Source organism: Cibotium barometz, chromosome 39 (genome assembly GCF_041138505.1).
Source record: "Cibotium barometz isolate CiBa-2024 chromosome 39, ASM4113850v1, whole genome shotgun sequence".
Taxonomy (NCBI): domain Eukaryota; kingdom Viridiplantae; phylum Streptophyta; class Polypodiopsida; order Cyatheales; family Cibotiaceae; genus Cibotium; species Cibotium barometz.
This window is the reverse complement of record NC_141084.1, coordinates 7,505,153-7,568,174: the sequence shown is the minus strand read 5'-3', so window position 1 is coordinate 7,568,174 and position 63,022 is coordinate 7,505,153. Positions and strand designations below refer to the sequence as shown.

At 45.7% G+C, this 63,022-nt stretch overlaps 1 protein-coding gene across 2 annotated transcripts; it reads left to right on the top strand.

Annotated features, from left to right (window-relative positions):
* Positions 1-2,582: 2,582 nt before the first annotated feature.
* LOC147615673 (serine/threonine-protein kinase Nek5-like) lies at positions 2,583-57,459 on the top strand. Of its 2 annotated transcripts, XM_086778230.1 has the most exons (14): positions 2,583-3,482; positions 3,592-3,658; positions 3,773-3,838; positions 3,964-4,010; positions 4,102-4,147; positions 4,291-4,371; positions 4,467-4,509; positions 4,728-4,777; positions 26,734-26,815; positions 26,931-26,980; positions 29,218-29,291; positions 29,370-29,421; positions 29,516-30,181; positions 55,161-57,459. In XM_086778230.1, exons 1-14 carry the CDS (start codon positions 3,397-3,399, stop codon positions 56,418-56,420), a joined length of 2,670 nt encoding a protein of 889 aa, XP_086634356.1. In that variant the 5' UTR covers positions 2,583-3,396; the 3' UTR covers positions 56,421-57,459. The 2 variants fall into 2 exon arrangements, with proteins under 2 accessions (XP_086634356.1, XP_086634357.1); XM_086778231.1 differs by lacking the exons at positions 2,583-3,482; positions 3,592-3,658; positions 3,773-3,838; ... (3 more) ...; positions 4,467-4,509; positions 4,728-4,777 and adding an exon at positions 15,485-15,619.
* Positions 57,460-63,022: the final 5,563 nt, after the last annotated feature.

Genomic DNA, 63,022 nt, shown 5'->3' with positions numbered 1-63,022 from the left:
AAACATTCAAGTGATGGAGGAAGAATTCACGTGGTCTTCCATTGATTTTCACCATGTCTTATTTGATATTAAGAAGATTTGTTTGTTAGATTCTTTGTTGTACAGTAAATTTTCCTTAGGAGATGGGTAGGGAGTCTTAAAATTTTGTTGGGTTTTGTCTCCCAAAACCAATACAAAAAGGCACAACACTCTCTATCTTAAATGAGTAACAACACCCACACAACCTTCCATGTTTCATTTAAAAAGGCAATTTGTCAGCTACTATCATCCTTATTTTATGTGATTTGAAGTTTGTTTTTCATTTGACTTCTTCACCGTTCATCCCTTTGTGCATAGTATACATGCCCCCCTCATCATAGCACATGCTACAATTGTAATATTTTCTCAAAATGTTATTTTATCCACCCTGTTTTTTTTACTGAGTTGTCTTTCTTTTTCCGTGAGTAGCCAATGTGAGAGAATTACCCTCTAGCTTTGAATTGAATGTTCCTTTTGCTAGATTACTAATGAGTAATATAAATGTCTTGATGAGAAATGAACACGGACTTGAGAATGAATGTAATACGGCACAAAAAGATTGCACGAATCCAATTTTTGGATTGAATGTTCTTTTTCTAGATTACTAGTGCTATATTGATTTCTTGATAAGTAATGAACATAGACTTGAGAAATAAATGAAATGTGGCACAAAAAGGCCACATTGAATGAGGGCATGAAGTTGGGGATGGGGCTCTCTTTCAAAAGTGGTCAAAGATAGATTTTTTCTTTTGGGCGAGGAAACTATAATTCATTAGAGTTTATGTCACAAGAAGCGCAGAGGAAACTATACTTCGATAGGGCATAGAGGAAACTATACTTCAGTGGAGTTTATTTACATCACGTGAAGCAAGGAAACTATATGTCATTGGAGTTTATCTACATCACATGGAGCATAGAGCTTGTGCTAGGTGCATTCTTTCAAAAGTGATAGCTATTGGCTACCAGAACTGGTTCATGAGAAACCTTCATTGTCTTCAAAAGCCCTATGAAGAAATTCAAACTTCTTTGAGTATTCTTTGCTTGGATCATTTTCTCACATTGAACCAATGTTTTTTTTTTTGCAAACACCATACTGTGTGGGGAGTCCCAAATGATATTTTACAGGCTAGATGAAAAACATCCAAAATATGGGAAGTTTTTCGAGAAAAAAATCTTTTTTTTGGGAAGTAAGTATATATAGTATTAACAAAGAAAAACCTTTACAAAAAGTTCAGAGAGGCCCTTGGCCATATCCATACCAAGATCTTTCACTTTATAATTAAGAACCAATGATACACTTTTCGAGAAAAAAATTCTAAGTGCATTATTGGCAAATTAATAGCAAAAATAGAAGGGTCATCAAAACAACAACAAAGCGAAATTGAAAACGGGTCATTGAATTCTATGGAAAATTTAAAAATTGCGTCATTGAATTTTATGGGGGCAAAATGAAAATGGATCATCAAAGCTGGAAAAAAAAACGGGTCAAATATTCGGCAAGTCTAATTTTTTATCATCCCACACATTTAAATACATCCTAGAAATAAAAAAAGTTATTTTTTTGTTTTGTTATAAAGAACTACCTTAAAAGGTCAAAAACACATTTGACTGAATTCTAACAGTGTTTAAATGAAGTGTAGGTCTACATGTAAAAAATCAAACTGCGAGATGGCATATAACACACTACATTATATAATTTTAGTTATTTAATGGCAAAATTATTTAGTGCAAATGAGAACTTGAGTGATTGAAGCAAAATTTATGGGAAAGAGAAGATGAGTTTTGCACGACATGAAAATTTAATTGCATGTTCTATGGCAAAAGGGAAGGTGGCTTATTACAAGTTGAAGGTTATTGTTGCTGATTAGCCTAGAAGATGGATCATGGGCCATCAATCAAAAGCAAGCTTGGTGTATGTGGGTGGATGCAACAACTTGCAAGCTAAGCAATTTGTTGCAGCCATATATATGGGAAAGAAACAACAAACATACAACAAAGAGGAAGCTAAATGAAGCCCACATGCATGACACCTTTGTCTTCTCTCTCTCTCTCTCTCTCTCTCTCTCACACACACACACACACACACACACAACTTACATGCACAATGGACATATGTATGCCCATCTCACATGCACACTACATATTGGCATGCCTATCCATCAAGCTAAATGAAGCCAGCATGATGCATCTATGTATGCCCATCAAGCTCACATGCACAATGGACATATGTATGCCCATCAAGCTCACATGCACACTACATATTGGCATCAAGCTAAATGAAGCCCGCATGCATGATCCATCGCTCTCTCTCATGATGCATCTATATATGCCCATCAAGCTCACATGCACATTGCATATTGGCATCAAGCTAAATGAAGCACGCATGCATGATCCATCTCTCCCTCTCTCTCTCTCTCTCATGATGCATCTATGTATGCCCATCAAGCTCACATGCACATTGCATATTGGCATCAAGCTAAATGAAGCCCGCATGCATGATCCGTCTCTCTCTCTCTCTCTCTTTAAACTCACACGCATAATATGCCGATTTGAAGCTTCGCATAGTGAGAGAGCGCAGCTCTATAAAACTCCGCCATCTCCCCCTCTCTCTATTCTTCTTCTCTCCTCTCTCTCTAAGCCAACAAAGAAGATGTTGATAGATGCTCCCCCCTACAGCCTAGCTTCCTTCTTGTCCAAAGCTTTGCCTTATATGCTCTTCATCAGCAAAGCTTGCAGCCCAAATCTCTCTTCAACTCCCCACCTGCTGCAAGCTCGTAACTTTTTCCCCACTCAAATTTGATCACTACCACTACGGTTACAACACTTGGACAGCTCTTGCACCTCCTTTACACTTCCAGAGGCCACTCGCGACAAGCCCCTCTCTCTCTCTCTCTCTCTCTCTCTCTCACACACACACCCCCCCCCCCCCCCCCTACGCTTCAAACCTTTTCATCTTTCTCTGCGCGTGTTTCCTAGCTCACCTCAGCAGCGAGCACCATCATTCTTTCCTCCTCCTCCTCCTTTCTCTCTCTCCCCCGTACACGTCTAACACAGTCCATGCTTGTATTGTGGCTGTTTTGTAATCAGCGCCCACATCATTAGTCCTGCGCTCAGGCCCTTCTATCCGCACGATGGTAAATGCACCTCGGATTTGATTCTCTTCTCCAATCCAGTACGATCATCTTTCTCCTTATTTTTCCGCAGCTTCACATTTCTGTGGCTCTCACCGCCCGAGTCAACAGTGGTAACCCTGAAAGAACTCAAAACAGGCAAATAAGATGAAGCGATGGAGCTTGCCTTCACACTGTATGCGGCATTCAGAGTAGAGGTTTGAAACACTCTAGAATTAGGCTCAAGTGCTACTCTATCACAAGCACCATGGATCACTATGAGATTATGGGACAGGTGGGGAGGGGTGCATTTGGCTCTGCCATTCTTGTCCATCACAAGACAGAGAAGAAGAAGTAAGCTCCTTCATATTCATAAGCTTGGTTTGTGCAGCAAGCAGCTCTTTGATGCATGCTGCTTCTTGGCCTCTTTTTATGGGTTCTCAAATTCGTTGCTGCCTTCTAGATATGTTCTCAAGAAGATTCGGCTGGCACGCCAAACCGACAGATGCAGAAGATCTGCCCATCAGGAGGTATGCTTTACATTGCTCAGTACTAGTATTGTTTCATGTTTCCAACGTTTTCTGCACTGGGGCTTCCGTACATAGACCTCCAAAATGATTATATGACCTTGTCTCTTTATGTAGATGGATCTGGTGTCAAAAGTGCAACATCCTTTCATTTTGGAGTACAAAGAGTCCTGGATAGAGAAAGTAAGTTCATTAGGGTTGTGATTCCTGCCTTCTCCTATGTATTGATGGTAGCATGATGTGTGCACATTCTGTTCTCGTAAAGCTTGAAAGTTGGGCTCATTTGTGCCATCTTCTGTGTGTTGCAGGGCTGCTACATATGCATTGTCACAGGATACTGTGAAGGTGGTGACATGTAAGTGCACACATTTCATGTCAAGAAGTTAATGCAAGAATGTATGCCATTTTTGCAGGTTTCGGTCAACTTTTTCTTTGACTGTCAATAGGGCCGAAACAATCAGAAAGCAAAGTGGAGTTCTTTTCCCAGAGGAGGTTGGGCACATCATATCTCCATGTGTTTTTCTCTGCAGCCATGCTGTGGGATGATTTGCTTGCTAGGTTCTTGCAACAGCCACAATATAGCCCTGCATGGAGTACTAGTCCACCATAATCATTGTGGCCGGTTTATTTTGCAGAGATTATGCAAGTGGTTTGTGCAGCTTTTGATGGCAGTTGATTACCTGCATTCGAATCACATCTTGCATCGGGATCTGAAGGTAAGCTTGATAGGCTTTTACCAATGAGCAGCCTCCCCTTCGGTGATATAGAGGGCTTTTAATTTTGAGTCATCTTTGTCTTTGTAATCATGCAGTGCTCCAACATATTTCTAACCAAAGAGCAGGATATCCACTTGGGTAAGTGAAACTCGTTGGATTTCATTGTGTTAACATTTGTAGCTATACTTTTGAAAGCCTTGTAATGCATTTCATGGTGTTAACCTTTCTCGCTACACTTTTGGAACCCTTGTAATGCATTTCATGTGTGAATATTCAATTCTGTGGCTTGACTACGACTTGCATGAGTGTTCAATCTGCCATGGAGGTGGCCACTAATAGCTTTTTGAACTTTGTAGGTGATTTTGGGCTAGCGAAGATGCTGAATGAAGACGACTTGGCATCATCTGTAAGGGATTCTCTTGGATAGATTTGCATTGAGTGCATCTTGACCTTGACATGCCTTTTTTGTAGCATTTGTAGATAGGATGCTTTAAGCTAACACCCATACTCTCATACCTTAATGTTTTTCAAGAAAAGCATTGAGTCTGAGATTGACCTTATGTTGGTACAACTAAAGTAAAGGCTGAGGAGAGGCTCTCTCAGTGAGGGCTGTAAATTGTAGAGACTGCAGGCCTTAGGTAGCTTGCTTAGGAATTGAAACGGAAAAGGATAGAATATTTAAGGGTTTAATAATGCAGGTAGGAGTGATATATTGTGGCTTGATCCATCAGACTCCAGAGCCCTAGAGAGCAAAAACTTTTGATCTTGTCAATCCTCTTACTTAGTGACCTGGCAGTGGTCCAATGGTATGTGTGAATTTATCCTCAAATCTTGCAGTATGCTAGACAATGGTCCTTTTTTGACACCTCTGAATATCCCAGATTCTTAGTGTTCCCAAGTGCATGCGTGATCATGGCTGCATATGGAGTAGACAATGGTCCTTTTTTGACACCTTTCATGTATCAGAGACTCTGAATATCTCAGTTTCTTAGTGTTCCCAAGTCCATGCCTGATCTGGGCTCCACATGGAGTTCGTGATAAGCTGCTCCAAAAGACGTTTTCACTTTTTGGGCTCCGTAGCAATCTCAGCATCTAAAGCACTTCTCTGTGTTGGGGAGAGGAAGTGGTGCTATACATGGACGGTCCACGGTGACCCACCTGGATGCTCACGTGGATATAGAGCCACCAACGTCGAGGATCTAGCCTGTCTGGTGCCTTGGTTGTTTTCTGTATGCAATTGTTAATCAATCTCTCCATAGAGAGCATCCATTTTGTGGTCTATACAAAGAAGCATAAACTCTTCTCTTCTTGTGCAGCTAGCTGCATGGAAGAGGATAAGCCTATCCCAGAACATGCCCTCTGTTGTCTCTTGAGAGACATCATCTGCTTAACTTGACACTATTTATTTTCATAGGAGTGCTGTGAAATCAATGAAGATGATGTGCTGTGTGGGGCTCAGTAGGTGTGAACACCCCCTATGTGTGTGGATAGGATAAGTGTGTCATGTGTCATCGGTTCAGTGTGTGTGTAATTTCCAAGGTCAAAAGATAAGGCTTCAAACCTACAAAAGCATGTGCTTGGTGAAGGTTCAACATGTCAACTAAATCTTCATTGAGTCATGCAATCTAGCTCTCACTCTACAACTTTGTCATCTCTCTCTCTCTCTCTCTCTCTCTCTCTCTCTCTCTCGGCCACTCGCCCATCCAGCCACCACCTTGGTACCATGAAAACCAACATGGTATCAGAGCCGGGATAAGCATCTCCCTCTACATCCACCATCTTCACTGCTGTGCCACTTTACCCGCCGCCTTTGCTTGTCATGAGCTGATTGGCCCAGCTGGTCGTCGCCATAGCCTGTGCCTCCACGTGATGCAAGTGTTGCCCATTGTTGTTCGCTGCTGCCCGTTGTCGCCACCTGCTGCTTCTGCAGCCTCCGTGTCGCTGCCACCTACAGTACCTGCAATGCCATATCAGTGGCTGATTTGGGGATTTTAAAAATGTGAGCTATGGAGACCATCAGAAGCAACATTGCATTGGAGAATTCAATGGCTCCGACTTTCCTACCTGGCAGATGAAGATCAGGCTTTTCCTGATGAGGAATGGAGTGTGTGAAAACCTGCCCAAAATGGCATTTAACTAGCCCAAAAAGGTATTTTTTAGACATTTAATGTCTTGGACTGCTGGCCGTGTATCTGGGCCGACCAGCAGCTCCAACCCCATGTATAAAAGCGCTTCATAATTCAGCAATAAACACATCATATCATCAACGATCAACAACCAGTGCTCCACTCCCTGCACAACAGCAGCAGCCCGGATTGAACACGCAGATCTTCATCGATTCTAGCAGCCGGCTACACATTCATCATTGCATCCTGCAGCAGCAGCAGGCCGGCAACCTCCTGCAGTTCATTGTCTATCTGCAGCACTGTGTCTGCTGTAGCAACTCTGCGCAGTACTGCTTCATCATCTTCAGCAGCAGTCTCATCTTCAACTTCTGCTTTTTTGCTTCTGTGCAGTCCTCTGGCAGCTGCCCAGCTTTGCACCCCTCAGGTACAGCAGCACCCTCGTCACCAGAGTCTGCACCTCTCAGGTACAGCAGCACCCTTGTCACTAGAGCCTGCCCCACTGTGTTTCTGCTGCCCACTACAGACAGACATCTACTACCTCGGAGTGCCACCGCATCCACCAACGTGAGCCTTCAACACTGACCACCTCACGGAGTGCCACCGGTCCTCTACGTGAGTCTTTGTCACCGACCGAGCCCTTTGCTACGACATCGTGTTTGCTTCTTCGCCGGTCTACTACTCTGAGTCACCTCACATCAGAGGGCCTCTTGTACCGGATTTCATTCACCATTATACATACACTCATTCATCCATTTCATGCTGTGTTGATTTGCTGTGATCTCTTGCACATATGGTCCTTTCGTCCTTTTGCCCTCACATGGTATCAGAGCTATCGTGAGCAAAGGGATTGAAGACCTAGAGAGCACATAGCATGGATCGTCTACCATGATTCCGGACATAGTCACAGGGGATGGACCCTTGGAACGGGGGGGGCGCTGTCCCGGGGACACTTTGGGACGGGGACGGATGGACGTCCCCAGATGGGCGTCCCTCACAAGGGACGGCGTTCCGGGGACGGATCTTGGAGGGGATGGCTGTGAGGGACTGCTGCATGGGAACGCCCCAGGTTAATGATTGGGCAACGGTCACATTTTTTCTGGCCGTTTGGGGAGGGCTTTTCGTGGGCCTTTAGCCTTGGTCCATAGGCCTTGAGCCTTTGAGGCTTTGGGCCTCGGCCTCTCTCTTGCCTCCCTCCCTATAAGAGGACACACACACACACACACTCCCTCTCACACTTTAAGCTTCACACACACACACACACACTCTCTCTCTCTCTCCCTCAAGCGGCAAGCCTCAAGGGCCAAGGTCTCAAGTTTCAAGCTCTTGCACAACCAAGCTCTAGCCTCTCAAGACTCACACACTCTCTCCCTCACACACACTCTCTCAAGCTTCACACACACACAAACACACACACACACAGCTCCACCCACCCTCACACTCAAGTTCTCCCTCAACTTCATGGAGGTGGTGCACGGCCATGGGCATGCAAGCTTTGCCCGTGTGCCGCTGACAAAGTGATTCTTAAGTGCCGTTCCTACCCCCGTCCCCGTTCCCTACATACGGCCGTCCCCCGTCCCATTTCGGTCCCCGTCCCCCGCTACCGTCCCCGGTCCCTTGTGACTATGATTCTGTAGGACTAGCCCTTGTCACTTGAAGTTGATTCTCCTTACTCAGATCTGAACCACACGGAGGATGGGACTTCTTATTCATCGTTCGAGGTCTTACATTGGGAGACGACCAGCCCATCTACGCCTACTCACCCTCTACATCTTTGGCATCTCGACCTTCCTCTTCAAGCTTATTAGACTTCGCTTCCAGAGGGGGATAGCCAGTACTGGCTCCCAGTATGTAGCCTCATCTGGAGAGCTTTGCTACGCAGCCTAGCTGATAGCTTGGACTTCAGTTTGGGACATTCTCTTAGGGAGGACAGGTACCACCTTTGGTCGTCTGGAGATCATCGTCATCAACTCAGTCGGAGACCGTGTCAGGATCGTATGTACCTTTGAGTGCTTATGTGCCTAACACTACCTATGTGTCTTCTTCCGCAGCACAAGTTCAGCATATGGTACCAACAACTACCCTCGATCCGTGGAGTAATGTGAACCCAAATAGAGGAGGGTCTAGGGGCAGCATACGCTCCTAGACTACTGGTGTACAAGGAGGTAATACTATTTTCTCTTCTAGTTCACCTTCTATTCCTGCTTCTAATGTGTTTTGGAATACTGCACAACCACAAGCACAAAACCCTCCCACCCAACCCATGTTTTTTCTCGCTGGCATTGGCATGCAGCCATTACCACAAGGACCTGCATATGGGTTTTACCCAACATAGGGATCTCTCGGCACTTTGCCCACCGGCACTGTGTCGCCACCCAACGTTCCGGGGTATCAAGTAGTTTACCAACCCATCACTGGCACTACACCAGGACCAGCCTATGTGCCTACTCGAGGATTTGTGCCTTAGCCAGGCATTCCACCTGAGCCAAATGCACAGCCTTATATCCCATCTTATGGAGTACCCTCGCCAGGTCCTACACCTATGCCGGATATTAGTGGTTATTCTGGAGTTCCACCTAATCCTCTACACTCCGGATACGGGTACTAGCCATCCTGGACCCCACCACCTCCTTCCCTTCATGTTTCTATGTATAGAAATGCTTTCACTGAAAAGACTTGTTTGAATGGGTCTAATTACACCACTTGGGCTAACCTTATGGAACAGGTTTTCACTTCCCAAGGTTCTTGGAACCTGGTGAAGGGACTTGAACCGAAACCCCACCCCTCACTAGCACCTCTTGAAGTCATCCGCTATTGGGAAGCTAGGAACGCCACTGCCATAGTGGAGCTCATGCAAGGCCTTCTGCCGGAGTTTCATTCACAACTCCAACAGTTTCCCTGTGTCTCTGACAGATGGGCACACCTTGCAGAGAGATATGTAGCACGTGATCGCACGTGTCGCATTGATCTCGAGCATCAAATCCAAATATTCTCTATCAAAGAGGGGAATGATCTGAACGTCAAGGTTGTTGGGTACCGATGCCTTAATGCGGAGTATGCGACCCGCTCCGCCAAGTCTCTGGAAGACCAAGTCATCACATTACTGAACAAGTTGCCACCTAGTTTCTTTAGTTTTGTCACACAGACCATTAGTTTAGAACCTATGCCTAACCTATATGAGTGTGAGTACGAACTCTTGCGCTTCGCTCGGTTGCATGACTAGTTTCACCCCAAGAAGTCATCTTCTTCCTTCTCTACTCAAGAGGGGGTCCTTGTGTCTAATACCACCTCTCCTCAGAAAGGGCAGCAAGGGAAGGGGAATAGCAACCTAGGTAATCACCAAGGCAACAACATTGATCCCAAAAACCCTGCCTCGACACCCACTCCCTACTGACATAATATTCCCAAAAAGAATAGATATTGCACTCATTGCTAGATGTCTGGACATGTTGATGATGAGTGCAGCATCAAAGCCAGGGAAAACAGAGGTAACAACCCCAACACTCCTCAAATCGCCAAAACAAACAAGGGGGCAGCAATGCCCCAAACTGGCAGTCGAGAGGGAGTAGGGTCCCTCACGAGGGAACCGACAACAAGGCACTGATACAAATTGGCCTAGATCTTCTCAGCGGTGAACCATTGGTCAAGTTGCTCAAGGTCCTCCCCCCCCAGTCAATATCCTTTGTCACCCCGGAAGGGATGTTTGATTGGTCTTCTCTTACACCTCATTCTGATCCCTCGGCCAATGTCGCTCAAGCCACATCTGAGGTTGACTTTGGCCACTCTTCCGAAAGGAAGAAGAAACAACGGGCTAGACGAGGCAGTGAGCGTGTGGAAGCTTCTGCTCTCGTTTAGATCAGTTAGTTATCTGATGATCCACCTGAGCCCATCATCGAAGCTCACCCAACTCTTCCCTGTGGCCATCCGGTCACTTGGATGGTTGACAGTGGAGCTACACACCATATGGCATGCAATGCCAACATTTTCATCTCTCAGCGTCCTGCTAAGGGTGGAGTTCGATGTGGCAACAATACCGTGATGCCAATCAAATCTGTTGGCATTGTTTTATTTGACACCAACACAAGCCCCAACCAGGCAACCTTGGACAATATCTATCTTGTTTGTAACTTGGGCCTCAACTTACTTTGTGTATCCCAGTTGACCCAACTCGATCGTGGAGTTTACTTCAACAAGCGAGTTGTTGAGGTGATTGATGAGACTATTGGTCTCGTTGTTGCCCGAGGTCAAGCACAAAAGGATGGCTTATACCAGATGTATACTTTTCTATGTGAGCCATCTTTCGAGGGTTTTGAGTTACATTGGGTTCGTGCCCACTGCCTATGTGACTAGAGCTCCTTTCGACACTGAATGACTATGGCACTATTGCTATGGTCACCTGCCCTATGACACGCTCTATGAGTTGTCTAGGGATGAGTTGGTTGAAGGCATACCCCACCTCAAATTGACCAAGGATTTCAAATGGGTAAGCAGCATCGTACACCGTTCTCACATCATGCTACTCATCGTGCTCAGGGTATCCTCAAGTTGATTCACTTCGACTTGAGTGGGCAATGCCCAACCCCCTCCTTGAATGGGTCACGCTGATTGTTGATGACTATTCGAGGTACATGTGGGTGTATTTCCTGAAGCATAAATCAAATGCTTTCCAATACTTTACCACGTGGGTTCATTTAGTCACTAACCAAATGGGGCTTGGGCATCTCGATTGGGATTGCTCGCAGTAACAATGGTGGTGAGTTTATCTCCCATCAATTTATCGAGTTCTTGCAAGAGCAAGGCATTCAGCGCTAGCTCACCTCCACCAACTTTCCCTCACAAAATGGAGTAGTTGAGCGCAAGAACCTTACCGTTATGCATATGGCACACTCCATGCTCTTTGCAGTAGAGCTGCTAGAACACCTTTGGTCAAGACTCAGAATCGATCAACACTGCGGTGTACCTTCTGAACCACTGCCCTACGGTCGTTGTCCCTCACAGGACCCTCTGTGGAAATATGCCATGTTATCCAGCCCAAAAAGGGCACTTTTTGGATATTTTTGGTTTTTTCTTGTCTTGTGTTGCTGGCCGCCACTTCACCCTGACCGACCAGCAGCCCTTCACTCATATAAAAGGATTCCAACGTTTTCTTAAATGAATCATCTTGAGTTTTGCTGTTGCTGGTGCAGGCCGCCTACATCGGGTTCATCCTCAGCGTTTACTGCTGCTGGACTGGCTGCCTACATCAGGCTCACATCAGCGTTTACATCGCCTACATCAGGACTGACTTCATCGCCTACACCAGGGCTGACTTCATCGTTTACATCAGGCTGTCTTCAGCGTTTACCTCAGGCTGACATCAGCGTTTTTTCAGCAGCCTTACTTCAGGCCCACATCAGCCTTACATTAGGCTTATATCGACACCTTCATCAGGCTCACTTCAGCACTGTTATCTGCATTTTATGGGACAACAGCCCTCTATGCTCCTTTGATCTTGACATCGGGACGGCAGCCCTCTTTGCTCACTTCTTCAGGACGGCAGCCTACCATCTGCCTCGGATCGGGGCCTTCACCAGCCTTTGCATTATCACGGGACAGCAGCCCTCTCTGCTCCTTTAGAGTCTCACATAGAGCTCCTATACTGGATTTTATCATATATATATATATATATATATATATATATACACCCATTGCATGCTGTGTGATTTGCTCTGATCTCTCGTATATTCGGTCCTTTGGTCTTTTTGCCCTCACAGACCCCGTTCGAGGCATTTTATGGCGAGAAACCGATTGTTTCCCATCTTTGTGTCTTTGGGTTAGTGCTTACACACACACACTCCGAATGACACAAGGGGCAAGCTTGAGCCAAGGAGTGAGTTGCTCATTTTTGTGGGCTACTCTTCTGAAGCAAAGGCTTACAAAGTTTTTGATCCAAGATGGAACAAAGTCTTCGTTCGTCGAGATATTGTCTTTGATGAGCGGGACTTACTTCACCTTCCACTGCCTATACCATCCAATCAAGATTCTTTGACTGTGCCACATGAACCTAATCAGTTGACTATTACTCCGCCACTTGAGTAGCCTTCCTCCTCTTGACAGCCACCCAGGGACCTTTTACCCCGTTGGTATCAACAGACCATGCGGGATTTAGGCATGCTTCGAAGCAATACCCCCTTGGATGGTCTTCATCGGTCCAGTAGGCTTAATCTTCGTGCCTCATTTGCCTCTGTTTTTTCAGCAGACTAAGTGGCATATGATGAGCCGACATCGTGGAAAGAGGCAATCAAACGGCCAGCTAGGAAACAGGTTGTGGAACAAGGACTTGAAAGCATTGACCGTAATGGCATGTGGTCCGTTGTGGAGAAGGTCATTGAAACCAAATGGATTTTTTGCACCAAATTTGAAGCCGATGGTACCATGGACAAGTACAAAGCTTGGCTTGTGGTGCAAGGCTTTTGCCAGAAAGAAGGCATTGACTTCAACGAGACCTTCACACCTACAGACAATCCATATCTTATTCAATTTGGCCGCACACCACACATGGCCAGTCTACCAGATGGATGTCAAGAGAGCCTTCCTAAATGGCATTCTCGAGGAGGAAGTCTATGTTGACTAACCTCTGGGCTTCCCACTCCCCGGGTACGAGGACAAAGTCTTCCGCCTGCAGAAATCTCTTTATGGGCCTAAGCCAGCCCCCCGAGCGTGGTATCATCACATCGACAAATTTCTTCGTAGCCAAGGTTTTCACCCATCCCATTGCGATCCCAATCTATATCCACACAGATCAGGGGATGGTGTGCTATCTAGTGTTGTATGTCGATGATCTTATCATCTCTGGTTTAAATCAAGCCAAAGTGATTGATATCATGGCACAATTAAGACGTACGTTTGAGATGATTGATCTCGGTCTTCTCTCGTATTTCCTTGGCATGGAGGTGATCCAACATCTTGACGGTATCTTTGTCACAACAAAAGTACTGTCTTCAACTCCTTACTTCCTATTTTCCCGATGGTGCTATCCCTGTGGCCACCCCATTGGATCCAACCATCAAACTTACAAAGGAGGAGGATTCACCCCCACATGAAAAGCGAGCCTACTGACAAGTGGTTGGGAAACTTATATGGCTCACTAACTCACGACCTTACATTTCCTATTGCATCCATTTTAAGTCAGTATTTCAATGCTCCCAAGGACCCACATTGGAGTTCAACGATGAGGGTTGTTTGCTATCTAGTGGGTATCTATATGTTTGGACTTCACTACACTCGTGGAATCACCCTGCGTGGTTACACTGACTTCGACTGGGTTGGGTATCGATTCTCGGCGTTCTCATTGTACTCACTTGGATTTGGCCCTTTCTCTTGGTCTAGCAAGAAGCAGGATATTGTTGCAGGTTCTTTAGCTGAGGCTGAGTACCGGGTCCTTTATGACACCACCACTGAGGCTATGTATCTTTGTTAGCTTCTTGAGGAGATGCTTGTTCCCATTGACATCGCTACTACCATCTTCTTCGACAGTCAGAGTGCGATTGCCCTCATCGGCAATCTTATTTTTTCTAACCGTACCAAGCATGTTGGTGTCCATTTTCATTTTACCAAGGAACAAGTTGAGCTTGGTACCATCAGGCTCGAGTACATTCCTACGGCGGACAACCATGCTGATATTCTTACAAAGTCTGTCAACCGGCCAATCCTCCAGCGTCCTCGCGAGCGGATCGGCATCGGCCCTCCACCGTCACCCTCAACAGCGTGAGAGGGGGGCCATCCTCACCCTTTTTATCCATCAATGTTGTAAAGGGCGCATGAGTAACTGAAAACCCCATGAGGGCATTGCTCATGTGAAAACCCACTGCATTGCATTTACCATCTTGCATTCCCATTGCATTGCATTCTGTTTTTTATGTTTCGGGCGCATGTATGAATGAAAACCCAAATGGGCATTCATGCATGTGAAAACCCTTGCATTGTGGCATTGATCTAGTACAGCCCAAACTTAAAAGACTCTACAAAAGACGAAGAGTACATGATCTACACCCGCAACAACCAACCCTACCCAAAGCCAAATACTTCTTCATGATCCTCTTCACCCAATTACCATCTTCCTCATCTTCTTTCATGGTCCCTTTTTGGCTTGAGAGGTGGTGTGTGAAAACTTGCCCAAAACGGCATTTTCTAGACATTTAATGTCTTGGGCTGCTGGTCGACAGCCTGTATCTGGGTCGACCAGCAGCTCCAGCCCCATATTTAAAAGCGTTTCATAATTCAGCAATAAACACATCATATCATCAACGATCATCAACAACCAGTGCTCCACTCCCTGCACAACAGCAGCAGCCCGGATCGAACACACAGATCTTCATCGATTCTACTGCAGCAGCCAGCTACACATTCATCATCGCATCCTGCTGCAGCAGCAGCCTGGCAACCTCCTGCAGTTCATCGTCTATCTTCGGCACTATGTCTGCTGTACCTACTCTGCGCAGTACTGCTTCATCATCTTCAGCAGTCTAGTGTTGCTACAGTCTCATCTTCAACTTCTGTGTTTTTGCTCCCCTCTTGCAGCCACCCAGCCCTGCACCCCTCAGGTACAGCAGCTCCCTCGTCACTAGAGTCTGCACCCCTCAGGTACAGCAGCATCCTTGTCACCAGAGCCTGCACCACTGCATTTTTGCTGCCCACTACAGACATCTACTACCTTGGAGTGCCACCGCATCCACCGGCGCGAGCCTTCGCCACCGACCACCTCATGGAGTGACACCGCTGTCCTCAACGCGAGCCTTTGTCACCGACTGAGCCATTTGCTTTTTCATCGGTCAACTACTCAGAGTCACCTCACATCAGAGGGCCTCTTGTACTGGATTTCATTCACCATTATACATACACTCATTCATCCATTTCATGCTGTGTTGATTTGCTCTGATCTCTCACACATCTGGTCCTTTCGTCCTTTTGCCCTCGGATGAAGTGTGGAATGTCGTCAAGGGCATTGAAAAGGAACTTGCAGTAGATCTAGGTGCCGAGAAGATTTTTGTCTGGCAAGATAGGAAAGAAAAAGCCTTGCACTCATTGGACTCAGCCTCGCAGATAGCCTCATACATCATGTGGACTTCGACAAATTAGACAAGGAGGTATGGGACAAATTAGAGAATCTTTTATTTTGGCAACAAGATTAATAATTCAAAGGTATTTCTCAAGGAAAATTTCTTTAATATGAAAATGAATGAGTAATACCCTAGGAGAACATTTGAGCAACATAGGCTCAATTCTTTAGAATCTTGCTAGCCTAAAAGCAAATGTTGATGAAGATGAATGAAGGCAGTTCTTCAATCTAGTATAGAAGGGGTTTGAAAATTTTCGTAAACCCAAACTATACTAAGGGTGGCCTATTATGAGATGGTTGTAGTCCTCATAGATGAAGACCGCCACACCAAAGAGAAAGCTGAAGTTGCACTTTAATTAGACAAAAGCCATGCTTTCAAAGTTCAAAGGCAAGATGGAAGGCGGGACATTCAGGTGCAACTTTTGCAAGAAGCTTGGACACAGTGAAGACAAGTGCTTTAAAAGCGTACCAAAGAGCAAGAGGAGACACATGCCAACCCACTGACCCAGAAGAAGAAGAAGAAGAAGAAGAAGAAGAAGAAGAAGAAGCATCCACGGTAGCAAGACAAAGCATTCACAATAGAGAAAAATCTCTCTCGATGAGGAAGATTATGATCGGGTCTTAATCTATTTCCATGTGTTTGAGTCAAGGGTTATCTGCCCAAGAAGTCCCCCAAAAAAATTGAATTAAATAATTCTTGTGATTATTTCCACTTTTGTAATGCCTTATTGTTATAAAAGGCTCCATAATTCTCTTCATACCCTTGCTTAGAGCAAGAGGGGGGGGGGGATTTTTGGGTAAACTAATGTAGGTTGTCACAAGGTTGCATTTAAAACCCGTTTTTTATTTTTTAGGTCGTTTTGGACTTGCAAACGTTTCAAACCCGTTTTTTATTTTTATTTTTGGACTTGCACTTGTTTCTCTCTTTAGAAGTGGTTTTTTCCCTCGTGTCCTTTTTGGCTTTACCCATTGGGAGGTCAAGCGTTGGTTCTTCAAACTTAGCTTATTTTCATTTCATGTTATGGAACATGTCATGACAACACATGGATGACGTAACGTTTTTTACGTACTTTATCAGTCGAACTCGTATCGTTTCGTATGTTTGAAACTACCTTGGGTTGTCATGAGTGGTCAAGCTCTTATATCAAGCTTGCCATGAGAGTTCAGGTCTTTGTATCATTTTGAGCACATGATACAATCTAGAGTCCAAATCACCATGGCTATTGAAGGTTTCTCAAACAACACCTCCTTCACTCCGAGGGGGGGGGGTTTGTTGGGATTTGGGGCTATGTAGGTGTGAACACTCCCCCTATGTGTGGATAGGATAAGTGTGTCATGTGTCATCAGATCAATGTGCGTGTAATTTCTATGGGTCAAAAGATAAGGCTTCAAGCCTACAAAAGCATATACTTGGTGAAGGTTCGACACCTCAATCAAATCATCATTGAGTCGTGCAATCTAGCTCTTGCTCTATAGCTTTGTCATCTCTCTCTCTCTCTCTCTCTCTCTTTTTTTTCGTGAAATGGTGTTTTATATTATATGTAAAAATCTACATCAGCCACATGGCTCACACAGAACCTATGGCCCCAAAAAAACCCCCACAAAAGATCCTCTAAATGATCATGACCATGCAAACCTGTACACTAATAAGAAAGCCTCCTAGCCAAATAAGCATCCCAGATAAAAGCATCAAAGATGAGCCAGCCGAGCCGCCGTAGACCATAACGAAATAACATCTGCATCCAGTAGCTGAGCTGAGAGAAGAGAAGAAAATTGCCAAAGCAGCAAACCGCGGATACGTAGAATGTGCCCATGTATTCCAGACAAGGAATCAAAGATGAACCCATTCCGTGTAGTCCAAATATGCCAAAGTCCTGTCCATCTAAGGAAATGGAATATCACAAGGTGACTGTCCGAAGTAATGACTTGAGGACAAATCCCAAATATCCACTGATGAGCTGAAACAGTAGACCTCTCTACTGCCTCCCAAACGCGAGAGACAAAAGACCAAATTTGACGGGCCGCTGGACAACTGTTTCAGTGCATGTCGTGCAGAAGAAGCAAGAGGCCAATGTAATTTTATGACGGCTGAGTTGATCCCGTGTAGGTAACCCTCCCACCAACATCCTCCAAATGAAAACCTTACCTTGGTAAGGGAGTTTAGACTGCCAACCACGCATAAGAGTTTTCTGCCACCATGATTTAGACTTGTGCAATCCCCACACCTTATTGGCCTTGGCTGAAACCCAATCTTTCTCTGATACGAGCTTATGATAGACCTGGTTAGCTGAAAGTGATATCAAGTCACCAGATTTACATAGTGCCCAATCAAGCCAAGGCTGATCTGCAGATGGCCGAGGCAATGGAGTAAAAGGCTCAACTGCATGCATGATGTCAACCCATAGTGGCTGAAATGTTCGAGGAACTCTAAAGTGCTGCCGAATACGACAAAACGAATATGGCCTGTCACGACCAGGTATCAAAGCATCTCGGATTCTAACCAAGCCTAACCTGACCATGCGGTTGAGTCATATGCGTGAAGCATCTCTGTCTGGCCAAACAATGACACGCGACTCCACAAATGTTTCGAAATGCAAAGAGTTCAAAAGTAGTCTTTCATGACTAGGATCCCACCGAGCCAATAGTAGAACTTCATGCCAAGAAAGGAGAATATGCGATAAAATGTGAGATGAGCGAATACGGAGGACAGGATGAGCCGCATTCACAATGTCCCACCATGAAGCCTGCACACGTGTCCGTCCATGTGACAATCCCTTCAACTCAATCAAGTCACGAGCCATGAATACCCAAGGCTGCTCCTGCAAACACATATCCTGGAAAAGCGTCCACCTACGCGCCACCATATGCAAGCGGACATCTAGTAAAGCAGCCCCACCCATTCTTTTGGGCGTCGTAATGTGATTCCAAGCTATCCATGTTTGACCCATAATATTTCCTTGCCTCTTCCACAGCATAAACCGAATGGGAGCAACCAAACGGAGAAGAGATTTGTGCGTCCAAGGTGGCCTATGCACGTGAGGGTTAAGGTAGCTAAGGTTATTATGCTTGGCATGATTCTCTCTCTCTCTCTCTCTTTCTCTCTCTCTCTCGCCCATCTAGCCATCACCCTGGTACCAACAAGAGATGCCTGTGTAAAAGGTGATATGTGATCTTGATTCGTAGCCTCTCAATTTGGCTTCTTGTGAAATCAATGAGAATGATGTGTGGTGTGAGAGATGGCTGTGTAAAAGGCGATATATGATCTTGACTTGTAGCCTCTCAATTTGGCTCCACACTAAGAGAAGTCGATTATTTTGAAAAGGTGCAGCTGGTTATGCTTTTACCATGTTGAAAGCATGTGGTTTCAAACAGACCTATGTATTTGTGTTTGGGTAGTGTGTGTGCGTGTGCATGCATGTATGCTTGTGAAGCATGCATCTTTGATCTGTGTAGTATGTATATAGTTTGGTATGATGAATTTTTAAAATAGAAGATTTAGAAGGTGATTTTTTTGAAGAGGAATACTTTCCACCATATTGATGGTCTACATGTGAGATGTGCTGCTTCAAGGTAGACAGAAGTGGTTTCCTCTCCTGCTGGAGAAGTGTGTGGCCTTTAATGGTTTGTTCATGGGAGGACCCAATGTAGTTTGTTGTAAAATGGTTTGCAGGGGACAGTCTTTGGTATATGTACTTGGTTAGCTATCCTCTTTATATATTTATACACACGTACCTTTTTTTGTGAAACCATTGGTTTATCTTATATTCGAGAACCCTCAAAGTGAGAGGCGCTTGTTAAAGTACATTTGAAAATAGTGGAAAAACTTATGTTGATCAATCCACGGCAGCTCAAATCTGTCATGCAATGATTGACGTATTGATCGACCGAAGTATACGGACTTGTCGATCCAGGTTGTGCAAACACCTCATAATTATGATCCAGCGATATTGTCCACATAGCCCAATGTTACGCCCACGCAAAGAAAAGAGCATATTTCTATAGTCTGGAAGGATATATCCTAAACATCCAAAACATTTCACTCCAAGAAATCTTGTTTGCATACTTGAAAATAGACAATTCAGAAAATCCCTTGTGTCAGCACATGACCATAGCAAATGATAAATACTCTCCATTTGCTGATGATTGCACCACAAACAATTTAGAGCCGCAATTTTCTGCTTTTCCAAATACTCTCCTACCGGGAGCGTTCCCGTGAGGCATCTCCATAGAAAAACCTTATGTTTTAAAGGCAATTTGCTTTGCTATATCTTTCCCAAACTACCTTTCCACTAGCCTAAGGACTCGTTCATATGCCACACCCGATCTGCATGTTCTTTTATCCATGGCTGGGGAAGCAATAATCTATATGTCCTTGCCGCTAATCAATCTACCAAGAGGAAACTCCGTAATCTAACCTCGTCGGCTGTTCTTTAGCAACCAATCATCCTGTCGTTGCCCAACCGATATATATGGCATATCCCCATGTCCTTGCTAGCTGCGCAACAATAAGTCTCCATAAAAGGGCGGTAATGGGCTCCCAATTGCCATCGTCGTTGTGCTTGTAGAAATGATAATGGTCTGCCTTCCGTCGATATGACATCTCCCACTGTGCAAATTCCTTTTTGTGCTAAAAAATAAGCTTTTCTTGGTTCGGCCACTGCCAATGGCATATCAAATGCTATGCTCCAATGCACATTTTCAGCTACTAGTGTGTTTCGAGGAGGCATTGGCCTATGTGCCCAATGCAAATGTATGAGCATTAACTTCTAGCCTTGCAGCAAGCTGCAAGAGTAGGGGCAGCTTGGGGTTTTTCCTTGTATCTGACCCACCAAGATATCCAAGTAGGAGAGATTCCAATGCCCAAAAGAATCAACCTTGTAACGCACACACATTGTAGCCAACATCTGTGCCCATGGCTGTCCTTGTTCCACGAAAGTTATGATCAGGGTACTTTTCCAAGCCAATACATGGTAATGGACATTCAAGATATTCATCCCACCGTGCATTTTAGGGCTGCATACATGCTCCATTTTCAATAGCCTTAAAGTCTTCATATCAGTGCTTGTTTTTCACATAGTTCCATTGTTGATGACATGAATGTGTCGAGGGGTTTTTTGTCCCAAATAAAAAAGAATTATATGTAAACCGTTATGATGGATTGTACTATTCGCAGCATAACATGCAATGGCCATGTAGACAAGTGCCAGTAATCAACCTTTTGTTTGACTTTTGTTTGCACCCATGTAACTGCATCTTTGAAAGATATGTTCCAACCCAAAGGATATCCCAAATGCCTAGTGATTTGGCCTGGCGGTAGTATATCTCCTGGCCAGAGTATACTATGCCAATCCGCCTATTTTAGTGGTAGCAACTTTGACTTTCTAAAGTTGATTTTGAGCCTCGTTGCTATCCCAAACAATTGCAGAACATCCATAATCACTGTCAAATCCCTTGGAGTATCTGTTGGGAAGAAAAAAGAGTCATCAGTATATGCTTGTGCAACCATTTGATGACTCGTCTGGTTGTACCGGTCCATGTAATTCTACTTCCCGAGTAAGAATATCCATATACAAGAGTAGAGGATGAGTGGCAATTGCATACAACATGGCACTTAGTGGACAAATCTACCTAACCAATCTTCCTAAAGTCCAAGGTGATGATAATCCTTTCCCAATGATACATCTAGTTGAGTTGCTTGCATACAGCCAATAGATGACTTCTGTCATTTTTGGACCACGTTTCATGGTGGCAGCAATAAAGTCTCAATGCACTGTATCAAATGCTTTGGCAATGTCTACCTGTAGTAGCAACACCTCTTGACTAATATATTTGGCATACTCCATTTCCACATAAGCTGCTAAGCATTACATATGTTGTTTGTTATTTGTCGCCTAGGAATGAACCCATATTGGGCAAGATGCAGCCCTTTGTTAAGCACATTGGCTATTCTATTGGAGATCATCTTTGTCACCAATTTGTGTAGCAATGGCATTAAAGTGATGGGTCTCCAATGAGCCAAAATCCTTTTTTAGAGCCAATTTCACAAGGCCCTCTTGCTAGGAAGCATGCATCACTCCTTGTAACCATGTAACATTTATCATTGCCAATAGAATGTCTTCCAATTCCTCTCGAAAATGTTAAAAGAATTCCATGGCCAATCCATCCCATCTTGGAGATTTCCACTTACCCAATCTAGCAAGAGCACTTCGCAATTCCATGTTCGTGAAAGGGGATTCCATGTGTGCAGCTTCTTGTTGATTAAGAATTGGTATCACATTTATAAGCATTGTGAATTTCGCTTTCAACTCTTTTTGCGATAAGTGTCCTAGTGTAGCAAAGACTGATTGGAAATTGCCACACATTCCCTTTTGAGTTCATTTACATCATTTGGTCCACTGACCATCAGGTTTCTGTGGATGCTTTGCTTTTGTCCTTAGCATGCAAGATTTTGAAAAAATTGTTTTGACGAGCAGCCTTTATCTAGTTAAGGCTTTTTTTTTGCCTTGCTCGTGTATGCCATTTTTTCAATTTCCTTTGATTATTGCAATCTACAAAAATCGTGCATTTAACAGCTTTTCTTCCTCCTCTTGATTCAATTGCCTTGTTTGTGCAGTCTCATGCAATGTCTGCACAACCACTCTGCATCGATTGATTTGCTCTCTTTGCTGCCCCATATACCATTTGCCACATTCTATAATGATCGATTGCATCCTTCTTGCAAAGTTCCTAAGTCCAAGTCATGGCATGCATCTTCTCTAAGTAATGCAATGATTTTGTACACCTTGTTACGCATCATGTGATAGGTAGGAGCTATTGACTATGCACAATCATTTACATGGCAGCCTTGCATTGTCCATAGCTATGTCAAAATGCATCCTCACCTATAATGGATAATGATCCGATAATTGTGATGCATAATCCACCCATACCTTCACAGGGCTCGAATCCCCATTGTGCACATATAACATGTAGTATCTGTTAAGCCTTGCGTGATACTCTGATCTAGCATTATGCTGAAATGTGAATCCTCTTTTGTCTAGACAATTCACATTCCACATATCCATTGCTACAATGTCTCTAATAAATGTCTGCCAGGCCGGTTTTTTGTTGCAATCATGTGTGAATCCCCATATGTATTATCTTGCACTGATGTTGAAGTCCCCTAATACAAATGCATTTGTCAATCACGGATAGACAGCCGGTCTTCTCCAGAGTTCTGTCCTTCTAGTTGACGTTGTCGGTGAATATACACTCTCAAATTCATGTATTTGCTCATTTAGCATACATTGCAACACAACGGATCTACCAAGAGGATCATTATAGGCGATCACTGGCCTCAAAGCTGTTTGTATCATTATGCATGTGCTTGAGTAATTAACATTTCCTACATAAAATATACCAAAACCTCTAAAATAGCCTACTTTTCTAGCAAATTGTTGCAAGTATTCCATCCCTCCCTTCATTGCATTCAACCAATTCATGAATGTACATGTGGCTGATTCGCCAAGGTGGAGGCCATCGATGTTTTATCCCAATGCCTCTTAATCAATGGCTTATAAGTTATTTTTTAAGCCCAATATTTTTCAAGCATTTGGTGTAGTCCAACCATTAGCATCTTTTCTTTGGTTGATTTGTCTGTTTTGCACATTGCTTTTATTTTGTGCTTGCTACAATGTTTTCCCTTTATTTTGTGCCATACTTTGTTTCGCATTTGCATTCAATGCATTTACCATTGGTATTTGTTCTAGCAGTTTTGGTGGTTCTTGCACTAGTGGGGGAGGAATTGAGTCCTTAGGGGGTTGCAATTTCAGTGTCAAGCATTCTGATGCAAAATGCCCAAACTTGTGACATTTAAAACACGACCCAACAAAAGGAGACCAGTTTAATACATATGGCTTTTCTCCCATGGCAATATCAGCAATCTCGATTTCAATGCTTTCGGGTGTTGGCACATCCGTAGCCCATAGTGCACATAATTTGTTTCTATTGCCCATGATTCTGGGTGCACACTCTACTTTTCCCAATGTCTGAGCTATCTGCGGCGGCCCAATGGGGAAATCCACCACCTCAACCCATACTGGGCATTGATATTTTAGCAGCCCTTGATAGTCAACAGTAGGCACCCATGGCAACACATGCACCATTTGCCTGGCGTAAAAAGAGGTGCAATCTCAAACAACTTGCTTTGCTTGCATTGAGTTGAGCAAGATTTCTGACAATTCTCTCGTTGCATAGTAAACTCCATCCACATATTCTTTAGCCAAGGAGATTGTTGACCCACTGTTGAATATCCCTCGCTGAGGGCATATGTCCCAGGAAAAACAATATTGCTGCTTGCAACTTGCTGTGGGAATTTCCTCTCTTTAGGCAATATGGTTTCTCTCTGCACTACAACTTTCACAGACGGTTTTGCCTTGCTCACGTTCTGTGCCAATTCATAATCTTCGTGCAGAATGCCATAGAGAAATTGAATTTCCGGATTCTTTGCAAGTTTAGCTCATTTCGCTTTTGTTTCCTTGGGAACAGAGTGGTGCCTGGTATATACATTGTGAATCTGCTCAGAAGAACCCATCTCTGTAGTTGATCACTAACACGTGCACACCCATGAGGTGTACAAGTGGCATGGCATCATTAAGCACCCATAAACATTAAGCAAGACATTTAAGCATTATTCAGGCATTTTCAGCATAAGCAAACATGTATTTGGGGCTGTTTTCAGCACCAACATCAGTACATTAGCCATCTTCAGCACATAAAGGCATTTAGAGCATTTATGGCATGTAGTCGAGGCTGTTATGATCAGCCGAACAGCACCTCTACAGCAGCCGTCAGCATCCATGAGCATTTATTGCAGGTCGTGGAGTCCAGATTCCTGGCCGACAGCAGTTTAGCTGCCCGACCAGCAGCACTAACCCATATGTAAGCCATCACAACATTTCAGCATGAGTATCTCAGCTTCTTGCGTTTCCTTCCCAGGAGACAAGGGAAGTCAGTGGGACAGCAGTTTACTTAGCATATAGTCATCTAACCAGCATATTCAGTAGTATTCAGTCATCCTCCGCCTCTTACATCGAGGGAAGCCGGCAGCCAATTGGTGGACCTCAGCTTTGGAGCAAGGAACAATCCTCATCATCAGCATTCATCATATCCCTCTCATCCCGAGAAGGATCTTCATCTAGGACAGCATCATAGATCTATTTAGATCTCATTGTAACCCATTCATCTAATATAGCTGCATTGCATTGCATTGACACTATTTGTCTATCTCTTAAGCATCATTAAGTGAAGTTTAGTTACCCTAAGGTTGTGATTACTACGATCAATCCCTCACATGTCACATTGGTATCAGAGCGTTACAGGGTAACCAGCCTTAGATCATTTTCATTCCATCATTCATTCAGTCAGTCCTCATGTTAATCGCTTGTGCACAGTTAAATCCAGTTCTCAAAATCTTGCAGACCATCCTTAGAGATTTCCCCTTAGGCATGCATTAGTAACCCATCCATCTGCATTCTTGCACAGCATATAGGGTTGCACATGGCTTGCATAGCAGTCAATCTTGCATCTGCAAGGCTTACATGTTTTGCCCATGAGTTCTCCGGGGAAGAATGACATCCATCATCAAAGGAGTAAATGAAGTTTTGGGCTTCAACTGGCAACAGTAGGGAGTTCTCTTCCACATAAGAAGACGGAGGTTTACTCCAACATTGCCTCAGGAGGTTCAGAGGTTCAGGAACAACGGAGATGGTGTGTGTGAAAGGATTCCACAGAGAGGTCAGGGGTGACTCAGGTATTTCCAAGCAGTTTTAGCAGCATTTGCCATTCAGCTCTCGCAGTAGACAAGTCTTTGGCTCAAAGGATTCAACTCCTACAGTCGACCTCAATCCCAGTAGAAGAAGTCAGAAGGGGGCAGTGGTTTTAGTGGAGAAGGATCAGCAAAGGAGTCGAAAGGTTGCCAGGTATACCACACAGCAACAGTTTAGTAGAGGGGAATGTCACGTGCACACCCATCAGGTGTACAAGTGGCATGGCATCATTAAGCACCCACAAACATTAAGCAGGTCATTTAAGCATTATTCAGGCATTTTCAGCATATGCAAACATGTGTTTGGGGCTGTTTTCAGCACCAACATCAGTACATTAGCCATCTTCAGCACATAAAGACATTTAGAGCATTTATGGCATGTAGTCGGGGCTGTTATGATCAGCCGACAGCACCTCTATAGCAGCCGACAGCATCCATGAGCATTTATTGCAGGTCGTGGAGTCCAGATACCTGGCCGATAGCAGTTTATCTGCCCGACCAGCACACTTACCCATATATAAACCATCGTATCATTTTAGCATGAGTATATCAGCTTCTTTTCAGCGTTTCCTTCCCAGGAGACATGGGAAGTCAGTGGGACAGCAGTTTACTCAGCATATAGTCATCTAACTAGCATATTCAGTAGTATTCAGTCATCCTCCTCCTCCTACATCGAGGGAAGCTGGTAGGCAATTGGTGGACCCCAGCATTGGAGCAAGGAACAATCCTCATCATCAGCATTCATCATATCCCTCTCATCCCGAGAAGGATCTTCATCTAGGACAGCATCATAGATCTATTTAGATCTCATTGTAACCCATTCATCTAATATAGTTGCATTGCATTGCATTGACACTATTTGTCTATATCTTAAGCATCATTAAGTGAAGTTTAGTTAGCCTAAGGTTGTGATTACTACGATCAATCCCTCACATGTCACAAATTCCGCCCCCCCCCGGCCCGCGAACAAGGGGAAAAAACAGAGCTGCAACAGGCATGTCAGAATGCGTCAGAGCTGCACGTCATAATCTCTCCCCCACACACACATACGCGCGTGCGCACACGCGCACACACACACGTGCCCGTGATCGCGCACAGTTGCACGTCAGAAAAGCAGAGGTTGCATGCATGTCAGAAATGCAGATCGCAGCTCCTCTCTCCACATGTATGATGTTGTAGCTCTTTACACACACACACACACACACACACACACACACACACACACACAGAGACGCGCACGCGCACGCACGTGTGTTGGGATGATTATTTTTTTGTTTTCTAAAAATCTCAAAAATGTTTTGGTGTATGTGACTTTTCTCTGACGATTATTTTTGAAGGTGGTTGGGACTCCAAATTACATGTGCCCTGAACTTCTGGCTGACATACCCTATGGCTTCAAGTCTGATATCTGGTCGCTAGGTACTCACACATGCTCAATGATATTATTTTACTCTCATCTAAAGCTCTATCTGATCTATTGAGAAATGGCTATTTCATGTTTGGCACTAATGTTTTCCCACAATTGGATGCACAGGTTGTTGCATATATGAGATGGCTGCTCATAAACCTGCATTCAAAGCTTTCGTGAGCCGTCTCTTCTTAGTTCCTCTTTGCCTCTGTGGGCTTTCGTGTGTGTGTGTGTGTGAGAGAGAGAGAGAGAGAGAGAGAGAGATTAATTATATTAAACATGTTTGAAAGATCTAAAGTGCCTGAAGACTTAAATGAGTGCATGTGATCCATGGATAACTGGATGTCAGGAACATGAAGAAAAGACAAATGTCTGCCAAAAGAGAGAGAGAGAGAGAGAGAGAGAGAGAGAGAGAGAGAGAGAAGAAAGAAAGAAAAGAAAAGATATACTAATGTCTACGGAAGGCCAAATTGGCCTATGAGACAAATCTGTGTACAACAAGTCCATGTCTTGAGTATCATGAAAAGAAAAACTTAAATGAAAAGCTAATCCTAGTCATATGCAGCTCACTATGCAGTCACTGTGTAGCGTGCTATAGATGTACAATCATGATAGGTGGTATACTACTAATTCCACCTAGTAGAGATGGTGGGGTGTAGTACATCATACATGGGGCATGGGGCGAGGAGGACACTCACATTTGTTGTGCCCTGGTGTAGCCTCTGGACTCTCTCCTCCATAGCTCTGCGGTATCGTGCCTGGATTTGGGTAGATGGAGTAGTGGTGGTCCACCCCCTCTGCTCCTTCAAGCACTCTCGACTGCAAGGTGGACACCTGATGGACACAGCCAGATATCTCCCCATTTTAGTCCTCCCCCCACAGATACCCTATCAGCTCATCGACCTCCATTTTCGGAGCGTCTGCCCTAACCTCTTACAGCATAACCTTTATCTTGTGATGAGCCCTTCAAATTCTAGGCCTGAAGCCTAAGGCCTTTTAAGCCTTATACTTTAAAGGCTCCTAAGAGCCTTCCAAGCCACGTAAGGCAACCAACGGCCAGGCCTGACCAGCCACGCACACAGTTCTCAACACACAAAAAAAAAGGAAGAAGGAGAAAGGGCGCCCAATGCCCTCTGCGTCCGGGTAGTCGCGGTCTCTTGGCAGCTCTGATATCCGAGGCTCTCTGTAGTGTGAGCCCTCGTTGGGAGGTAGATGATACAGGGGGAGGGGGATGTGGCTCGCTGAGAGGCCTGAAGAAGCCGGTGATCTGTGGCTGGGATCTTTGGCTCTGCACTGTAGAAACCTCTCTCATGTTTAGCATTTGCTTTCATATTAGCTTAAGCCTAGCCTTGGTCCATGTTTTTCAACAGTAGTGGTATCTCCCTTTGATCTCATAGTATACAAGGCATCTGCATATGTAATGCTCCTCTGTCTTTACCTCTCTGTGGCATAATCTGCATACTTTGTCCTCTCTAGGGGTCCGTGCTGCTCTCCCTACCTCAATCTGTGTGAGAGGAAAGTTGAAACTCTGATTTGACCAATAGTCACCCTCATAGCGTGAGACGTGTACATCCATATAGCTTGGGCGTCTGACAAATCCATCCTCTGTGAATCTAAGGAAATGATCTCTGTAGTATTGTATCTTGGTGTTGGAAGGGGACCCGACCAAGTCTCCCTGGTGTGCATCTAGATCAAATCGTGTCTCAGAACTCTATTCCTCTCCTCTCAGGAGAGTGTAAAGTATGGGGAGTCATCATCATACTAGAAGGGCGGTAATCTATCCATGGAGAAAGAAAGAAAGAAAGATATATTAAGCGTCTACTAAAGACCCAATGGGCCTATGAGACCAAAGTGGTACAATAATGTCCATGGCATATCTCATCATGGAATGGAAAATAAAACAGAATGAAAACATAAATATAGCTATCTCACTGGGGCGATACAAAACCGTCCATGGAAACTCGTCACACATACACACACATACACATACACATACACACACACTGATTACCTAAACATGCATATGTTTTCTGAGAGTGTGCACCACAAGCACGCGTGCAGACACACACACATGCAAATAGTCACACACACACATGTGCACATATACCAATGCATATACATTACATACACATAAATATACATACATATACAAACACATGTACACATTGACATAGACATAGACATAGACATAGACATAGACAAAAATACATGCTCATACAGGCACAAACACATATACATATATACAGACATAGACAGGTACACATGCACATATACATATCTGTGTATCTGTACATACACACACTTGTGTGCGTGCCTGCGCATGTATGTATGTACCTATGTATGCATGCATGTTATTTGTGATATGCTATTTGTGAAAGTTGGACGGTTCTGAGTTTTGTCTTCAATATTTCAGGATATGACTGGGCTGATCAACAAGATAAATAGGTCTTCTATTGGCCCCTTACCCAATGTGTACTCACCTGGCCTGTAAGTATTTAATTTTTGTTTCTTATAACTAAAGGCAAGGGCTACATATAAGTTTTGAACTTCACCATTATTTTGCAGGAAAGGTATCATAAAAAGTATGCTAAGGAAGAATCCGGAACATAGACCCACTGTGAGTTACATGTAGTCTAGTTGGCATGTTGGGTTTGGCTTTTCTTGGATATACCATAACATATCATGATGTGGGCATGGCATGATGATTGCAGGCAGCGGAAATTCTAAAGCATCCTCAATTACAACCCTATGTGGTTCAATGCAAGAAAGCTTGCAGTGCCATATGCCCCTCCCCAAATCGCTCTGCAAGAAACTCACTCAGTGATCAGCAGGAGGTCCACGAACACCACCGCCATAGCTTTCCACTCAGTAGTGATGGTGAAGTCTCAGATGCTGGCAGGAAAAGCAGCTGTGAAAGGGCATATGAGTTTGAAAATGGGGGTGAGCAGCCAATGCAGAATGATGATATGGTAGACTGTGGTGGCTCTGACGAGACGGAATGGCCATATGAAAGCATTGGGAACGAGCTTTCTAATCCAGGATACTCAATTGTTTTGAATGGGCAGGGATGTGATGGTGAGATGGGTAAGACCAATGCAGAGATGGGCATTGTGCCAGTGAAGCAGTACACTGTAGGTCTGCAGAGGCAAGATTCGGACTTGGGAAAATTTGAAAAGGAAGAAGGTTGGGTTGTAAGGAACACCAGACTGAGGGCGGACAAAGATGGTGGCAGGCATTCTACCATTCCCAAGAAGGATTCACCCCCAGTTCAGCACACCAGCCCAGTAAATCTTAGAAATGAGAAAGATGAGAGAGTGTCAAGACCACTTGGAATGACAAAGCGCCTGCAATCATCCCCCCACCCAGCAAAGCATTCAGTAAGTACTGTTGTTAATGCATTATTGTTAGAGGCTTAAAACACAGGGCACAGTTCAGGGGTGCCTTTTTTTTGGGCCTGCCATGGGTAGTAGGACAAGGTACTTTTTACCCTGATCAAGACCATTTGTAGAGCCCCGTCCCACCAGGGGTTGGGGGGCTCTCATGATAAGAGCAGCAAGATTAGTGCAGACTCGTTTGTGTTGGTACCACACAGTAGGCTACCACAAATAGAGGGGGTGTAGCGTTCTATAGAAAACCTTTTGACTTGTTTAAAGACGATGCGCAGCTCCCACAGCTACCCCACCATCAGAAAATAGTGAAATCAAGCTAACCCCTCTGTAATGTTACGGTAGCACCTATCTTCTAGCTGGTTTTGCAGTGCTTCGTTTGTAATGCCCCCCCACTAATGCTACAAGTGGGACTATGCTACAGTGGGGTTTAACCAGCCCCCATTGCCCCTGCAGCTTCCTCTCTCTACTCGTAGAATGAGCCCTTTGTGGCCTTTTATAGAGAATTGTGAGACCTTAAAGAGAAAGGATATGGGTGCATGCATCTAAATAGAAAGGGCAAAGAGGGTCATCATTTCATTGGCTTTTTCAAAACAATCTTATTTTTGAAAAACTCATAGAATATATTTAATGGAAATGCAAAACAACATTTTGGTGCCCTATTTGGATTTCACATAGACTTGACTAACAAATAAGTGCACAACCTGATCATCACTACTTCTAAACACAAACACATATTTAACCAAACAAAAATAGTGTCATGTGCATCGGTACTTGGATGCCACATCAACCCGACATCGACTTGATGCCGGGCACCATGCAGTTTCATTATGAGCCCTTGCCCTAGGACAAGTCATTGCTGTACCGCCCAGGGTGGTGAGTCATGTCATGCAAGGACCTTTAACATGCGGAAGCTTTGGAGAAGAATCGGTAACTTCAATACTTAGAATTCAACACTCTTTTCGCGACGGGAAAGGAGATGTGCAGAAAATAGAGAGAGAGAGGGAGAGATGGAGAGGACACAGTATTGGGTCCCAATTACCCTCTGTAGGGCCCCTACCACGGATGGTGTATTTGCTTTATTAGAATGATGTGAATCTGAAAAGAAAATACAGAATTCTTGACCTTTCTTGGCTGGGAAATCCCTACCCTTGACCTTCAGTACTCCACCCCTTTGCTTAGCAACTCCCTTGGCTTGTCTAGCCCTTGATTTGCTTGAGCTCTTGGTGAATAATGAGATGAATGAATGGGATTGTGGGCACTGCTATTTATACTACCCAATCATGAGCAGTCGACCAGTGTACTATAGCAGTTGGCCAGCTTTAAATGCTCCCAAACGACCAGAAATTCAGCATAAAATGCTGAATTAATTCAGATTCAATAATGCGTTTCTCCCTTCAGGTTGAGAAGGTGAAGCGTCTGAATTCCAAAGGTTGGGCAAGGCCTTTGCACACATCCCAAGGGCTGGGCAGCCTGTACGGGCTGTCCCATACTTGCCCTACAGCCATGTACAGGTTGTAAACTCGTGGAATTTGCCTTATTCTTGCCCTAGGGCTGTTCTACAGCCCCTCCATGGCTGGTGGGTTCAGCTAGGGCCTTCCTGGCCCTCATGGGGGTGGTTCCATACCATTTCCATGCCCACACTAAGATCCGGGGTAGCCCTATGGGCTGGCCCCTTGTCCTAAACACTAACTGTCATGGCCCTGTGAAAATGGAGCAGGACAAGTGTGGGCATGGTGGTTGCAGAGTCAGAATATTTTGTGATTCACATGGGGGGTGCCCGGACAGAGTTTAAGATGTGTGGACATCCCTAGGTGTGAAGGGGGGAACTAGAAACATTAAGTTTTAATGTTTATTGGAGTTTGCCCCTAGGCCTTAGTGGCCCTAGGAACTTATTAAAGTTTGGGGCCCTAGGGATTAAATTGGGGAGGAGTTTTCTCTCTCTTCTCTCTCTCTCTTCCCTTTTTGGGGAATCGTGTAGCAAAAGAGGAGCTTCTTTCATGCGCATGTTATCCTAGCGTGGAAAAGCACAGAAAGAAGGAGGCGGCTGTTTTGCTGTGTGCTGTTGCTGTTTTTCTGAGTAGAATCAGCCGTACAGCACTGTACGGCCAGAACTGGGCAAACACTCTCTCTCTCTCTTTCTCCTCTGTTGCTGGCTGCGCACAGAAACTGCTGCTGGAAACTCTGCGCACAGGCCAGTACAGGCTGTACCAGCAAGTACACAGGCCGTACAGCCCTGTACGACAGCCGTACAGTGTACGGACAGGGCGTACAGGGCTGACGCACGCTTTTTTGGGTTCTGAAGCTGCAGGCGGCGCTTGTCAGGTGGCTGGACAGACCTGAATACTCTGATTCAGGTTGGTACAGAAGTGGACAGCAGGCTGTTTATGCAAGTACAACTCCTGGCACGTATCCCGAGGCGGTACAGACGGGTACTGTGCTGATTTTCAGATCTGTATTTTCAAGGACAGCATAGGAGTGAGCATCAGGAGGAGGATACAGGCAAGTGCAAGCACACGTGTGAAGCAGGGTTGTGGATTCAAGTGCCTGCAAACACAGATTGGTGCTGTTGCTTCCTCCAGTGTTGTTTCACGAGCTGAACTTGGTAAGCTCTGTTTCTGTTCATCTATCTCTCTTTCTATTGCTTGATGTCTGTTGCAGATATGTGTTATCTGGCCCCTTGTGAGAGGAGGGGTATGGCAGATTGACAAGGGATTAAGACAGAGATTGGACAGCACATGTATGTTTGAGCTGAGAAGATGTATCATGCTCTTGAGTTATGCCAGATGTATGCCCATGGCTGGCCTGCTTTGTGATCTTGGCTGATCAGAGGGAGGCACAGTGTGTTGCTTGAGGACACAGATCTGTGTGCATAGATCCTCTGTGCTGAGAAGGATTTGTGGGCCGTCAGATTGGACTTACAGGTGTAAACTCTTGGCTGGTCTTTGTGTTGTACTCAGCCATACATATTATTTTTAATTGAATAAAGAAATACCGCGAGGGGCGCCAAGCTTCGGGGCCAACAGGTGTCGCTGTGTTTTCAGATTTGGGCACTCTAGCTCCAATCTGTGTTTTGTTTCTCATCTAGACTACAAGTGGACGGGTGATTGCTCCTACCGCACTCTGGTTTTCTATCAGAGGCCGGTTTTCAAGGTTCCGTTGCCGGGACCAATCATCAACTTTCTGAAGGGGGTGAGCTCGTGGTTGCTTTGGAGAAAGCCATCGCTGAAAATTCAGCAATCATGTCTGATACAGAGGAAGAGTACTTCTATCATGAAGAAGAAGAGCAAGAGACTTCTCCTGAAAGAGATGTATCTGAGGATATTTTTGCAGGAGAACAGGCTGCAGATGTTGAGCCTTATGAGGATGTAACACAGCCAGAAGATGTGCATGGTAAAGAGGATGATGATGCTCGGTTCAAAGATCGCTTGGCTAGTGTTATGGATACTTTTATGCAGCTCACACAGAGTGAGAGATTTGCTGAATTTTTGAGATCTCGCTCAGAGCCCCGCACAGAGCCCCAGAAAAAGAAGAAGAAGGTTCGTTCAAAGAATCTTTCTCAGGGTCATAGTGGTACCACTCCACAGGATCCATCTCCTGCCCAGTTTCCGAACATGCAGCATGCTTTTGGTGCTAACCCACAGAGTTCCTTCTATGGACAGCCACCTATTCCTCAGCAGAACATGCATCCAGGGTACTTTGGTGGTGGCTCGGTGTTCCAATCCATGACTGGGGGTTATCCTCAGGGAGGCATGGGTATGTATGGGCCTTTTGGAGCCAATTTTCAGCCTGGCATGCAAGGGAATATGTATGGTGGTATGCAGTTCGGTATGCAAGGAAATGTGTTTGGAGGCATGCAACCTGGGATGCAAGGCAATATGTTTGGTGGCATGCAGCCAGGTATGCATAGTGGAATGTATGGAAACATGGCTGGAATGTATGGTATGCCTGGCATGGGAATGGGAAATGTTGACCCAATGATGGGTATGAATGTTGGGGGCAGCAATCTCACGAAACCACTTCCATATGATAATCTAACGCCTATAGGAAAGGCGAAGGATTACAAGGAAGGGGGAGCTACAGTGAAGTTTGACACTTTCAGTGGGGCCAAGGATAAATTGAAGGCACTTACCTTTTTACAGCAGTTTGACGCTGCTTTTTCTGGTGGAAATTACACAGAGTCCTCGAAGGTGAGGAAAGCTGCCACTTTTCTCAAGGGCAATGCTTTGCAGTGGTGGTCTACTCTTCTTTTGCAGGGCATAGCACCCACTACATGGGTCCAATTCAAACAGGTTTTCTCTTCCGTATGGCTCACATCTACATTTGAGGTGGATGTTATGACCGCATGGCATAAGCTGGATGCTTCAAAGTGTGATAATTTGGAGGATTATAACAAGAAGTTTTGGGAAGCTCTACTCCCAGTGACTTCTTATCGTGCCGTGCCATTATCTGAGCAGGTAGAGAAGTATTGTTGTGGGCTGCCCAAGGAGGTACGAGATTATTGTATAAAGACAAGAGTAACGAACATGTCACAGATGATTGAAAATGCTATGACAGCTAATGCGTTACTCACAGGTGGTTCATCTGGGTTTAAAGGCAGTAAGAAATTGAGCAAGAAAGCTGAAAAATTTGGGCATGCTTTTCGTGATGCTAAAGGGTCTTCAGAGACAAAGTATAAGAAGTTGCCAATGCCCAAAAGGACTTCTGAGGAAAGACAGGCTTTGAGAGATGCTCAAAAGTGTTTTTACTGTACTGAAGAGGGGCATATGTCATTCAATTGTCCCAAAAGAACGTCCAAGAAGGACCCTGACAATAAAGGAGAGCCCAAGCCAAAGAAACCAAAGCCTTCTGCAGGTTTAGTTCCTGATCTTGTGGGTGAGCAGCTAGGTGGTGAAGCTACAGAGTTGTGCAGGGCATGGGGCAAAGTGAGAGATCAGAATGCTTTGATCTTCTTTGACACAGGTGCTAGAGCCAACTTCATTTCACCAGATTTGGCTGGCCGATTGGGGATTCGCGCAGAGGAGATGGGGCCGCTACATGAGGCAAATATGGCTTGTCCAAGGTATGCAGAACCCGTTACTCCTATCATTGGGAAGCTTCGGCTTCATTTGCAGGGTTATGTGGACAGCGAGGAGTTCGTCATCATGCCTTTGGATGGCTGTGATGTTTTGTTGGGGATGCCATGGTGCCACAGGGTACATGCGGTGGTGGATACTTACAATAGGAAAATTACTCTGACTCATAGAGGGAAAGAGCATGTATTGGATGTAAAACTCAAAGGGGAATCTGTTCCTATTGTATCCGCTTCGGCGATTTCATCAGTAATGAAAAAGCATCTTTCCGCGTACTTGATTTATGTAAAGGATGCACAGGATGATGAGTCTAAGTCTAATTTGTCAATGTTAGATAAGGACAGGGCTGATTTCTTAAGTGGGTTTCAAGACTGTTTTTCCGAGTCATTGCCAGGAGAATTACCTCCTGAGAGGCCAGAAGATCATGCCATAGATCTGATTCCTGGTAGTACTCCACCGAATAGACCGCCGTATCGTGTTAGTGCAGCCCAACAGGAAGAGATTATGAGTCAGGTGCAGGAGCTATTGAATAAGGGGTTGATTCAGCCTAGCTCATCACCCTTTTGCTCACCTGTGTTCTTAGTGCAGAAGAAGGATGGTTCTTGGCGCATGTGTATAGATTACAGGGCGCTGAATAAGAATACCATCAAGAATCGATTCCCCATACCGAGGATTGATGACATCTTGGACCGCTTACAGGGCTCCACAGTTTTTAGTCGTATTGACTTGAAAAGCGGGTATCATCAGATACGCATTAGACCCGAGGATGTGCATAAGACAGCATTCCGAACCACATTTGGGTTGTATGAGTTCTTGGTTATGCCCTTTGGTTTGACAAATGCGCCTGCCACATTTAACAGAATGATGGACAGGATTTTCAGGCCTCATAGAGAGTTTGTGGGCACATTCTTTGATGATATGATTGTGCATTCACAAACTGAGGAAGAGCATAGAAGGCATTTGGCCATTGTGTTTGCAGAACTCAGAAACCATAGATTGGTGGTTAATGGCAAGAAGAGTGAGTTTTTCTTGCAGGAGATACATTTCTTGGGGCATATTGTGTCTGGTCATGGAGTCCGTATGGATCCAGCAAAGGTAGAAGCAATACTTAATTGGCCAGCTTTGAGGACCGTGCATGATGTACGCAGCTTTTTAGGATTGTGTTCCTATTACAGGCGTTACATACGGCACTTTGCTGAAATTGCTTCGCCTCTTCATGCTTTGACGAAGAAAGCAACTCCGTTTAGATGGGCTGATCGGGAAATTACAGCATTCAAAAAGCTCAAAGAAAAGCTTACTTCGGACCCAGTATTGGTGTTACCGGACCTCCGAAAGGCTTTTGTTGTCCAGTGTGATGCATGTGGAAGTAGCATTGGTGCAGTTCTCATGCAAGAGGGACATGTGATAGCCTATGAGAGTAGAGTTTTGCAAGATGCCGAGAAGCATTTACAGGTGTATGAGAAAGAGATGTTGGCTGTAATTCACGCTCTTTCTACTTGGAAACACTACTTGCTTGGGGCTGATTTCACTGTACAGACAGATCATCAGACCTTGCGTTATTTCCTCACGCAGACTAAGCTTTCAGAGAAGCATATGCGTTGGGCAAACTTTTTGTCAATGTTTCACTTCCAGATTGTGCATGTGGAAGGCAAAAAGAATGTAGTGGCAGATGCTTTGTCACGCAAGCCACAAGTCTCTGCAGTTTCACTTGCTTATCATCATGAGCTTGATGAAATGAAAGAGCAGTATGCCCATGATGAGGATTTTGAAAGGTTGTATGATCAGATGTCTGAGGGTCAGCGGCATGAGCATTACACTCTCAGAGATGGGTTTTTATTGATGCATGGCAGACTGTGTGTTACCAGGCCATTGCGACTCAAGGTTATGATTGAAAGTCATGCTCCACCGTATGCAGGTCATAGAGGTATTGACGCCACGGTCAAAGCAGTGGAGACTTTCTTTTATTGGCCAACCTTGAGAAGAGATGTTGATGCCTTTGTGAGGCAATGCATCGTATGTCAGAAGGTAAAGTTTGACCGTCAGAAGACACCAGGGTTATTACAGCCTTTACCTATTCCGGATAGACCTTGGGAGAGCATTGCCATGGATTTTGTATTTGATCTTCCACGGACACAAACGGGAAATGATGGCATCTGGACTATCATATGCAGGTTCAGTAAGCAGGCACATTTCATTCCCGTGAGGAAGACAATTAAAGTGGATCATATGGTGAAGTTGTTCATGGCGAACATCTTCAAGTATCATGGCTTGCCTACGTCTATCATTAGTGACCGTGATCCACGGATGACGAGTTTGTTTTAGAGAGGGTTGTTTGACAACATGGATACAACTCTCAAGTTTTCATGGTCATTTCATCCACAGACAGATGGTCAGTCAGAAGAGGCTAACTCTACAGTGTTGGATCTTCTCAAGTGTTATGTGTCAGAGCACAAGCAACAATGGGAAAAGTATCTTCCTTTGGTGGAGTTTGCATATAACAACACTGTACATAGCTCGACAGGCAAAGCGCCTTTTGAGATTGTAGAAGGAGGGAAGAAGGTACCGCCCATTTTGCATACAAAGGATAAGATCTTTGAGGCTGATCAGTATGTGGAGAGCTTGGATGAAGCTTATCGGAGAGTTAAGTTGGCCCTCCAGAAAACTCAGCAGAAGCAAAAGAAAGCCGCAGACCGTCACAGACGTGATTTACAGTTTGCATTGGGTGATTGGATTCTTTTGCGCTTTGAAAAGGCTAGACTCAAGAAGATGAAGGGTAAAGAGCGCTTATTCCCTAAGTTGAGCATGCGATATTATGGGCCTTTTCCGGTTTTGGAAAAGATTGGTGAGGTAACCTATCGTTTGAAGTTACCAGATCACTGGAGGATTCACAATGCTTTTCATGTGAGTCTTCTTAGACCTTTCCGTGGGGATGTGCCTGAGGATGTATCAGATGAGGCTCAGCCGGAAGTTGAGGAACTTGATGAGGTTCTGATTCCAGAGCAGATACTGGCACATAAAGAAAGGAAGGTACGAGGTAAAGTTTCCCGTCGCTATCTTGTGAAGTTCAAGAACTATTCACCGATGGATGCGCAGTGGATGGAGGAAGGTGCCTTAACAGATTCACCTCAGGTTTTGCAGCTTTATCTCGATGCCTTTGAGTTAGAGCCGACTCTTATTGTGGCTCATTCAGGTTCAGCAGAGCATGGGTCTGGAGCATTACCTGATGCTCAAGAGGGGGGTAGCACCTCCACTCCCTTGATACAGACAGGCTCAGATGACATCTAGAGGTCGCTTGGTGCAGATTTTCTCTCACCCGAAGGTACTGAGGCTGACAGTACATCTGTTTATGGGACTTCTATGATATATGTGTACTAGTCACATGGTATTTTTGTGGATATGTATGGTTCACAGTGGTATACAACTTGGACTATTACTATGCCATTGGTTTGCAGTGAATGTTGATACATGTGTATGGCTCAGAGAGATTGGGACGCTGATCTTGCCATATTGTATATTTCACTTTGGATATTTTGATGCATCACCAGAATGCAATCGAGGACGCTTGCCATCTTTCAAGAGGGGGGTATGTCATGGCCCTGTGAAAATGGAGCAGGACAAGTGTGGGCATGGTGGTTGCAGAGTCAGAATATTTTGTGATTCACATGGGGGGTGCCCGGACAGAGTTTAAGATGTGTGGACATCCCTAGGTGTGAAGGGGGGAACTAGAAACATTAAGTTTTAATGTTTATTGGAGTTTGCCCCTAGGCCTTAGTGGCCCTAGGAACTTATTAAAGTTTGGGGCCCTAGGGATTAAATTGGGGAGGAGTTTTCTCTCTCTTCTCTCTCTCTCTTCCCTTTTTGGGGAATCGTGTAGCAAAAGAGGAGCTTCTTTCATGCGCATGTTATCCTAGCGTGGAAAAGCACAGAAAGAAGGAGGCGGCTGTTTTGCTGTGTGCTGTTGCTGTTTTTCTGAGTAGAATCAGCCGTACAGCACTGTACGGCCAGAACTGGGCAAACACTCTCTCTCTCTCTTTCTCCTCTGTTGCTGGCTGCGCACAGAAACTGCTGCTGGAAACTCTGCGCACAGGCCAGTACAGGCTGTACCAGCAAGTACACAGGCCGTACAGCCCTGTACGACAGCCGTACAGTGTACGGACAGGGCTGACGCACGCTTTTTTGGGTTCTGAAGCTGCAGGCGGCGCTTGTCAGGTGGCTGGACAGACCTGAATACTCTGATTCAGGTTGGTACAGAAGTGGACAGCAGGCTGTTTATGCAAGTACAACTCCTGGCATGTATCCCGAGGCGGTACAGACGGGTACTGTGCTGATTTTCAGATCTGTATTTTCAAGGACAGCATAGGAGTGAGCATCAGGAGGAGGATACAGGCAAGTGCAAGCACACGTGTGAAGCAGGGTTGTGGATTCAAGTGCCTGCAAGCACAGATTGGTGCTGTTGCTTCCTCCAGTGTTGTTTCACGAGCTGAACTTGGTAAGCTCTGTTTCTGTTCATCTATCTCTCTTTCTATTGCTTGATGTCTGTTGCAGATATGTGTTATCTGGCCCCTTGTGAGAGGAGGGGTATGGCAGATTGACAAGGGATTAAGACAGAGATTGGACAGCACATGTATGTTTGAGCTGAGAAGATGTATCATGCTCTTGAGTTATGCCAGATGTATGCCCATGGCTGGCCTGCTTTGTGATCTTGGCTGATCAGAGGGAGGCACAGTGTGTTGCTTGAGGACACAGATCTGTGTGCATAGATCCTCTGTGCTGAGAAGGATTTGTGGGCCGTCAGATTGGACTTACAGGTGTAAACTCTTGGCTGGTCTTTGTGTTGTACTCAGCCATACATATTATTTTTAATTGAATAAAGAAATACCGCGAGGGGCGCCAAGCTTTGGGGCCAACAGGTGTCGCTGTGTTTTCAGATTTGGGCACTCTAGCTCCAATCTGTGTTTTGTTTCTCATCTAGACTACAAGTGGACGGGTGATTGCTCCTACCGCACTCTGGTTTTCTATCAGAGGCCGGTTTTCACTAACTACTCAGTGATCTGGCATCCGGTACCATACCCGATACACAGAATCACTGACATCATTCTAGAGGGAGACTCACAGCGCGGACTGGCACTGTTTCATGTACAGGACAGTGCACACCTGACCTTAGACTCCTGTGCAGGACAATGCACACCTGACCTCGGACATCTGAGATGGATCCCTGGCTGACTCGTCCTGGACTGGGCTGACATGGGACCAGTTCACCATCCCAGGTCCTGCACCTTCTGTACAGAAATGTCTACGTGGCATCCAAGTGCGTGATGCACGTGACATCCCCTTCTGCTTAACTTGACGGAAGCTGCATAGCCTCCAGATAATCCGTCAATAACGCCGGATAGTCTTCGAAAAACTCTTTGTCAAGCCATACCGCGGTCCTCCTAAGCGGAAAGCACACCTTCATCAAGAGATAGGCGCCCCCTTTCTGCCCGCCAGCCCCTCTTCTTCATAAAAAAGCACACACGTGGCCCCAATAATAGCATATGGGCCACGTTTTCTTTCATAAAAGGCATTATATTGTTTTTAAAGGTTTTTAAAACCTTTTGAGTTAAAATCTCTTTGCCCCCTTCACACTTAGGGTTGTCCACACATGGATTTCCTTTTTAACTCCAATCTGATGCCATTCACACTGTCCACCATGTCCCCGTGCACACCTGCATACTGTCCAGAGAAAAACACAGGGTCGTGACATAACCCACCTCTTGACAAATAGCAAGCGTCCTCGATTGCACTCAATGACACAGTAAGGCATCTTATGAGCAAAGACGCCCCATATGGCAAAAACAATGGCCCTCCAATGCATCTGGGTGATAAAACAATCATCCTGCACAATATGCCACACTGTCACGTCAAAGTGACAAACAACTCTTGCTTGTTCCTGCAGCAAAAGTCTAAAACCAAGTAGAAACACATTAACTGTGTTAGCCAAAAACAAAACCATGCATCATTCTACATATGACACACATATGCATGGCACATATATGCATTCGCAAACAATATGCTCCTCAAGATGCTCTACCTACTCTTAAGTAACAGTCTAAGGGCTGCTCGCAAGTCTTACGCCCATGGGCATCCCGCAGGACCCACGACTGATGGTACAACATGAGCATATGAAAGCACTCAATGCATCCAAACAATACATCCACTAAGGACTTCCCACATATGTCTCATGGCCATCCCGCAGGAGTCACACCCAGTGGTGCATCCATGAACATAATAAAGCACTTGATGTATCATACCAATATACATGCAGCACACGACACAATCCAGAGTATTACCCATTCTCAATGGTACCAGGATCCAATGGCACCAGAATACAATAATACCTCAAAAAGTGTATGCATACATGCACAAATAGAGTTCAATCCATATATGAACCAAACCAACTCTAGGACTGCTCGCAAGACTTATGCCCTCCATAGAGTTATCCATAGTTGCAGTTATAGTTCAAGGTGCGTGCGACTGTGAACCATACTCAACCATCATCTCATGTGTCTAGAACACAAGATCATAAAAGTCCTATAAGGAGATGTAATGTCAGCCTCAGTACCATCGGGTGAATACAAAGATATCACCAAGCGACTCCGAGATGACAACTGAGCCTGTCTGTAACAAGGGAGCGGAGGTGCTACCCCCCTCTTGAGCATCAGGCAATGCTCCAAACCTATGCTCTGGTGAACCTGAATGAGCCGTAACAAGAGTCGACTCCAACTCAAAGGCATCAAGATAAAGCTGCAAATCTTGAGGTGAATCTGCTAAGTCACCTTCTCCATCCACTTCGCATCCATCAGTGAACAGTTCGCACCCAAAACCTGCTTGCACTCCACCCAAGTGGTAAGCACAAGTCCCCGATGAAGCATGGTAGATCACCACTGCTAAACATAGAAAGAAACTGTCTTCCGAACCCATGAAGCCTCCGTGAAGATACCACCGGTGACAAAGTGTCAAAAGCCATAGCCTTCAACGCATCTCTTGCACCATAACAGTTCAACTGCTTCTTGTTCCTGGCCGACTACTTCTTGTCCTTGGTGTCTTTTCTCCTGAGCTTCATCTTCAGCTCTTGCTCTTCACCTCATATAGGCAAAGACACACAACCCTGCATTGTCTCCTGCACTTTCTTTTCACTTTCCTCATGTTGAAGCTTTTGATGTGACAACCACGGGCTCGCCTCCTTGAGAAAGTCGACGATGTCCGGGCAACGGAACCTTGAAACCGGCCTTCAGAAATTTGACGGGCGGTGAAACAAACACTTGCACATAAAACACTTCAACGCCATTGAGGACCTAGAAAAAGAAAACAAACAGGGGGAGCTAGAGTGCTCCTGCAAACAGTACACGGACACGGATTGGCCCCAAAACGCAGTGGCGCCCCTTGTGGTATTTCTTTAATTGATTATAACAGCTTTGATTACAATATGGCTGGGAACTCATCCGTCACAGTAGAACTCGTGAAGCCTGCAAAGTACCTGCATCATGGCTTCTTGTCCACTCGGCATCCACAAACAAGTCCAGCCATTGTTCGCATCGAAAGACTCTCTCACATTGAGTCTGCATACAGAAGCTTTCTCCCATGATCAGGGCTGCCACAACCATCCATAGCCTCTCACCCCATGAACAGCATCACACCTTGACACATCCAGTGCTTCTGCATCACAACACAGACTCCCAAACTGTCTCTCAAAAGAGAACTCGTATCACAGCACAGCATACCATACAGTCGACACACCTGCACCAACCCTCTCTACCTTCCAAGGGTACTATCCATCTCTATCATGGATTCCCTGTCCCCTGCCCAATCAGTAGCAAGGTTGTACCAAACATGTGTCCATTCCTGTACCTTCTGCCTGCATGTGACCTATCTCCTGGAGAAATCCAAAAACATGTTTCCTCGAGAAACCTATGACTTGTTTCCACATGAAACCCTTAGGCCTGTTTCCCTTTGAAACTTCTGTCCTGTTTCCATACAGAACCATTCGTGGCACCATTCAACAACATTGCCAACAACGGCATACATCTAGTAACCTGTTCCCTCATGAAATATCTGGAAACATAGAGATGCCCATAATTGTAGGTCCCTCTGTTCCTTTCTAGCAGGAATAAAACAATCTGCTCCATGAGCATGCAACCATGCGAGCTTGCCTCACTCCTATGCCAAGAAACACATTCAAGTGACCTGTACTTGCAGCCAACCAAAACATCTCATAAACAATCTCAAAACAGTCTTGGCTGTGCGCCCACTGCTCTGTCCAGCGCTGCCTGCAGCCACCCGTTTGCCAAGAGAGAGAGAAATGAAATGAAATGAAATGTTATATTAACGTCTTCAAAAGGCCATAATGACCTATGAGACCAAAAGTTACATCATGGTGGATCTGATACAATGTCTGGATAAAAAAACCCAGAAAATGAAAAATGAAAAATAAAGATGATGCTACTGGCACCTAGAAAATGAAACTGGAACTGGAAGGTACACTATGGAGGTACCTCCATCTCATAATATGTGCCGCATCGGACACTGGCGGATCTCCTCAATATCCTCTGTGGTCAGCACCCTGACTGGGTGTCTCGCATGCCTCGCAAGAATAATCCGAATCTGCCGCTGCAACCTCCGTCTATGCTGGGATGCCCTCCTCCGTGGTCGTGGGCGTCTGGACCACCCAAGCTCAATCGCACGATCAATCAGTGTACCCCTGGTGTGGGCGGTATCCATGTCCTGCTGCTGCTGTGGTCCATCTCGCGCAGTGATGGCCGGACTAAAGAAGTCTGTAATGTGCCTCTGAGTCTGGCTCTCTGTGCGCCTAAGCAGGCTATCTCTATGTCTCCGCAGCTCAAGCAAGAACAATCCCAAACACCTCTGGTCCTGGTACCCCATGACTCTGGAAAGTGGTCCAAAACCCTCTCTGAATAAACAGTGGAAACGACCACGTATCTCATAGTATGCAGTACAATGGCATATATAATGCAGCTCTGTCTCTGGCTCCCCATGGCATACTCGGCATATCCTGGCCTCAGCTGGTATACCTCTATATCGGCCAATCTCAATCTCAAGCTGGTGTGAGGATGTGCGAATCTGACCAATAGCACATCGTACTGCATGAGACAAGTGTACATCCATGTAACTGGGTCTGATCACAAAACCATCTGCTGTGAGCTGAAGAAAATGTTCTCTGTAGAAAGCCATCTTCGTGCCCAGCTCCTCAGTCGGCTGTATCCATGTCCTCCTAATGTCCAGCTGAACTAAATCCTGACGGATGAGTCTGGTAATCTCTGTCCGTGTAAGAGTGAGAGAGGGTGCCTCCAGAGAATACTGGAAGGGAGGCAATCTGTCCATGCTAAAACCATGTGCCTGGAACCAAGATGTCATCTGTCCATACCAACAAGCCGTGTCTCCCTGTAAAGCTAACTGTCGGGAGGACTCCAGGGCGAGGCGTGCATATCTGTCTCGGGGGAGATCCCACAAGCCATGTATGTAGGAGACTGATCTCGTAAGAGCCTCAATCACCAGAGGGGCAGCCGCCAGCTCTGCTCGAATAATCTCATGAGGTACCACAGCCTTGGCTCTAATAAGCCTAGCAATCATAGATACCAAAGGCCTCTCCATACCTCTCCACCCGCCTGCGCTGTGATGGCCCACTGAAGGTCCCCATATCTGCACTCCATAAAGCATAGCTGATGTCACTAGAGTGTCAAAAAGCCAGAGTTTTGTTCGAGGTTCCTGAAACTGAACCTGCGAACACATCCTCTCCAAACCACCCAGGGCTGCATGTGCTCTAGTCAATCTAGTCTCTGCTGCTCTCCTCATCGAAAACACTGGCCCACTGAATACTACCCCAAGATATGTATATGCATCTGTATACTCCACAATCTCCTGCCCATATGTAAATGTGGAAGCTGATCGCCTAACCCACTGTGGCGTGGTGTTAAACACCATAACCTTGGTTTTGCCAAGGTTGACAGACAATCCACTATCATGTGCAAACTCATGTAAAGCATCCAGATGACGCTGCATACCCTCAGGAGAGTCAGAGATCAACACAATATCATCAGCATATAACAATAGTGGGATCCATGTACCTGCTAGCTGGGCTCCTCTGTCCCCCAATCTCTCAATGTAGTCAGAAGCCTCATCCACATACATACCAAACAGTGAAGGAGATAACGGGCAACCTTGCTTCACTCCTATAGTGGAGTGAACCAAAGTAGAGACCCCCTCTGGGGTGCGTACCTGTCCTGCAACTGATCTGTATAAAGCCATAATTCCCCATATGAGCTCTGTGGGTACCCCCATCTCCTGTAATCGCCTCATCAATCTGGCTCTGGGCACTGTATCAAATGCTTTGCGGAAGTCCACAAAGCTACAATAAATCCGTCGCCCATGCGACCTGCCCTCCTCAATAATGGCCCGGAGAGTCAAGATGTGGTCAAGAGTAGAGAAACCTCTCCTGAACCCTGCCTGTCCCTCTGCTCGAATGCCAACTCTCTCTGCCCATCTACTCAACTGCTGCTCAAGAATGGATGCATACAATCGTGCTAGTGTGTGACCAATCATAATAGTGCGATAATTCCCTGGCTGCATAGGGTCCCCTGACTTGAAGATAGGCACGATGGTGGACCTACTCCAAGTCTCGGGTAAGCCTTCGCACATAGCACGATTGAACATCACTGCTAGAAGCTCTGCCAGCATGTCTCTCGCATGAATAAAGTGCTCAGCAACCAATCCATCGTGATCATATGCTCTCCCAGTCTTCATCCTATCAATGGCCTTCCTTACCATCTCTGCGGTAAAGAAAGTACATGTCTGTGGGCATGGTGCTGGCGGGTCAGGAAAAGGTGTCTGTCCAGGAACTGTATATAGAGATGCTGCATAACTACCCCAGACCTCTGTAGAAGTGATGGCCAAAGCAGGGGAGGACTCATGAAACAGACGCCAAGCCTCCCTCGAATCCTGGCTCAAGAACAGCTGGTATAATTCCTGCTCTAGCTGAGTAAGGAAGGCCCGCTTCTTCCTTCGCACAAGGCGTCGGAAGGCAATACGTGACTGTCGGTGAGTAGTGACTCCCAAAGCAACCTCCCGCTGCAGTCGGGCTCTGGTCTCTCTGCACTCCTCATCATACCAGCTGTTCTGGGGCATACATCTAGAATGCTGTCTCTGTCCAGGCTGAGTATGTGGATATGCCTCTCTCGCTGCATCATGTAAAGTCTCTGTCAGTATATGGGTCAACTCCTCCAAAGGTCTCCCTGGCTCCTCTGTGTACAGACGTCTATAAATCCCATCTGTGTAGACAGCATCAGTCTCTGAGGTAAAAGTATATCGAGTGTGATCTGCCCCTCGTGTCCTCTGAGCTGTGGTAAAGTGAAAAGAGATAGTCAATGTCAACAATGCATGATCCACTACTACCCCAATGGGCCGAGATCCAACTGTGAAGTCCTCAATGCATGGAACAAAGCTGGGCATAGCCATAACATAATCCACTGTGCTAGCACCATGTCTATGTGGAAAGCAAGTAAATCCAGCTGCTGACGGAAACCTCTGCAAGCCATTAAGTATGGCCAACCCATGCGCAGTCCCCATATCTACCAAATATCTCCCATACTCTGTGCACTCCACATCCTGTGAGCTTCTGTCTAATCCCATATCCAGAGTGTCCAACTCTCTTAGCATCTCCTCCGAGGTATCATAAAAGGCTGTCTGGCGGTTGCCCGTCCGGGCATTAAAGTCCCCTAACAGGATGATGTCTCCATCCCTAGAGAACTCCCATATGTCATCATCTAGCACAGAGAAAGGAGACTGCCCTCTAGTTGCTGCATATGTCGATGTACTAGGAGCAAAATAGCATATGGCAATATACAGGAATCTGCCTGTGTCGGCCCTCAGTCTCACCCACATATATCTGGCCTGATCATCTCTCCGAACTATGTGTATAAGCGGTTGCAGCTCCTCCCTGAAAAGAACTGCCACCCCTCCTGATCCTCTACTACTGTGTACCGATCTCGTCCCTACTCTGCAAGCTGTCTCCCATCTGTATCCTGTCACCTGTGGCATCATCTGACCAGGGGCCTGGTGAGTCTCCGAGTAGAAGACTATATCTCTATCTCTAAAGCTGTCCTCAAAGGCACCCACATCAAGTCTGAGGGATCCATTGCAGTTCCAGGCTGCCAGCTTTAATTTGGTCCCATAGGTCTCGCACCGTCATGTAGAGCGTCGCTCCACGATGACCACCCTCCCTTCTCTATAAAATGCTATCTTACCCTTTTCTCTTGCTGCTCTAATCTCTGGCATGACTTCCTTCATATGTGCAAGCTGTGAAAGAGTAAGATCATCACCAAGAAAAATGCCTGTATTCTTTAAAGTGGGTCGTCTCTTCAAGAACTCCTTCTTCGCCTCAATAGAAGGGAAGCGAAGTATGAGAGCTCTTTCCTTTGATGTTTCCCCGTTGCCTCCGCTTTTTTTGCCCACTCTCCAGGCTTTTGCGTGTGTCGGACTGTCAATCCCCATCAACACCATAAGCTCTTTCACCTCCTCTTCAACTTTATCCCCGTCTTTAAGGCCGGTAATCCTCACATGCAAAGCACGTGTACGTCTTCGTTGTTCCTCTTCCAAAGTCATGTTAATGATTGTAGGTGTAGGGGTTGTTATCTCCTTACCTTTACCCTTCTTGGCGACCTCTATCCACTTCTCCGCTTCATCCACCTTCTTTTGCGTCTTGGTGATGACTTCCACCCATGAGGAAGTCTTTGCTTCCTGTTGCTTCTCTTCTTCCTTAATTGCCCGTACTTGTTCTTTGATAACCTTGAGTTCTTCTATCATGGATGGCTGAATTTCACCTTCTTCAAGTCCACCATTTGCCTTGGCCTCTGCAAGCTCCCTCTGAAGAGCTGAAATTACGCCTTTGAGCGTGTTGACTTCCCCGTGAAGGTCTTTGACTTCCGCTATGAGGTCCTCCTTCTCCTCTTTCCACCGCTTACCCTCATTGAATACCATTTGGAGAAAGTTTGCTTTCTCCTTCCACCATCCCTCCATCTCTGCCTTCCATTCCTTCATTTCCTTTTCCACATTTGTTATCCTCTTGTTTGTGACCATAAAGGTCGCCTTCGTCGGGTTGCGCAAGGGTGAAGCCATGGAAGAAGTGAGAGAGAGAGAGTTATGCTGCTGCCTTGGGGGCCTGAGCAAGGGTGGGTGGGGAAAGGGGCGCGCAGGCACACAGCCTAACGGATCGATAGACTGGCCATTGCCAGCAGACCTGTGCGGCGTACAACGAACAGGGCGGCAGGCGGGGGAAGCGAGCAGCGTGGCGGCGGCGGACAGGGAAGAAGGGTGGCGGCGGCGGCGTACAGCGAACAGGGCAGCAGGCGGGGGGAGCGAGCAGGGTGGCGGACAGGGTAGGGTAGGGTGGCGGCGGCGAGCAGGGGAGGCGGCGGACAGGGAAGGGCAGCGGAAGCGAGCAGGGGAGGCGGCGGCGAGCAGGGGGGGGGGGAGAGAGAGAGAGAGAGAGAGCATGGCATGCCGACACCTGTACCTGCAACGGCTGTTCAGTCCGCCTGCAGCCAGTCCAACAGCCATCTAACACCTTCCCTTCTGCAACCTGTCAGAAGCCTGTAGAGCCTGCTGTCCTTGCAAAGGAGAACCATCCCACAAGTGCTTCTCTGTCCAGCAGCCGCCTCTGTGCAAAAGAGAAAACCGGCGTGTAAGAGCAGTCCTCCTAAGCGGAAAGCACACCTTCATCAAGAGATAGGCGCCCCCTTTCTGCCCGCCAGCCCCTCTTCTTCATAAAAAAGCACACACGTGGCCCCAATAATAGCATATGGGCCACGTTTTCTTTTATAAAAGGCATTATATTGTTTTTAAAGGTTTTTAAAACCTTTTGAGTTATAATCTCTTTGCCCCCTTCACACTTAGGGTTGTCCACACATGGATTTCCTTTTTAACTCCAATCTGATGCCATTCACACTGTCCACCATGTCCCCGTGCACACCTGCATACTGTCCAGAGAAAATCACAGGGTCCATAAAATTGGCATCTCGGTCTGACACTATGGTCCTAGGAATCCTGCCAATCGGGTACCAATTCCCGTTCTAATTTCTCCAAAGTCGAATTCATGCCCCTATGACCACCTGTAATGGCGTCATGGGCATCATGGAGAAGAGCTGCCCGGAATGACTTCATGACACATAGTCGGCCTTTGTAGAAAAGCCAACCATCGCGTATCAGAAAATGGCATGGTCCTGTGGCATCCAATGCGTGTTCCCACTGTGTACCGAATTCCTCGGAATCTGTGTACATGTGCTTCATGTCTTCTAGTCCTGTACCAACAAGATCAAGTCTAGTGGTCTGAATCGTAGACACTTGTCCCTTCCTGCTCAAAGCATTGGCCACTGGATTGGCCTTTCTTGGAAGGTACTCAATCTTACCACCGAACTGCTGGAATATCTGACTCCAGTAGTGTTGTCGATCACTCCGCTGTGCACTTGGCATTGTCTGAATCCAGCGTAATGCCTGATGGTCAGTAACCTCGAAGTCACGTCCATACAAAAAATGTTTCCAATGTTTCAAGGCTTGTATAACCGCTAGGAGTTCACGATCATAGACTGAGTAGTTCTTCTCGGCGGATAGTAACTTACGAGACATGTAAGCTACTGGATGACCATTCTGTTGCAATACACCTCCAATTGTGATGCTACTCGCATCGGTGATCACCTGAAATGGGTCGTCCCACGAGGCAAGTGCTAAACAAGGTGCTTCTGATAAAGCCACCTTGAGGTTTTGGAATGCCTCCAACGCTCGTGGAGTCATTCGAATCTTTTGCCTTCTTGTTTTCACTCCCTTTAGCAGATCGGTGAGATGTGCCGAGAGGTCAGAAATCTTGTCGATGTGGGTGGAATATGCCTGGCATATACCCACAAGTGATCTAATGTCATAGGCTGTCTGAGGTACTTCCCAGTTGACAATCTGGGCCACTTTAGCCGGATCAAGTCGAATGCCTTAAGCACTAATTATATATCCCAAGTAATGCACCTGGAACAGATAAAATTTCGACTTCTTTTCATTGACGTAGAGCTCGTTGCTTTCCAGCAACGTAAGAATTTTCTTCACATCAACGTCATGCTGCTCAACCGTAGCTGAAAATATGAGTATGTCGTCCAGAAATATGAACATACACTTTCCAATCAAATCCCGGAAAACACGCATCATCATGCGGTTAAATGTAGCTAGGGCGTTCGTCAAGCCAAATGGCATGACCACAAATTCATAGTGGGCCCGTTCTGTACGGAAGGCTGTCTTGGGGATGTTCCCCTCCACAATCCGCACCTGGTGGTACCCACTCTTTAAATCAAGTTTCGAGAACACCTTTGCTCCATTCAGCCTCTCGAGAATATAGTCAATTCGAGGCATCGGGAATCTGCTCTTGATAGTTAGCTTGTTGAGTGCACGATAATCGACACACAAACGGGAAGACCCATCTTTCTTCTTGAAAAATAAGATCGGTGCTGCAAATGGCGACACGCTGGGGCGGATGAAGCCAGATTGCAACAATTCTTGGAGTTGGCGGTCCAACTCTGATTCCATTGCCTTGGAAAGGTGATACAGAAACTTGCTCGGGGGTTCTGAGCCTAGGAAGAGGTCAATCTTGTGGTTCTCCGGTCTGGACGGGGGAGCTGAGGAGGGAGGTTGTCCCGAAGAAAAATCTTCTGGAACTTTTCGTGGAGAACCGAGTACTTCTCGAAAGCACTGGCCACCGTCTGGGCTGTTTGGATGTAAATCATCACACTGTCCGCCTTCCCGGAGTGCTCGCTTAGCCAAGTGGCTTATGAGTGGAAAGTTCGGAATTCCTGGCTCACACTTAATGGTCACCGGGGCGTTTGACACATTCCGATTGATCTGGAACGTGTGCTTGTCCCACTTGACATCAGGAAGAAACTTGGGAAACCACTGAATACCCAAAATTATGTCTGCTTCTACAAGAGGGGCAACCATAAAGTCACGCACAAACTCTATGCCCTGAATCACTAACTTAGCACCTAGAGCTTCATACTCGACGCTCGTTGTCATGCCTGTGCTAAAACCCTCAACGTGTTTGTCCATCGAAGTCAGCTTGAAACGAGCACGCCTAGCTGCCTGTTCCATGACCACATCCTCCGTGCTACCGCTGTCAAACAAGACAACGACTCTCTGGCCACCTATGTAGCCAAAGGACTTGAGCAATTCGTTGCGTTCATTCTCTTGGTCATGGGCGCCCTTCTGCTTATCTTCGAGCTCCCAGCTAATAATTGCTCCAACTGAAGCACCGGGGTGTGAAGACCTAGGGGTAGCCGCTGGGGTCTGTGTGGGAGCTGAGCTCACCACGGAAGCTGTGGAGGCGGCGGCGGCGGGCTTTGGAGGCTTCTTCGGACAATCCCGAGAAGTATGCCCTTTTGTATGACAAAAGAAACATCTACCCTTCTTCTTGTACTGAGAAAGCTCCTCAGCACTCAACTTGCCACCTGTCTTGCTTGCCTCCGCTTTTTGGTCTGGAGTAAGCTTAGACGCACTGTTCGAGTTCTTGGAGCCAGAGGCTCCCGGGCTCTGACCTGGGGAAGACCCCGTCTGGTTCTGGCTTTTGCCCCCCGAGACGGTAGCCCTGGGAGAAGCCGGCTGGGAAGTCTTGGGCTTGCCACCATTGTGTTTCATTTCTGCACTCTGCGCAAGCGAGAGTGCGTCCTCAAAAGTGGCTGGCCTAAACATACGCACCTCCCATTGGATTTGCGTGTCAAGGCCATACAAAAACTGCCCTTTCTTGTCCGTATTAGATAAGCCTAATTGCAGACATAAAGTCAAAAGTCTATTGGCAAACTGAAGGACTGGTTGCGCGTTCTGACGCGCTCCCCTAAACTCGTCTTTGAGTCGCTCAAGGTAGTGGGGCGGTAGAAACCGCTGCTTAAGGTCGCGAACAAACTCGTCCCACACATAAGCTGCCATACTTGCTCTGGTGTGGACATGAGCCCACTGAGTCCACCAAGGAATGGCCTCACCTTCCAAGTACCAACTGGCTAAGATCACTCTGTCAATATCTGTTTTCCTAACTGCGGCAAAGTAAGCTTCAAATTGATGTAACCATGAATAGAGAGTTGTGGGATCGAGTTTACCATTATACTTACTAAAGTTCATTTTCTCGGGAAAATGATGTGAGGGCGCCGCTGGTGTCAATCTGGCATCCAATGCTTTGAGGTAACGCTCATGTTCCATGCGTCGCATGGCTTTGTCTTCTCGTTGTCGGATCTCCAATGCACGCATCTGCAACTCAAGCAAAGAGCTTGGTTGCGGCTGTGACCCTGTGAGAGGGTTCCTGAGTTGAGGATCTGGTATTTGGGATACGGAAGGAGAGGGAGGAGGAGATGGAAAATGCGACGCTGGAGAGCGGGTACGCTCCTCCAAAGCCAAGATCTGCGCCTTCTGCTCATCCAACTTGGCTGTCTGTTCTGCGATTGCTCACATCAGCTGCTGCTGCTGGAACATGTCTGTGACACTCAAGCCTGGTGCCCTAGCTGGGCTGCCTGGTGCACTCTGGTCCCATGGTTCCTGGTCTCTCTCGTCGTCGAAGCTCGCCATAGCAGGAAAATGCACTTCCTTTCCGGAACGCAATCTGACCATCCGCTATCTGTGTGGGAGACGTCCGGAGGCTTCCAGAGGCTAAAAACCAACCGTCCTTGGAGGGACAGGAGTCACTCCGAAAGGGGTAGTCCACCAGCGTCTAAAAACCAACCACACGAGAGAGAAAAAATTATGGTTTCTTTGCTGAATCTTTGTACTTTAAGTAGGCTTTGGTACCACTGTAACATGCGGAAGCTTTGGAGAAGAATCGATAACTTCAATACTCAGAATTCAGCACTCTTTTCACGACGGAAATCAACCACAAACTGAAAGGAGATGTGCTAGAAAATAGAGAGAGAGAGAGAGGGAGAGATGGAGAGGACGCAGTATTGGGTTCCAATTACCCTCTGTAGGGCCCCCACCACGGATGGTGTATTTGCTTTATTAGAATGATGTGAATCTGAAAAGAAAATATAGAATTCTTGACCTTTCTTGGCTGGGAAATCCCTGCCCTTGACCTTCAGTACTCCACCCCTTTGCTTAGCAACTCCCTTGGCTTGTCTAGTCCTTGATTTGCTTGAGCTCTTGGTGAATAATGAGATGAATGAATGGGATTGTGGGCAATGCTATTTATACTACCCAATCATGAGCAGTCGGCCAGCTTTAAATGCTCCCACGACCAGAAATTGAGCATAAAATGCTGAATTAATTCACATTCAATGCTGCGTTTTTCCCTACAGGCTGAGAAGGTGAAGCGTCTGAATTCCAAAGGCTGGGCAAGGCCTTTGCACACATCCCAAGGGCTGGGCAGCCTGTATGGGCTGTCCCATACTTGCCCTATAGCCATGTAAAGGCTGTAAACTCGTGGAATTTGCCTTATTCTTGCCCTAGGGCTGTTCTACAGCCCCTCCATGTCTGGTGGGTTCAGCCAGGGCCTTCCTGGCCCTCATGGGGGTGGTTCCACACCATTTCCATGCCCACACTAAGATCTGGGGTAGCCCTATGGGCTGGTCCCTTGTCCTAAACACTAACTACTTAGTGATCTGGCATCCGGTACCATACCCGATACACAGAATCACTGACATCATTCTAGAGGGAGACTCACAGCACGGACTGGCACTGTTTCATGTGCAGGACAGTGCACACCTGACCTTAGACTCCTGTGCAGGACAATGCACACTTGACCTCGGACATATGAGATGGATCCCTGGCTGACTCGTCCCGGACTGGGCTCACATGGGACCAGTTCACCATCCCAGGTCTTGCACCTTCTGTACAGAAATGTTTACGTGGCATCCAAGTGCAGGATGCAGGTGATAGTACCACACCATCGTGTTGTTTTTCCGACACCGAACTTGTAATCCACTAGCAGAATGACATGATGTGCCGAACTTGTGCAGTATGATATGATGTATGGGGTGCGGAGACACTTATGCATTTTGGGTGTCTTGGGCACCCCTGTACATGTCTAGAAATGTTGGCGTGTCTTGGTTGGGTACAAAGTTTGAACCCATGTCCAGGTACTAGTGACAGGGGTTGAAGTTTGTATACAATTTTAGGGGCCATGAGACAAGTGAAAGCAAAGGAAGAAGGAAGGTGCCCATACGCATGGTGCACGCTGGCTGAGCCAGCCAATCCTACAGCCTGGGTCGACCAGGCCATATGCAGCACCTCTAAATGGGCACCAGATGGAGTCTCATTACCCACTAAAGTGCCCGCTCCACGAATGGAGCATGGCTTGATTGCTGCAGATATGATTGATTTACAAAAGACGGGGCTGAATCTGCCAGTGACGGAACTGACCTGAGATCTGCGTTTTCCTGAAGAGCACACTAACCTCAAAACGCACACGTGCTGCCAGAAGGTCTGTGCACACCTGGGACCATCAGGTGGATCTGTTCCCTCCTTGCGTTCACCTCCAATCGGGCTGCTTGGGGACTGCCTGGAGGTCTCTTTCTTGCAGGAGATCAAGATGGAAAAGACCAAGCCCAGCAACCACTGTGCACTTCTTTCTCTCGTGCAAGTTAATGCACGTTGGTTCCTATCTGCAAACCCACGAGTAAAGTCTACAAACCTTCTGCATGTTACAAGGAAAACCACGCCCCCCATATCATGAGTCATAACTTCTATACCACCACATTTGATACAACAGCAAAAAAAGAAATGGCCCACTCCTTACATCCCCAATTCAAATTGCAAACGAAGACCTGTTCTCACAATTCATGAATATGTTCAAGGTTTCCTGTTTCTTCAGATTTCGCTGTGACTCATTTGTGCTTGTGCAGGCTCCTGTCCTGGAAGCATCTCCAAGGATCAAACAACGAACTGATGGACCCAATCTTGCTCTGCTAAACCGGCAGGCAGGTGAAGAGAAACCAGCCAACAGGCTCCCGAGAAAAAGTTGGGCTCCAACACAGCTGAGACCCTTAACTGCCAAGAGAAGCTCATCTCCCCAGGGGTCAAATGCTGACACTGTAGAATCATTGGACATGGAAGAGACAGTAAAGTTGGAGGCTGAAACGGCCAATCCTCACTCCTCTTTGCAAAGCACCAATGTGGTACCCGTCGATGAAACTGATCCCCCCAACGAGGAGGTTTTGGAGGGCTCTAATCTGGAAGCAATCTCTGTTTATAGCTCCCTTACTATGGATCGTAGCTGCTATGATGAAGCACGAAACTTTGGTGAGAGTTTGGGGCCCAACTCTATACAGTCGGCAAGCCTTGTGGATGAGTCTTCTGATGTATCTGTGAATGCCCCTCGGCTGGACCTCATAGCAGAGTTCCCCTTGTCGACTGACGACTGTCAGTGCAAAGAACAGCTAGTTGACACTGGCAAGTTTCCCGAAAAGGAAATTTCACTGAAAGGGGATGAAGTTGTATCTCTAATTAAGAGGCAGAGCAGCTTAAACACAGTGCTATACACGCAGGATCCCGAAGGTAAAGCCTCTCCTGCTGCTGCAAACTTCAAGCCCATGACCATGACCATTGATCATGGCATGCTAGAACAACACGAGGACCAGACTCAAGAGAAGGGGACCATTCAAACAAGTGAGAAACAGCCGATGCATGTGAGACCTGCATTCAATGATGTCATACATGTGATAAGGCATAGCACCTTCAGGATTGGAATGGATCAGCAGCAAGAGGGGGAATTTGCACAGCAGCAGGGCAGCAGCATTGACATGGACTCACTGCAGAAGTCAGAAATTGATGTGTTGACAGTGCCCACAGGGACCACTAAAACCACAAGCACCAATAATGGCGTGTTGCATCAGGGCCACAATGCAGTGCACAAGGAAGGTGGGGAGGAGAAGGGACTGGACGTGAGGTCGTACAAGCAACGAGCTGAGGCTTTGGAGGGGCTTCTGGAGCTTTGTGCCCAGCTGCTTCAACAGCAAAAGCTCGATGAGCTGCGCATTGTTCTCAAGCCTTTTGGTAAAGGTCAGGTCTCCCCTAGAGAGACTGCAATTTGGCTCACCAAAAGCCTCAAGGGCATGCTAGGGGACGACCAATACCGCCCTACATCTGAGAATGGAGACCTTTAAGTCCTTTTTCTTCACGGGTACTTGTGGATGTACACAACCTCTCCATTCATTGTAAAATCTACCACTTTGTTCATGACTTATTGAACATAAGTTTGTGTAACTCCCTTTGCTTCTCAGAGGCAGCCTGCTGTTTCACTCTATGAAAGACTGCAATATGCTTTTCGATTGGAAAGACAAGAAAGGCAGCTGTTTAAATGTTGAGGAGTGTAGACATGTGTTTTGAGCATCATGATCTCCAACTCTAGTTCAAATGAAAGGTCAGCCCTTAGCAAAGTGATCTTATATTATTATTAGGCAGACCATGAAGTTAAAACAAGAAGTTTCTTGTATAGACTGAGCATGGAAATGTTCTCTCACCAATTGTGCCAGGAAAAAACATGCCCATGACCTGCCATTCCCTGCCCATCATTGGATTTTGCACTCTTTGTTGGGAGAAAGATTGGCTTGGTTAAGTCTTCAAAGCCCTGGAGTATCTGGAGGGAGTCCACTTTGAGTGGAGAAATGCTTGCTCACTTACCCTAGCACCCCCTTCTGAAATTTACCTTCACAGAAATCTCTCCAATGTACCCAACTGCTTTTGAAGCCCTTCTGATGAAGACAAAGAAGAGCCAATCCATGCAGATCTCTTTATGAAATCAGCTATCCCATCAATGCTAAGCTTAACAAGTTTTGGAGATTTGTCCAGGAGTGTAGACGAGTTGGTAAGAGAAGTTTTGGCAGATTTTTTGTGGTTCAATTGGTGCTTCTGATCTTGTAAGATGCCCCAGACTTGCTTATAAAGGTTATTTGTAGCCCACCCTCACTTGATTTTTAGGAACCATTAAGCACTTATGATGATCTCGATGGTCCAACTATGTAGGCCTACATAGTTGTCACGTGCACTCTCCCGAGTGTGACATGGACATGCTTCTATCTATTGGCCATCTCAGAGGTTGAGTACATGGCCGGATTCATGTGTTTGTAAGGGCTATTGTGCCAACTCATTGTAATATTGCCCAGGCATCCAATGAGCAGCCAAGTGTGGACAAATTTATTGGGTTATTGTGTGAACACACTTAGGTGGACATTATTATTAGGGTTGGTAGATTTGGTAGCCAACTCATCAACATTAGACACTATAATAGGAGTGTAGGTTTTAGCCATAGCCATTTCTTAATGTATGGTAGATTAGGTCATCCCTCTCTTTTGAATATTGAGCATGAATAAGAACTAGTTTGTGTATGGGTTTAAGTCCTTGATTCAACACTAATCGTAATCAATCAATTCATAAACATGCTTTTGCAAGCACCCATGTTACATTGGTGTCAAAGTGTCTAGTTTTTGACGGTAGAAAGATTGTAATTTTTCTCTCATAAGGGTGTGGAGATCCATCACGAAGAACCCCATCATCATTTGTGTTTTTACTTAGGTTCGTGTTTTTTTCATAAAGGTTACATTTTGCAAATTATGTACTAGTAGCTCTTGTGTGTGCAAGGGGCACTCGGCCAAAGGACAAGAAAGAGGGTGAAACGCACCAAGTAGAGGGTGGATAGAGTAAGTAAGCAAGGGGGCTTGTTGATGCTTTAAACATAGCAAGGCATGGGTGGAAGAAGACACATCAAGGGGGTCCAATGGTGGGCACTCAAAGGCTAGATCTGGGAGAGTAGTGGCGGTCTGATTTAGCAAAAACACAGTCCTATTTAGGCTACAGGACAACATATAGTAGATGGCTAGATTCAACAAAAACATAGCCTATTTAGGTTGCAAGACATCACACAATAGGCACCCATATACATAACAAAATGCAACAAAAGAGTGCCTCCAAGGGGGTGCTACAAGCCAACAAGTTTATGGACGGAGGAAGTAGATAGGGTAATGTTTTATATCCGGTACATGCGGTGTCCTTGCCCAAGCCAATTGGCTACACCCACCCTTCCTCCATCACGTAAGGATGAAACCTTCACCTAGTCCATGACCACAAAGGTGTGTTTGTTTTCTTCCAGTACATCTACAGCAGGAACAAAACATGGAACTTTAGACAATGTTAGAGAGCTATGGTGTTTCTTGGGAGAAAAAATGGTCCACCAACATCGATCTCTACAAGAGAGTAGTGGCACCATATAGGATAGTGCGGAGTGAGGAGTTTATCCAACTGTTAGATAACAAGTTGCAGCTTGTTGAAGAGATCCAAGCAATAATGATAGCACATACAGTGGTAAGTCCTTTCATAGATGAAGCTCAATAGGAGGGAGTGTCCAAGGATGTCGGAAATCTTTCAAGAGAGGTAGTGGTATCAATGATAGAGGTCCCAAGTAAGGAGCAGATTTTGGAGGATGAGCCCAAGGAGTACACATTACCAGGCTTAGAGGTGATCCAAACAGATGGAGAACAACCCATCCCAAAGGCCATTTTAGTTTCGGAGAGGACAAAGAGGAGTCAATAAGTGAACTTTCGACTCTCTCTCCAAATCCATTGAGGAGGAGGATGAGATGAGTGGTTCCGCAGTGTGGTGTCTACCATGCTAACTGAGCATCCAAAGGCATAGGGGCTAGTTCCAGTGCTCACACTTTCCGAGGAGGCAGTGGGGGCAGAGACGTCATTAGAGATAGCAAGCCCAATAGCCATGCTATTGGAGTTCAGATCAATGTGTGGAGCAAAGAGTGAGTTCGCGATAAGATTCGTATCGGGTTAAAGTGGAGGAGCATCATTTGCACCCATGCTCCTATTGGAGTGGAGATCAATGTAGCAACACACACATAGATGCAGCAAGCAAGGAGAGAGAGATGGAAGCACAACACTCAAAGTAGATTGATGAGAATGAGTGAAGTACAAGTGAAGTGACATGATAAGGTCACTCACACACTCATAAGAGTACGTGCATGCATACACTCGAGGGAAAAAACCTCCTAAAGAGGGTAAAAGTGTCCCAGCCCATTATTAGCCTACATCCACACATTACTAACATATAAAGGCTAGAAATCTCCCCATGTAGTGATGATGTGAACATGTACAAGATCATGTGGCTGATCAATCCCCAAATGGCAATAAGCCCAAAGCTTTGTGAAAAGCTTCAAATTTCTCCTGTGATAGAGCCTTCGTGAACATATCTGCCACATTGTCGTGTGCAGAGACATAAGCTAGGATAATCTCTACTACACAGTGAGCCTCTCCCTGACATAATGATAATACACCTCAATGTGCTTTGTGCGAGCAAGAAACATTGGGTTTCTCGCAACGGCTAATGCTATCATATGTATCCCACACTTGGATGCCACGCGGACATATCTATACAAGTAGGTGTAGGACCTAGAGTGGGAATTGGTCCCTTGTGAGTCCCAATTCAGGATGAGTCATCCAGCGTTCCACTTTAAGCATATAAGGTCAGGTGTACAAGTCTCGTACATGTCCTTGGTCAGGTGTGCAAGTCCTGCACATGGAATAGTGCCAGTCTGTATTGTGAGTCAACCTGTGAAATGATGACAGGTGTTTCGGGTTTGGCTTGTAGCCAGATGCTAGGCATCTGAGGAAAGCATGTAGTTGCATGAATGATTGCATAGAGTATAGGGTTTTTACCCAATACTTAGCCATGTGGGGCAGCCCATGGGCCGTGGCTTTGGTCCTTGAAGCCCCATAAGCATGTATGGCCATCCCTTGTAGGGCATAGGCCTTGTTGGCTAGCCTCTAGGAGGGAAGGGCCGAGCCCCTAGTGGCCATGGATTGGCTGTCAGCCAGGCCTAGAAGGCTTGGGCAGCCAATCGGCCAGCCCACATGGCCTTCACAGCTAGTCGGTCAGCCATACGACGAGGCATCTAGGCCATGGGCTGCAATTAGAGCAAGGCGGCTAGCATAATGTGAAAGACGCCTATTAAGGCTGATAAAACAGGTTGTGGGCTATTAATATAGTAAACATGTCGACCTCTAGAGAAAACCATCCAATAGTATAGGACATATATGAGCATGGGCTTGTCAATGAGTCAATTCAACTCATTATTTACAAAGTGCTAAAGTGCTAGGACAACCAAAGGCAGCATCATGCGAAGGTAAACTTGAAGGTCAAGAACCAGGTCGTCTTCAGGCTGAAGGTTTATAGCCAAGGGAAGACCTCCAGAAGTCAATCTTTTTCTCATCATTCAATAAAGCAAATACACCATCCTTGGTGCCCTGCAGAGGGTATGTGGGACCCAATCAGGTGTACCACTCTTGCACTCTTATCTATGCTACATTGTGCAATCATCAAGAAACAAGGTGATGAATATTCATTATATCTAAAGTATAATCTTGCCTGTAAGCTTCTGCATGTTTGTTATCTAAAGTATAATCCATCTATAAGCTTCCGCATGTTACAATGGTATTAGAGCTTTGCCTTTTGGTATAGAGATTTAGCCAAGAAAAAAACTATATATATATATATATATATATATATATATATGTGCTTGTGTGGTTGATTTTTAGACATCGGTTGCACTCCCATTCCGGTGTGACTTCTATCCCTCGAAGGACGATTGGTTTCTAGCCTTAAGAAGTGACCGAAAACATCTCCCACACACATAGTGGATGATATTGGTGCAGTTAGGGAAAACCTTGACCTCTTCCACTATGGCAAATTTCGACAATGAGGAGATAGAATACCAAATCCCAATAGAAAATGTTTCTTCGACAGAAAAGACTACTTCTAGAAGCTCAGTCACCAGATGACACGAATGCCATGTTTCGGGACTTCATGTGCATCATAGCAGAACATATGCAGGCATGTACGACTTCTATACAAGCCTTGGAGAAAAGGACACTTCAAGAAACATCGACACCAGTCACTCACTTGGCTTTACAGTTGTAGAAATCGAAGGCAAACAAAAGAGGTCAATTCCTCTACGGTTTGGACACGCAAATCCAATGGGATGTGTGCATGTTTGAACTAAAGACTTTTGAATGGGCACTTTTGGTTACGCAAAGTGCCGAGATGAAGTATAACAACGGAAAACCAAAGACCTCCCAGCCCGGAGTAGCCAAGGTAGCCACTGCCTTTGGCAAGGGCGAGAACCAAACCTAGTCATCATGGTCTACCTTGGGAGTCTTTGGCTCTAAGAACTTGAACAACGGACCTCGCCTTACTCCAAACGAGAAGGTGCTGGTGGCTGCCAAGATAGGTGGTAAGATTAGTCCTGAAGAGCAAGAACAATACAAGGAGAGGCGATGTTTCTTTTGTCATACAAAAGGACACACTTGCCCTAAGAAGACCCTTGTTTTCTTTCCACCTTCTCTTTTCTCCTCTGATTGAGAAGATGCATTGAGTGTATCAAACTACTTCATACCTTGTAAATCATTGAGATACTCATATGTGAGATCATGGGTCTCATAGAGGGGGGGGAGGGGGGGGAGGGGGGGGAGGAAGATTGGACACAATGCTTTTGTCTTGTGTTGATAAATATTTTGTCATTTATTTTTTTCGTTTAATTATTCTGCTAAGGTGGATTTATTAAGTTGTAGCTAACTTATTTAAAGTAATTGTAAAATTTATTGAAAGCTTGTACTTGGAGAAAAGATCTTGCAACAATATAGGCTTTTGTGCCAAAAGCCTTTAAACTCCTAGGATAAAGAGGGATACAAAAAATATTACCAAAATTGGAGAGAGCGTTTTCCCTACAAGTAAGGACATAGGAATAGAAATAAAGTTCAAGGAGACCTAGAAACAATTGTAAATCTACAACTAGATACAAGAGGTACTGGGATGCCAGAAGAGCCCTAGCAAAACATAGACATGTTAAAAGACATGGTGTGAGCTTAAGCTTGGCAATGATTAAGTGAATTATATAATGAAGATGATTATCACATAAGCTAACTCACCCCAATGAAGCAAAACATGTAATCACTTAGATTAATATGACCAATGAGCAATGGAATGCGCTCAAGAGCCATCATTTAAGCAGCATAACCATAAACACATGCTAATGAAGTGAGTATTTCCACAAAGGAACACTTAGTATATTAAGCACTATGCAAGTACACAAAGTATGCACTCTACTCTCTCCACATAGCTCTTTAGTGAATGAGTAGAATACCTTGTTTATATAGGCTCATGAGGAGGAGGTGCCTAGAGGCCTGGAATCACTCCACCTCTCCTAAGATCTCACTTGACTCACCTAAAAGGTGATAGCTATAATCGGGGAGTCACCTACTTGACCTACACACAATAATCAAGTAAAACAAGGGTCTTCTTATTCTAAGGTACCACTAAGGATTTCCCACTAAGGATAAATGCTAGATCACATATTTTCCCTGGCACTGCTCCCCTTTAGCTAAAAATAGAGCTCAGATAAGCTCTCTATGAGAGCTTCCAACCAGCTCCGCACATCGCTGCTCATCTACATGCTTAGCATCATTGGCCACCATAAGCATGCCTATGGGGCTAGCCAAAGCCAGCCCATGGCAGCCCATGGCCATAGGACTAGTCGGCAGCTTGTCATCATAAGAAGTAAATAGGCTTCTGTCGGCTAGCATTAGAACTAGCTAGGACAACAGGTCATTGAGGGTTATAGTTAGCCAGCATTGGCAAGGCATAAATGCTTTATGTGCAGCATTAAATGCTATTAATTAACATTTTATTTGTCCATAAAACACACCGACAT

Bases quoted from the DNA above. Each gene is read 5' to 3' on its own strand.
- LOC147615673 (XM_086778230.1), top strand. From the start codon at position 3,397: ATGGATCACTATGAGATTATGGGACAGGTGGGGAGGGGTGCATTTGGC. The intron at 3,839-3,963 runs GTAAGTTCATTA...TGTGTGTTGCAG, and splicing joins AAGAGTCCTGGATAGAGAAA to GGCTGCTACATATGCATTGT. The intron at 29,422-29,515 runs GTGAGTTACATG...TGATGATTGCAG, and splicing joins ATCCGGAACATAGACCCACT to GCAGCGGAAATTCTAAAGCA.